Raw genomic sequence first — 72,089 nt, forward strand, 5'->3', positions numbered from 1 at the left:
AGCTTATGGCTCTACTCATCACTCCTTCCTTGTAGCACTGTGTTTTAAAATATAGATTTTAAATATAGACTATAGCTATGGTGAGGTACAGTGAGGCCAACAGCTCAGGAGACGATTGCCATTGAAAAGAGAGTTTGTTAAACTCAGAGATCCCAAGAGAAGAGGGCATGCCACATCGTAGGGGGCCACATGGAGGAGCACCAAGCACCAGGGTCAGCCAGGAGGAAGGAGTGGAGGGGAAACTGTGCGAGAGCCTTTATTGTGGCTTCCACGGGAAGGAATGGGTGAGGCTAGGTAAGCAGATTTAGGATTGGTGAATATGAATAATTTCAGCAGGTTCTGGGACATAGGGGGCTGTCCTTAATTTTCTGGTACCCGTCCCTAGGGTGAATACGGCAGGTGGATAGTGGTTGGGAATGTGAAAGCCACCAATAAAGAAGGTAGTTGGGGGAATGGGCTCTGGATTGGTTGGTTTGCATTTGAAAGGAAAGTTGTTTACTAGTTCTTGGAATTGACTGCCCCTGGGAGGGGCAATCAATTCAGGGTCAGCAAAGCCCCAGATGTCAAAGCATCAGAATACAGAAGATAAAAGGCATGGTTAATCCACACTGTCATTTGCCATTTTACCCTTCCCTTCAATCTCCTTTGCTGGTGCCCTCTCCTCACAAAGATCTACAAATGTTGGAGTGTCCAGTCTCAATCCTTGGACACTTTCCCTTCCCAATCCTCTGTAGGTGAGATCATGCAGTGCCATGGTTTTAAATAACACTCATACATTGATGACTCTGAAATACATACCTCTGCCCCAAACTCTGGCCCATCTGTTATCCAACTGCCTACTAAGCACCTCCACTTGGTTGTCTAATAGGCATGTGAAACCAAACATATACCAAACACAACTCTTAGTTTTCCTTCCCTAATCTGATTTTCCCTGTCTTCTTCATTTTAATAAATAGCACCTCCATTGCCCTAGTGACTCAAGCCCCAAACCTAGGAATTTTCATGGATTTCTCTATTTTCCAACCTGTCAGCAATTCCCTTCAGATCTTCTTTCAAAATATAGAAGACCTAAGTAAATGGAAAGACATGCTATATTCACAGATTAGAAGACAATATTATTATAATGACTTGTGTTCCCCAAACAGGGTACACCTACCAAAATTCTAGCTGCCTTTTTTTTTTGCAGAAATGAATAAGCTGATCCTAAAATTCATAAGAAAATGCAAGAGAGCCAGAATAATAATAATCATCATCATCATCATCATCTTGAAAAAGAACAAAGTTGGAGGACTCACTCCCCGATTTCAAAATTTATCCCAAAGCTACAGGAATCAACACCGTGTGGTACTAACATAGGATAGACATATAGTTCAATGAATAGAATTGAGAGTCCAGAAATAGGCCCATATATCTATGGTCAATTGATTTTTTTGCAAGGGTGCCAAGACAATTCAATGGAGAAAGAATAGGTTTTCCAACAAATTGTACAGGAAAAGCTAGATGTCCATATGCAAAAGAACAAATTTGGAGCCTTCTCTCTTACCATGTACAAAAATTAACTCAAAATGGATCAAAGACCTAAATATAAGAACTGAAACATATTTAACTCTTAGAAGAAAACATAGATGTAAATCTTTGTGACCTTGGATAAAGCAATGATTTCTTAGACATGACACCTAAAGCATAAGCAATAAAAGAAAAAAATAGATAATTGAACATCATCACAATTAAGTTAATCTGTGTTTCCAAATTAAACTAAATTAAAACATTTGTGCTTCAAAGGACACTACCAAGAAACCGAAGAGATAATCTGCAGAGTGAGAGAAAGTATGTGCAAATTAGATATTTGATTAATAGTTTGGCAGTTCCTTAAAAAGGAAAACAGAGAGTTATCATTTGACCCAGCAATTCCACTCCTACATATATACCCAAGAGAATTGAAAGCATATATGCACAAAACTTGCACCTAAGTATTCACAGCAGCATCACTTACAATGGCTAACAATTAGAAACAACCCAAATGTCTATCAAAGGATGAATAGATAAACAAAATTTTGTATATCACACAATAAAATATTAATCAGTCAAAAAAGGATAAAGCACTGATATATATTATAGCACAAATGAACCATGACAACATGCTTGGTAAAAGAAGCCAGTCACAAAAGGTCGCATACTGTATAATTCCATTTATATGAAATGTCCAGAATGAGCAATTGATAGAGACAAAAGGCAGGGAAGTGGTTGCCAGGGTGTGCAGGGAGAGGGAAGAAGAAATGGGGAGGTTCTTCTAATGGGTATGGGGTTCCATTTTGGGGTAATGAAAATGTTCCAAAATTAGGTAGTAGTATTGGTTGCAGAACTCGGTGAATATACTAAAAATCACAGAATTACACACTTTAAAAATGTCTGTGTTTTAAGTACGTACATATACACATATAACCCTCTTTTGTATGAGGGTACTTCAAAAAGTTCATGGAAATATTTATATCATCTTTTAATTCTATTTTTCCACAAACTTTTTGAAGTATCCTTATATGTCAATTATACTTTTTTTTGTCAATTATACTTCAGTAAAGCTGTTGAAAAGTTTTTTTTTAATTTTAAAGGACAAAGGAAAAAATATAAAACCCCCAACAGACCACTTCTCACCTCCACTAGCCCCACCACCCTAATCCAAGGTCTCATCATTTCTGCAGAGACATTCTTAATTCACCTTCCTGCTTCTAACCTTGCCAACCAACGCCCCCTCCCAACAGTAGTGTATTGCCTACACAAAAGCTGAGTTCTCTTTTAAAAATGTAAATGAGGTCATGTCGTCCTCCTGATCTAAACCTTCCACTGGCTTTCCATCATACTCAGAGCAGCTCCACGTTTACTTAATTTACATGTAAGGCTCCAACAGATTTCCCTTGAAGAAACAGTTCCATGGCTAATAAAAGGTTAAAAAGCCTCTTCAAGAACAGAATAGCTGACAGTGGTGCACCCTGTCCCTGTGGCCGTCAACCATGAGAAGCTCTGTGGATGGAGAAAGCCTAAGAGCAAAAGAGGAAGCAGAGGAGTAGAGCAGTACCAGGGGGAGGCACCCTCCTTTCACCATCAGAGCCAGCGCTCTGCTCTCCCTGTCTAAACCTCTTAGTAAGAGGTAGTTCAAGTGATGGAAAAACTCAATCACAGCACTCAAGAGAGCATGACTACTTTGCCTGCTCAGTCAACCGGCAAGTGTATATTGAACATCTAGCTCTGTTCTCCTGAGGCATATTCTCAGGTGTCTGACTTCCAGACTTGCAGTCCAGCTAGAGAAGATGGCGTGCATTACTTATTTGACAAACAAGGGAGCTATTCAAGGGCCTATGGAAGGCTTTGTGGGAGAGACAAAGAAGTACAGAGAACCACCAGTGTGCGTGACTCATGAGAACTGGTTCACATTCAGAAAAAGCCGTTAGAAAAGGAAGCAGATCTTCTCATTTGGATTGATAAAGACTTCCTCACTTCCTCTTACCTTATATCCCCCCTACTCCAGTCAATCAACCAATAACTTCTCTTTCCAGCTCTGCTCGACTCCACCACGGTCTACCACCTCTGCCAAAAGATCAGTCATTTCCCTGTTTTCAGGAGTGAGTAAATCACCAAATCATGAAACCCAGCAAAACTGCGTAAGCCCTGAGACTTTCCATTGTCTATTTCAGATCAAGTACAGAACATGTTCCTCCTGCTGCTAATGTTGAGCCTGGAATTGCAGCTTCATCAGACAGCAGGTAAGAAAAGACAAAGGGAGAGGTCTGAGAAAGAGCAGCTGATGGGGGCCCGTAGCTAAAGCCAGTAATAAGAATGCGGTCTTCAGGCTGAGGGCTTTCTTTGAGAAGAAGTATGATTACTGGCTGTTATAAGCACCACAAGAAGAATGGTGCCCAGGGTGGCTTGAACACGCCAATGTCCTCATCTTACAAAAACAGGGACTGAAAATATTGATACATCTTTCCCCACTGTCTGATGAGGGTAATGGCAAGAAGACAGGACCACTCAGACCATGTGCATCTGAACTGATACAAGAGGGCAGGGGTTGAGTTTCCTTAAATGAGATGCCAAGCAGCTGTCCCCTTCCCTTCTGGCAGGGAGAAAAAGGAGACAATGGTCAGGGAGATACCTAGAGGACTCCTTTACTCTAGAGTCTCTTGCAAACATTCTGCAGATTATTAAACATTAAGTACCTCTTTTGAAAAGTAACAATAGCAGCCATTGGTCATTGAAACCTTAATGTGGATTACTTGAATTGAAAACAGTCTTTCTGATGTCCAAATGAACAATGAACCTTAAGGCTATGCCTTTGGAGTTGAAGAGAGAGCTTCTATTGAAAGATGTGGGTGAGCAGGAAGGGAAGTCGTTTCAGAGTTGGTTGTTCTCCTGTAGAAGGTAGTACAGACCATTCCAGGGTGCAGTCAGGACTATGAGTCCATCATTTTGAGTGAAGTCCAGGAAGTTAGAGAAAAAGACAGAGGTGGAGCAAGGGGATTAGGTCCTTGATGATAGCATGCCTAACCCCATGGGAAATCATCTAACATTCTGTCCTTGAGTGAGAAATAATCCTTTGGCACTTGATAACCTTTTGAAGAACTTTCTCCTCCCTTCCAGGTGGTCTAAAACACATTCCTCTCCCTCCCTTGAGATGCCCAGCCTGGTCTGGCACTAGAGACATAGACTTGAGACCCTCCTTAGAAGGATACCCCAATATTCTGCTTACTCCCACCATGTCCTTGCAGTGCCAACTAAAGGAACACTTCATGTTTCCTTTGCAGGGAACCCTGCCCAGCTGGGATTTTATAGACATGCAAAAGGGGCAAACGCCCTCTTGCTACCAAAGAGCTTTGAGTTTCCATAAAGTGGTAAGGGAACCAAGGGTCAAAAGAAGGGACTAAAGTTGCAGTTCCCTTTCCCCTGATGGGAATGGGGCTTTAGGAGAAATCTTGGGGATTGTGTAACCTCTGTGGGTTGGTAGTTTAAAAACACTGAGACCCTGGGGGGTTTTTTTTGTTTTTGTTTTTCTGACTTTTCTCTTAGGAAAGGGTAATAAAGGGCAGTGTTTTTGACCCCTCACTTGATCTTTCTATAGAGGAAGGACCTTTCCTTCCAGGATAAGCCTCACAAGGCACTGACTGAGTTAGGAACACTAATGAGGCAGAGGGAAGAGAGTTATGTTCACTGATGACTTACTAACTGCCAAATACTATGCTAGGTAATCGACATATGTTATAGCTCATTTAATCTTCACACTAGCCATTTGGCAAGTGAGGAAACTGTGACTCAGAAAAGTTATTTAATTCACCCAAGATTACATAGTTATTAGGGGGCATGGGCAAGATTTCAACAAAGCTAATGTCTTTTTATTTCACCGTGTCACAGTGATGACGGTAAAAGAGTATGGCAGACAATCCATGAACCTTTCAGCCTTGGAATGGGTTTTTGTACTTAAGTTTGAATATGGATAGATATTGAATGTTTATTCTGGACATTCACAAAATCAAAAAAATATGTGTGATAAGTCATGTTGACGAACTAACCAAAGGCAGCTAAAAAACATAGCACTTTCACGCTTTTTCCACACTCAGAATTCTTTGCTTTCCACTATCCAGATAATATCAGCTCAAATAAATATTAAATATTTGCCTAAATTAGAATGCCTTCTCCTCATGTGTGCTCTTTTTAAACCTTGTCATTTTATGTCTCTCTAATTAAATAGTTTTGATATCAAAGAAGCTACCTAAGAAAGAAAAAAAAAATTGAAAAGATTGATCTGAATGCTCACTTCTGAGGAGGAGCAGAGGTCTGGGATGTGGATAAAAAGGACAATCTTATCCGTTTTGTTTACTAGTTTTCTTTTTACAAGAAATATGTATTTAGGTATTATTTGTATAATAACAATATAATTTTTAAAATGTAAGAAACCTTTAAAAAGCATGTAAGAGCAATCAGGCTACCACGTCCAGTGACAGAGAGAGAACCTCGGCTATCAGGATGGACAGACAGACTGAAGACCCCACTTCCTTCACTGTTTCTTGTGCAATCCTAGACCTGCTCTCTTCATTGGAAATAAAAAAAAAAAGAAGTATATGGTTTCCATTAGTATGATGCCTTAGTTTCCTCTCTGTGTGAATTTTTATATTTTTAAATTTTAAAAATAATGCTTTTGGCAGCATTGTGAGTCATTATAAACAAATGAAAACGACTCAAATGCCCACCGACAGAATGGACAGAAATTGTGGTATATTAGCTGAACAGAATATTATACAGTGTGCAAATAAATTAATTTCAAAAACGTGCAAATACATCTATGAATTGTTGTAGCATAATATTGAGTTTAAGAAAAATCAAGGCCAGAAGACAATATACAGCACAATGTCCTTTTTATAAGCAATGTATTATTTAGGCATATTTTAAGAAAAAGCTAAAAAAACAAGCAAGAGATTGATAAGCACAAAAGTCAGATGGCGATTACCTCTGGTGGAGGCAGTGGATTTATGATGTCATTAGTAATGTGCTAGTTCTCGGGGTGGATGGTAGATTCACAGATGTTCGCCTTACTTAATTAAATCGCCCTTAAATTGTCAGTACTTAAAGCTTTCTGTTGTAAAATATACCACAGATACAGAAAACAATATGAAACATATGTAAAGTTTAATGTTACTATAAGGTGGAACACTTTTGTAACCACCACCCAGATCAAGAGGTAGAACTTTGCAGCTCCCCAGAATCTTTCGACCTGCGCCAGCCCGATATAACCTCCTCCCCAAACTCCCCGTAGCACTTTCCTAGTTGCCCTTTTTCCAGAAAAGAAATTACCAAAGATTACTAAAAGAAGTAAGCTTTCAGTAAGTCTATGTTCTTTATAGTTTCCAAATCAGCAAATATAGCTAGCCCTCATTTTTAAGCAGCTCTATATATTTCATTGGACCTGCTGTAATTTATTTAATCAGTCCCCTACTGGCGAACATTGTAGTTATTTCAATCTTTTTCTGGATTAATCCTTGAAAAAATGTGCACTTCCGAAAGACTGTGGTGAAAGTGGACTCTGAATATGACTCAAACCATGAATCACAAACTCTCTCCTTACTTGTATGCTCTTTGGATGTTCTACTGTGTTATCTATAAAATAATTTCAAGTTTGAAGTAAAAAGTTGGGAAGACATTTTCATATCATTTTTTAAATTATCTGTGTTTAAGGTTATACACATCTTTCTGTGAACTTTTTGAAGTACCCTCATCTGTGTGTTTAAATTTACATCAGTAAAATTTCTTTTTCATAAAAAAATGCTGAGTTTTGACAAATGCATAGTCATATAATTGCCATCACAATCGTGATTTAGAACAGTTCCATCACTTGCCAAACAAACAAAAATCCTCCCCCAACTCTGAAGCCTAGGCACCCGCTGATCTGTTTTCTATCCTTATATTCCTAACTTCTCCAGAATGTCATATAAATGGGATCGTTCATTAGATACACTTTTTTGTCTGGCTTCTTTCACTTAGCATAATATATTTGAGGTTCACCCATATTGTCATCTGTGTTAATGGTCATTCCTTTTTGTTGTTGGGTAGTATTCCATTGCATGTATTCTGCATTTTGTTTATCCATTCCCTAGTTTAGGGACATTTGAGTTGTTTCCCACTTTTGATGATTACAAAGAAAGTTACTATAAACATTTGCATATAGGTTTTTGTGTGAACATAGGTTTTCATTTCACTTGTGTAAATACCTAGGAGTGGGATTGCTAGGTCAAATGGTAAGCATATGGGTTAACTTTATCAGAAATACCAAACCTTTTCACTGTGACTACCATTTTTGCATGCGCGCCTGCAATGTATGAGAGTTCCAACTGCTCCTCATCCTTGCCAGCACTCATTTTTTTAAAAAGTCATTCTAATAGGTGCATAGAAGTATCTCATTGTGGTTTTAACTTGCATTTTCCTAAAGACGAATGATGTTAAGTATATTTTCATGTACTTATTGGCTATTCGTATATCATCTTTGGTGAAGTGTGTATTCAAAGCATTTGACCATTTCTAGTTGGGTTCTTTATTTTCTTATTGTAAAGCTTTGAGAGTTCTTTATCAGATATGTGGTTTGCAAATATTCTCTCCCAGTCTGTGGCTTGTCTTTTTATTTCTCTTAACAGTGTCTTTTGCAGAGAAAAGATTTTAATTTTGATGAAGTCCAGTTTATCAACTTTTTCTTTTGTAGATCGTGTTTTTGGTGTCATATCTAAGAATTCTTTGCCTAACCCAAGACCTAAAACATTTTCTCTTTACACATTTTCGAGTTGTACATTTTATATGTAGGTTTATGGTCTATTTTGCGTTAATTTTTATAGGAGGTGTGAGGTATAGGTTAAGGCTCACTTTATTTTTGTGTGTGGATGTTCAGTTGCTCCAGCCCCGTTTGTTGAAAAGACTGTCCTTTCTCTATTGAATTGCATTTGAATCCTTGTCAAAAATCAATTAGTCTTATTTATGTGAGTCTATTTCTAGACTCTCTGCTTCATTGATCTATGCATGTATCCTTTCGCCAATATCACTGTTTCTTAGTTACTATAGCTGTATAGTTGATTTTTTCTTATTTATCATTTCAAAATTTAAGGACATCTTATAACTCAGATATATTTAAAGGAAGATGTTTTTTATACCTTGTCACTTCTTGGAGGAAAGAGCAACCCCAATCTTTCTTCTTTCATTGATGTTTCCTTCTTTCTTCATGCTCCAGAGGTGGGTGGAAACCAAGGGGCACATGATCGTAGAGATGCTTGAAGTCACTCTGGGGCATGAACCACACCCTGGATCCCTCCACTTGGCCTGTCTTCAGCTCTAAAATCACTTCTGCTGGTCGCTGAGATATACAAAGGGAAAGAATCAGTCTGGGGAAAGGATCTCTAAGATAGGAGATATCTCCATGCAGTGCTCCTACAAAGAGAAGAGCATGAATCAGGTACCCAGAGCAGGATTTTGTACTAAACCAGGAACTTTAGAGTTTTCTGAAGAATGTGGCTGTGTAAAGCAGCCCCCCACCACACCTTTCAAGTCCATTATGTAGAAAGTCTGAAAAAATTAAGCATCTGTTGTTAAATGGAAAAAAAAACATATAAAATTAGGTTAAAGAGGAAGCTATCTTGGGAGGTAATGCAAATAATTTGTTTTGTGTTTCCTGAAGATGTGACAGGTGCAGACTCCCATTGATGCCTGGTTGCAAATAAAATGCAAAGTTCCCCCAAGAATGTTCAGAAAGGCGCCAGCATTAACCAAGTTAGCTGCTTTAATCTAGCTAAAGGACATACATGGACAAATGCTTCATGATTTGGCTAAGTCCTTTGCTCTCTAGTTTAGCTTAGGGCCCCACATGAATGGGAAAACCTGTGTTGTCTGCTTCATTTCACAGCTGTGGAAACTTTCTGGTTTTCTCCTTTATCTGATAATTTCAAGAGTTCATTGCTAGGGTAAAGCTCAATATAATAACCATGTGGCACATGAAATATAAAACAAGACATCTTTTCCTTAGCATCAAGCTAAACAAAGTATATCTGTCTCATTCATGGATATACTATACACACGCCAGTGAATATATAGTCATATCTGCTGGGAACACAGAGATGAATGTGCATTGAGAACACAGAGATGAACTTGAATTCCAATTCCATGAGCTACCACTCTTTGACCTTGGGCAAGTTATGTCACCTCTTTAAGCCTCAGTTTCCCCATCTGTAAAAAGTAGATGTAACCCCTACCTTGTAGAGTTGTTGGGAACATCAAATGAGATGATGCTATAAGGTTTAGCCCAGTGTCTGACTTATTATAACTGTTTAAGAAATGTTAGCTATTACTCTACTTCCCAATAACAGTCCAAATGTAGAACAATGTTACAACTCTGCTTCTCATACAGTAATATGCATGCAAATCACACTGACCTTGTTAAAATGCAGATTTTGATTCTCTTGGTCTGGGGCAGTCCTGAGATTCTGCATTGCTATCTAGCTCCCAGGTAAAGCTGAGGACAACACTTTGAATGACAAGATGGTAAAAGAGGTTTGCAGTTGCAGGTGTTTTATTTGTCTAACTAATGGTTCTCAATACTGTCCATACATTAGAAGCTCCTGGGAAAATTAAAAAATTGATGCTGGCCTCACCCCCAATAGAATTTAATTTTAACGAATCCAAAGTGGGGTCTGGGCATTAGTGTTTTTCAAAAGCCTCGCAGGTGATTCTGTTGTCAGCTGAGGTTGAGGCCCTCTGCTTAGTGATTCTAATGTGCAGTCAGTCTTGAGAAAAACAACTTCACAGAATTGCTTGCAAGAATGTTTTCTCTTCCTCTGCAATTTACAGTATGTAAGAACGGTTTAGGATTTCCAAAGTGTATTCAATTTCCTAAACCCCTTATTTCATATGGGGTAATCAAGCTCAAAACTTTGCATGGCTTAGAAGCTTTAATTGGGGCAAATTTAGACCAAATAAAAATTATTGTTCTAGTTATTCTGAGGTATTCAGATACATGATTCATGTTGGCTTATTGCCCTTTCCTCTTCTGAACATTAGTCAAGAAATGTCACCTGAGTGGTAGCACACTTTATGCACAACCCCTAGCATATACTCTGTACATGCAGTGGGAAAAGCAAAAAGAATACGGACTTTTATCAAAGGCCCAGGCAGTAAAGAGGGGAGTTCTGCTGTGTGCTAAGGGGAGTTCCAGAGGAAGTTACAGGCGTTCCCTCTGCCATGAGAAGAAAGCAGAGTGTGGTAAATAAATTTGCTAAATAGATTCAGTAGAATCTACACCCAAAGTCTTCTATCTAATTTTTGTCATTAGACTCAGCACCTAACCCATTTCATTCCCTGTTCTCCCATTTATCATATATAATAAAATAAGAGAAGGAACTACTATGAGAAAAGTAAAGGTAGTAGTAAATTCCTGAACCTGGCATATAGAAGATTCTTAATATATATTTGATGAATTAATAAATAACTATTATTCTCTCAGGGAAGGGTAGACTTGGTATCAGGTAGCTCTGACTTAGTTATGAGGGGATTTAGTAACTCAATTACCTAGAGATGGTTCCCATCATAAAGAGATCTACCCTTAAGAGGGTTTATGGAGACCCTGAGGTGAGAGTTATTCCAAGTGTACAGTGGATGCCACAAAATGAAACCATACAGAAAATTCTGAAGCCCAACATTCCTTTTCATAAGTATCATCTCAGGATCTTCTCAACCCTGCCCAGCAAGTGCAGGTGTGATTAGCATTGTTATACATCCATAGCCCTGCCCCTGCCACCATCCTGCACGTAAGAATGCTGGGCCCATGTGGACTTCTCTCTGTACCATAGGTCTCTGTAGAAAGGCACATTAATGTTCTAATTGTGGTCAGAAGGTGGAGGCAAGATAGAAGCTTGTCAGTCATTTCTGATAAATCTCAAGTTTGTGAATATCACTACCAATTGTGCTATGTGGCGATGAAGATTGAGAATTCGTGTGATCTCAGGCAAGTTTGCAATTTGATGAGAGGAAAACAAAAGTGATTATGGTCAGAGTCATCTTTCTCTTTCTCTCTCTCTTTCTCTGTCATTTATGCCAAACTCTTAACTGGAACTTAGTATGTGCTAGGTACGAAGGATACCAAAGCAAACTCACCCAGGTCACTGCCTTCATAGACTTGCAGGAGAGTGGGAGGAAAACCTTGAATCAGAAGAGAATTGCAATGTGAATCATTCAAGCGAAGAAAACCCGAGCTACTTATACTATAGAATCTGGTTAGGGAATGGATTGTCCTGGTTAGTAAAATAGTCTAGCCAGTAAAGAATGACCATCCATTCCGTACATGATTACCACCTTCTCAAGAACTGAAGTATGGTACAAAAGAAAGGAACTTCTGCTTGCTGAGCACCTACTGCCAGCCAGACCTGGGCACTTCACATGTATAACCTTGTCCAGCTTTTACTGCAACACTGAGGGATAGATACTAACGTCGTCTTACAGTAAAAGAGGCTGAGACTCGTAGAGGTTAAATAATGGACTCAAGGATAAAGTGCTCCTAATCCTGATACAGTCAACATTTGCACCCAGGCTCAGCTGTCACTAAGTCCTATGCTCATCCCATACCATGTTTTATATTGAAACAGCCCCTCAAATAGCTAATGCTTGCAAGAAGCCTCCAAATATTTGTTGAATGAATGATTTGATGGAATAAATTAATGAATGAATAAAGCAAGTTCTACTTGATTGGATCTTCTGTGATGATTCAAAAACTACTTCAAGATCTTCCTATACTTCCATCATTTATGAATGACAAATGCAGCATAATTTTGTACTGTTTCTCATGCTTTTTACATGCAAACACTATCTTCACTAGTTTTGCCATGTTTGGCCACTCCTTATGCTATTTTTTTAATAGAATTATTTAAATCAACTCAGCTTTTAATTTTTTTAACAAAGCAGTATACCCTTGTGGTAGATGGAAAACTGTTATCACTTGTACTGGTAAATAGAGAATAGGAACAAAAATAAATGTAATGAAAATAAAGCAGTGTTATTAAATTCTACATCAGAGCAGCGGGTCAAGAATTCCACCCTTGCCCAGACTGCATGGGGCAAAGGAGAGCAAGGAGATGCTCAGGGGAATGCAGAGATAATGACAGGTATCTCCTGGACAATGGAGGTGGTATGGGTCTCAGCTCCCACTCAGGAAAGAACTGAAATATAAAGTCAAAGCAAACAACAGCAAAATGTCTTCTTTTCAATTAATTCATTAATTTTTTAAAAATTAACGTGAAAAGTAGCTCATAAATGAAAACCAAAAAAGTCTTATTTTCTTTTCAGCTTTGTTCAGAGTGACAGTCCCTAAGGAACTGTACACAGTGGACTACGGAAGCAACGTGACTCTGGAGTGTGATTTTGACACTGGAGGTCGTGTGGAACTCGAAGCACCAAGAGCCAGTTTGCAAAAGGTGGCAAACGATACATCCTCACACAGTGAAAGGGCCACTTTGCTGGAAGAGCACCTGCCTCTGGGGAAGGCCTTGTTCCACATCCCCCAAGTCCAAGTGAGAGACGCAGGGCAGTACCGCTGCCTGATCATCTATGGACTCGCCTGGGACTACAAGTACCTGACTCTGAAAGTCAAAGGTGAGTGCTTTCAAGGGCTAGAATCCAGCAGAGGCCCTGCATTAGCTGCAAGTAACAGAAATCCACTAAAGGCAGCTTGAGCAAAAAAGTGGGAGGATGGATTTAAGGAGACAGAGCTATCTGAGAGAAAGCAAAATCAGAAATATTACTTGACATCTGAGTATAAAGCAGCTAGAGTGAGGGTTACTAGGGGTAGAAGTTATAGAAATAAAATGGGCTAGAGGAAGCCGGGAAAATGAGTCCCTAAAAGGTGGGAAAGTGCCAGATAAGCTTTGCCTAATTCACAGTTCTCCCACAGAGCATCCCTGACTTGATTATTAAGCTACTCTTTTTCAGTGGCTCATTCCTCTAGTCCAGAGTTTTTTAAACCATGATTTGCCACCTATTAATAGATTAAAATATCAGTTTAGCAAGTAGCAACCAGATGGGGTTTTTGCCCCCCAAAAATGAATTAATAGAATAGAATAAATCAGAGGGCAGCAAACAGTAGAGCTGAGTGTTGTTTTGTAAACCTCTTGTTTCAGAAGGGTGTGTGTGTGTGTGTGTGTGTGTGTGTGTGTGTGTGTGTGTGTTGAGTCACAGTACAAAAAACTTTTTCACTCCATGTCATAAAAAGTTCAAAGTGTGGAAAACACTGCTCAAGTGCACACCCTATGTATTGCAGATGAAGCAGCCGAGGTCCAGAGAAGTGAAGTGGGTGGCCCGAGAGAGCCCGGTTAAGTCAGTAGCCATCCCCGTTCCTCTGGGTTTGGGGCTCTCTCCACCCCAATGTGAGAGAAGATTCCCGTACATTAGGCCTCAGAGGATCTGTTCTGTCTTCTGGAGCATCTGTGGATTTGGGCTTCCAAAGACTATTGACTTTGACAGCAACCGTGTGACTTTATCACCTGGTGCAAAGAAGGACAAACCAGAAGGATTAGACAGAAGGGTGAATGTTTTTTCACCTGTGTCCTTGGGCAAGTTATTTTGCCTTTTATAACCTTATGTTTTTTGTTTCTTGGATTTTTTTATTTGTAAAAGGAGGACAATAGCACCTACCACATAGGATAGTTGTGGCCATTAACAGAGATACTGAACATAAAGAACTGAGCATGGTTCCTGGCATTTAGTAAGTGTCTGGAGATTTAGTTAAAAGACCCTCAGTTATTACAAGGACAGTGACCTCCTCATACCTCAGTCATCAATGAGTCACCAAGAAAGCCTTTAACCTAGACGTAATTGTTTTCTACCTTTATTGCATTTCCTGCCCAGGTATCAGCTGGGAGGAACTCCAGAACACTGAAGTTAGCCTGAGTTCAATTAATGTGAGGAAAGAAGTCTGTACATTTGCAGGATCTCCTAATGTACTCAAGTCTCAACCCCAAAATTACCACCCCCATGGTTACAGATCTCTATCTGAATGCCATGTTGGGGGCCATCTATCCCACTCTTTCTCCCAGGCTGAGGGCCGTCTCTTATTCCTGGGAAGAAATCCTGCCTTCTTCCTCACATAGACCAGGGATTGCTCAAGTGTGGACAGATTTGCTCCTTAAAACAATGGTCATCACACTGGGGTATGTGGAGATCACAAAGACTTTCTAAGGGATGCACGAACACAGGCAGTTTGGGGAAATGAGTTTTTAGATCTTCATCTTCCCCAAGTATGGTTTCCCAAAATTGATGAGCCTGAGAATGTGCCAGGCAAGGTTCTTGGGGTTCCCCTAAAACACTTCCTCTTTTACTATTGCTTTTTCCCTCTTCATAAAAAGCCTACCTCCCAACTATTATGAATATAGTCCATTGTTCTAGGGTGTAAAAACCTCCACAGTGCTAAACAAGAGTGATAGAAAATATTGACACCTTCTGGAATTGTCATGACTAACAAATCCTTTTGCAAAGCAGGTGGTATCAAATTTTCTGCTTTCAGCAAAATCGAAGTAGGCTCTAATAGAGTTAACAACTTGTAATCAAGAATGAGTAATTTTTGCCATATAAATTGTCAAAGAATGAAATGATATTTTTATAACAAAACTGCTTCCATTCCCACCGACTTACTCATATGAGCAAGATATCTTAACCATCACAGCTATAAAAAATGAAAAATAGAAATAGAATTGATGCTGAATTCTACCACATGGAATCACTCTGACCGTAAGTCATATATATCCTCAGATTCATGAACCATTTTAAAAAGAGAGCCCTATCTCATTAAAAGAAACATTTCTAGCGAATTTTTATTTTATATTTAATCATTATCAATATTCATGATATTTTACATTTTGATCAACTATGTGCTGATAATAATGGAAATTAGATCCCAATGCATAAGAAAACTTTGAAAATTTAAAACTCGTTACAAGAAAAAAATTAATTTCAATAGCTATAAATATTCTGCTGTTGTAAAGACACGAGGACAATCAATAAAAGTGCTGTCAAACACACAAATATGTTGCATTAAGATAAAATTCTGTAGGAAAAGTGGAATGGGAAGTGAGATTCAAGGAATAAAAAGGAACAATGTAAAGCTTTGACCGTTAGAGAATAGTTTTCGTATGTATTTTTCAATGGATGATGGTATGTATAAAAGACCTTCCTTTGATACTTAGATGCCATTGGGTACACATGTAAGAGTGAAATAATTGTTTTACTAAAAAGTATAAATATTTATAAAATACTAAACATTATATATTTTTCCAATATAGAAACTTATGAAAAATGCTAAGAATCTACTTAATATGTAAAAGGATGCACACTGCATCATAATTCCTTTAGGAGGCATGCAAGCATAAAAAAAAAAAAAAGAGTGGAAGATCATCACCTAAGAGTATCCTGCTCTGATCAGGGGTCACCAGAGGAAGCAGGGTAGATCTGGGGCCCCAGTGAGGGCTCGCATACATGGAGTAGGTCTAGAGGAAGGTCATGCTTCTACCTTAAAATGCCTGATCTGTGACATAAAACATGAAAATAGGTTTATGACACCTTCTTTGATGTCTGGGCAGCAACTCGTATTAAATATGATGAAAAGAGAGTTGATTTCAAAAGGACAGAAAAAAATACTGGGTAGAATGGCTAGAGACTGAAGAGACCGGTAATAAAGGGCTGTGGTTTCTGAAAAGCCAGGCTGCAGCTACATGAGTGGGCACAATCTGAGGAAGGCAGGGAGCGTGGCTGAAGAAGAGCCTGCAGAGACCCAGAGAGGACCGGAGAGCACAGGGGTCTGGCAGAGGAGCTCAGGTTGAGAACTGGCCTGTGCAAAGGATCCTAGTCATGCACAGAGTAAACACTGAGAACACAAGGGCCCAGCTAGGCTGAAGGCCTGGGAGGGGGGTGGGGAGCAGGAAGAGCCAACACTGCAATGGGCTGAAGCTTACAGAAGTACTTCAAACCAACACAAAAGCCCAAGATAGACAAGACTGCAAGTGGAGGAAAGAGGAAACATGACTTCCATTAAGTGCGCCTTCACCCTAAGTAAAGAAAGACGGAGGGCACCGGGAGGAAGCAGTCTAAAAGAGGCAACACAGGAGGGGAAAGATGACTGTACATTCAAGCCTCTTGGCCCAGGGAGAGCATTTGCTAAAAGAATTTACTGATAGAGCTAAATCTCTGCTTTCAATATCTTTTTTCCCTTGGGGAAACAGAAGGGAATAAGGAAATCTGCAATCAAGAAGACAATATACTGAATTTCAAAGGGGGAAAGTTCCTGGAAATTACAAACTCTTTAACCTGATGTTCTTCTCCAGGCTGTTCAATGGGTTAATTGGGAGCAATCCAGAAAGATTTATTTTAGTGATTACTAGAAACTTGCATGGATTCTCTAAGACCAAATCATATAAAGCTACATTTTTTTCACCTTTCACCTTATTTACTGTCATCATGATTATAAAGCAGATAATACTGTGTACACAATTTAAGAAATGATAGCACTGCAGTTAACATATGTATCAGATAGCCAGAGTCAACCAGCGAAACAAACCATTTAAACCTGTGGAAATCTAAAGCAGAAAATAGTAATTCTTTTAATGAGAGACTGAGAAGCCAACGGGGAACAGAGAAGCAAATCAGCAATTAGCAATAGCAGAAAGCTGTTACTCCTGCAAGGCTAGAGGGAGAAGAGGCAAGGCAGAATTAATAGAGCCCAAGAGTGAGAGTCACTTGACAGACACTGGAACCCAGTGGGCCTGTCCAGTGGTAGCTGGAGCCAGGGAAGAGATGCACCTGCAGCAGGAAAGGCCGTCGCAGCATAGAGCACAGGGGAGAAATACCTTTACTTCTCTCTCCCATCCACCCCGCAGTCTTCCTGTCCTGCTTCCTATTGGCTGTCAAGAGCCTAGGATATACAGCCCACAGGAGTCTGCCTTTCTTCAATATGGAGTACAGAAGAAAAAGTGAGGGGTGGATCTGAGGGCAAACAGATCCAGGATCCACATATCACAAACCTTGCATGTAAGGTGGTAAAATGCCGGATGAATAACAGTACAGTTGATTGGATCTTTAATAGACCGAACAGCTTGTGATTAATGGTCTTGGATCAACTTGGACACGATCTGCAAGTGCTAAGGGGTCTGTTATTCAGATTGGGGATATAGCTAACCTTGCTGGCCAGGAGATCATACATTTAACAAAATTGGTCATGTTAGACAGCATTAAAACCCTAGGTTGGGCCCAAAGTGTGCTCAGCTCATAGGAAGTAATTAGTCACACTATACTTTGTGCTGCTTATATAATATAGGTCGTGTCATAGTATCACTTAAGAACAGTAGCAAAAATAAAGTGTATCCAAAGGCTGATATCTGGAAATGGGTCTGAAAACTATGTCCTGTGAGATATAGTTGAAGGAAGTAGGCATGTTTTACTCAGGCTTGAAAATACCAAATACCCGCTTGTAATATGGAAGATGTAACAACTGCTAACACTAATTGAGTATTTACTATGTTCTAGGCACCTAATTCATTTAATCATCCTAACACCCTTGTTCAGGATAAGCATTGTTATACCAATTTTATAAGTGAGAAAACTGAGGGTTTGAGAGATCATGTAACCAGCACTTGGCTAAAGCCTAGTGAAACCCTTCAGATTCTGAAGCCTATGTTTTTAAGTACTATGCTAGCCCTATGTTGTTTTATTGAACCAGACAAGTGCCAATAGGTTGAAGCTACAAAGAGGCAAAATTTAGCTTGACAGAGGGATGATGTTCCCAATGAAAGTTTAACTTGCTAATCATGGCAAAGACAGCTTCTGGAGGAAGAAGCAGCTTCCACTCACACATGTATTTAAACAAAATTTAGTTATCTAGAAGATACTAATATTAGAAGAGTATCACTAAAGATAAAAAAGGACATTTCATAATGATAAAAGGGTCAATTCTACAGAAAGACATAATCCTAGCTTCAAAATATTAAACTAAAATTAACAGAACTAAAAGGAGAAATAGACAATCCACAATCATATTCAATGATTCCAACTCATCTCTATTATAACTGATAGAACAAATAATTAAATAAGAAAATGGAAGATTTGAGCAACACAATTAGCCATCTTCACCTACTGGTCCTACTGTATATAGAACTTACACCCAACAACTGCAGAACACACATTATTTTCAAGTGCATGTGGAACATTCATCACAGTAGTAATCTAGCAGAGTTGCTGTAGATTATTTCTCATTGAGCAGAAAGTTGGATGACTTAAATTTTAAGATCACTTCCACCTCTGAAATTCTAAAATTTGCTCATCTTTTCCAAAGAATATCACCCTGAGTCCAGCTTCCCCATTGTGTGTTGTTGATAAGGACGCCTTTTCAGCTACTTCCTAAATGAGAAAGAGGCTGTGGAAGTGTCTTTGATATCGTAAAAACATAGGATGTGGACTCCTGTCCCTTCCCCAAACCATGCTGATTCTTTGAGCTGACTCTCTCTCTCTCTCCCGTCTGCTCCATCATTTATATATGCCAAGTCAAAGCCTCAGCCAAGCTCCTGGGAAGATGTCAGAGCTTTTTGAGACACACTGGCAGGCCCAACCGGGTATGCTTACCCCATGGAGATAAGAAGAGAGAGCCAACGGGTCCACGGGTTATGATCAATGCTTTATAGTGCAGCTACCCTGCCTCCTAGTGAGCCCCGGCCCAACTGGGTGTCTTTGGCTATAACTAATCACACTGGCAACTCATAATATAGAGACACCCAACAAGGGAGTTGGGCACAGGGACAAAAATTGCAGAGAGGAGCATAAACATTCCTTCCTCCTCCACAGTATATTAAAGAACATGGCACAAAGCTCAATACGTAAAAAAACAATAAGTAAATCATATATACTTGATGTTTTCCATGTGGTTGTTATCTATTTCAATGTAAAATAACTTTTCACAAAGTTAGTAGCCATTCATACTCCTAAGGATTTAAGAAATAAAATAGTTTCATCACATCTGTGCCTTTACTTCAAGGTTACCTTTACTTCAAAGATTCTATTTAGATTCTATTTCTTAAAGAAATATTTCCTATCTAATGAAAACCAGTGCTCGTTCCTTCTTCCCCCACCAAAAATCAGAAAGTTACTTTACCTACCCCCTGGTGTCTGCACAAGGCATTGATACCTGTTTATTTTTAGCTGTTATCTAAGATCCTTGGACAGTTTGTCTTTATATCTTCCCATTCCTCTCAATATCATCCTTGTCTATTTTATTTATTTTTTAAATTTTTGTAGGGTTTTTAAAATTTTTATTTTGAATAATTAATTTTTAATTGGCAGATAATAATTGTGTATATTTATGGGGTACAATGTGATGTTTTGATTTATGTATAAATTATAGAAAGACTCAGTCATACTAATTAACATATCTCTCACCTCACCAACTTAGTTTTGTGTGGTGAGAACATTAACAATCTACTCTTTTAGCAATTTAAAAATATACATTATTATTACCTGTGGTCATCACACAGTACAATAGATCACTAAAAGTTATTCCCCCAGTCTGATGCTTTATACCCTTTGATGAACATCTGCCCTTTCTCTCTCTCTCCCCCACCCCCCAGCCTCTGTTAACCACTTTTCTACTGTTTCTATGACACTGACTTTTTAAGATTCCACATGTAAGCGAGACCATACAGTATTTATCTTTTTGTGCCTGACTTATTACACTTAGCATACTGTCCTCCAGTTCCATCCATGTTGTCACGAATGACAGAATGTCCTTTCTTTTTCAAGGCTGTACAGTATTCCATTATGTATATATACCACATTTTCCTTAACCATTTATCTGTTGAAGGACACTTAGGTTGCTTTCATATCGTAGCTATTGTGAATAATGCTGAAATGACATGGGAGTGGAAATATCTCTTCAACATACCAATTTCAATTCCTTTGGATATATATACCCAGAGGTGGATCATATGGTCATTCTATTTTTAGTTTTTTGAGGAACCTCCACATACACCCTTGTCTATTTCAGATTGCTGTTTTCCAGAGGGCAGGGAGCTACATCTGATTAATCTGCTCAGCATGCACTGCACGGAAGCCATGTGTATGCATGAACTATATCTTTTTGTGTATGTGTGCACATGTGTGTGTATGGGAGGAGAAACACCTAATAAATACACCCAGCTCTTGACTATTTACAGACATTATCTAGCTCTTTATTTTTTCTCCTCCTAATCTCAAAGAGAACAGAGGAAAGAAAGAAGTGGAAAGTCAATTTTCTACTGAAAATGTTTGAAAAAGCATGGAATAAAGTGAGAAATGGAGGTTATCCAATGATTTTATTTATTCATTCTCTCTCCTCTCTCCAGCCCCCAATTTTGAGGTGATTTGCAGTGCTGTAAGAAGCAACAGAGTGTGGTAGCTTAGAGCACTGCTGAGATCTGGAATCAGACTTCCAATGTTCAAATGTTGGCTCCACCAGTCATTAGCCTGTGATTCTGGGCAAAATACTCAACTGCTAGCTTCAGTCACCCCCAACAAAATTTGGGAATATCAACAATGTCATCTTTGTTTTATTGTAAGAATTAAATAATTGTAAAAATTTCAATGTATGTAAAATAGCATGATATCTGGGACATAGGAAGTGTTTAAAAATGATAACCATTACTACTTAATATGTTTAGTGATCATTTTATTCACCTCATACGGCAGTAAGAACAGAGGTCTATAGGAATCAGCAAAGAAAGACTTATCTCTTTTTCTTCTTCTATTGTCCAGCTTCCTACAAGAAAATAAACACTTACGTACTAAAGGTCCCAGGGACAGACGAGGTAGAGCTCACCTGCCAGGCTGATGGTTATCCCCTGGCAGAAGTGTCCTGGCCAAATGTCAGTGTTCCTGCCAACACCAGCCACACAAGGACCCCTGAAGGCCTCTTCCAGCTCACCAGTGTTCTGCGCCTAAAGCCACACCCTGGCAGAAACTTCAGCTGTGTGTTCTGGAATGCTAACGTGAAGGAACTTACTTCAGCCACCATTGACCCTAAAAGTAAGAACTGCCCCCTACTTCCTAGCTCTGTCAGCCAGGATCCTGACAAGAAACAGACGGCACACTTAAAATGAGTAATTTGAGAAGAGTATAATAAAGGGACTAATTATGAAGGTGTGATTGGGATTTAGAGAAGCTACGAAGGACAGTGCAGGACACTGGGGCTTCAGTATTGGTGTGTGTTGGGGGGGGCATTACCACTGTTGGAGAGGTTACTGGAACCAGGAGAAGGCAACTGTGGGGAAAGCATTACTTAACAGGAGCTGTGGCCTCCAGAAGCAGCAACTCCAAAGGGTAGAAACTGGGTAAATGAACACCCCAACCTCCCATCCTCCAATCTCCTGCTGGTGCCTCCCATTGGCTGGACCCAGCTGGAAGTCAGAAAACAAGAGAGTCCACAGATGTAGTCCATAAAAGTCAACCTCTCAGGGCTCAGAGAGGGTGTTAAAGTGTAGAGGACGTATCTGGAGAGGAACCACGATATCCAGCACAAGAGCTAACCCCTGTGACATATACACAGTGTCATGAATCAGAAGGATATATATTACTTTGCTGGCTTCGCTGCCGGTCAGCTGATTATGGGGTATTTCCAGGAAAGTTGGTCACTTACAAAATCTTTCAGAGCCTTGACTGACTATGCTGGATATTTGTGGAAGTGGCTCCCATACTTTTGAACTTCACACATCAGCAAAATTTCAAACAATTTTGGAAGACTAACAACTTTTTATTTGCCAAGTAAAAACATTTGATTGCCAAGTAAGAACAATTAACATCTAGTATCACAATCATTTCAAGAGACAGGTAATTTTATCACCAAGTACATAAGTTTCTTATTGCTTCTATATTAAATTACTTCAAACGTCACAGTTTAAGACAATACAAATTTATTATCTTATACATATGGAGGTCAAAATTCCAAAAATGGGTTTCACTGGGCTCAACTCGAGGTGTTGTCAGGATTGCAGAGGCACTAGGGGATATTCCATATTCTTGCTTTTTCCACCTTCTAAAGGCCACATGCATTCCTTGACTGGTGGCCCTTTATCTATCTTCCAGGCCAGAAATCCCATCACTCAGCTCTCTGCTTCCATCATCACATCTCTTTCTCTAACTCTCCTGCTTCCCTCTTCTACCTTTTAAGGTCCTTGTGATTATATTAGGTGTTCCCCCTCCTCCCAGATAATTCAAAATAATCTTCCCCTCTCAAGGTTTTTAATGTAATCCATCTGTAAAACTCCTTTGCTATGTTTAAAGTAACATATTCACAGGTTCCAGAGATGGAGATGTGGACATCTTTAGGGGGAGCCATTATTCTGCCTACCCTACCAAGAAAGGACATAATCTCAGAGTAAAGGATAGTCCCTATCACTGATTAAATGTGGCTTTACAGAAAATTTACTTTATTGTCATTATATTTTACATTTTGCCCTCTGTCTAAGTTAGACAAGACAGATCCTATGACAAGGACTTGTATGGCCTGCAGGTATTTAGGTGGTGGCCCTAGGGAGCAGAGTGAGAGATTTAGGAGATTAAGACAAGAAAGAAGGAAAAACAAATAAAAATAAAAAGTGTTATCAAAGTTGTTAGCATGGGCAACAGGAACTCAAATACTCAAAGACCACTGAGAAGTGTGTAGACGCCTCCTAAGATGTTTGCTCAGAGGACTTCAGGTGAAGGAACATGTCCATCTGCTTTCACCCCCATGAGTTGAGAGTTGTCCCCAGAAGTGTGACCTCCCTTCTGCTGCTGAGCTAAGCATGCATGTGGGCTGAGTGAGCTCCTCCCAGCATCTACAGCATCAGAAGAATTACAGGGCAGAAAGCAAAGTATCCATTTCAGGTGAGTTACTGACCATGAAATGAGTCAAAGCCCACGCAGAATTCTGCTCTAGCTGGCTGAAATCAGAGATGAGGCTGAGAGAAGTGAGGGAGGACTGCGCGGTCTACCTCTTACACCGCTCAGCTGCATTCGTGCCCTACATTAAGTCCACTCTGTCACTGAGCCTCCCAGCTGAGAGGCAGCCACAATCTCTGCAAATGATTTTATATACAAGAGTTTGTGCAACAAGCTGCCACTGATAGCAAGCTGTAATTGGCATTTGTCATCTCCTTCATCCACCATACATTCTAGATTTCCCTCACCTAGCACTTCAGATGGAATAATGGTTTGTTTGCCTGACAGGATGACCCAGATTCCAACCCTAAAAGATATGAACCCTTGTCCACCTTGCCCTTAACAGATTAGGGTTGCTGCAAATACTTTTTTATTGTCACTGTATATGGAAGTAACAAGAACTGGTGAATCAGTGGATCCCTGAGTTTCAGACAGACTCTGTCGGCCTTGCCTCTACTATGTATCAGCATTCAAGTTCTTAATGGTAATCAAGAGTGATTACTCCACCAATAGAGTAACTCTTTTCTTTGCCCACTGGTTTGCCAATGTGAAGAGTTCAAGGTGACCAGACAGTAGCTGTAACTTTAGGTGTAGTAGAACACGTACACTCTCCCCTGGTAGAAGCATTCCCCTCTAGGAAGCCAGACCTTTTGATCCAGTAAAGCCTAATTTTGTAGAGATGAGAAGCAAAAACTCTATAGTGGATCATTGGAAGTAATGGTGAGAGGGGCCAACCTTCAACACTGGGGAAGCCCTGGCTGAAAGGCAGAACGTACTTAAAAAGAGGTTGTGAGGGGGAAGGGAGTTAGACCTGGCACAGAACCATCACATTTATCCATGGCTGAAATCAGGAGTGGGGCAGATAGGATATGTGTTGGCACATCAGAAAGATCTGCTCTACCCTAAACCGCAGGAATTTTTTTTTGTGGATTGGCACTGATCCACAGACCAGAACTTTGAAGTGACTAAGTACCCATCTGTCATTACTCTGCTAGTAAAACATTCCTGGAATTACAGAATCCTTCTGGAAAAAAATTCCTCCCTGAAACAGTTTTCAGGGGCAACTAGATACATTGTCATCCCTTCTCTCTCCCCATTTCTCCACCTACCCACAGTTCACTACCCAATTCCAACCCTAATGTTAGCCCAGCTTCTTTCTAACTAAATTATTGCAAAGTGAGGAAATAAAGAAAGGAGTCTTGCTAAGGACCTTGATAGAAATAAAGATATTAGGAACACACCAATTTCAGGGCCAACTTTGGGTAAAAAAAATGAATTAGGCAAGTTGGTCCTTCAACATTCTCTAATTTTCTTTGTATCACAGTTAAGACCACCAGATTTGTCACCTCATGAAAAATGAGCTGTAACTAATTCATACTAAAATTTTCAAGGCATAAATATTAACAATGGGGGGAGTCCCCTAGAATTGTTTACGCGACTGTCATTTGTTATGTGAAATTCCTGCCTGGCTAAGTGTAGGCCAGTAGTTTAGATGAAATGTGGTTTTCTGGAAGGACACTTATATAAGGACCTCTGCAGGAAATAGGAGTCTGAGTAAAATGAATTTAAAAGTAACTAGAGTCCACCCTTTGCACCACGAATTACATCAGTATTTTTTTTCCTGCATGGTAGAGAAATGCAAGGGCAGACTGACCTTCCTCTGGAAGCCCTTGTGCTGTGAGAATAATGGTGTAAAACAGCCCCTCTCCCCATGGGAGCCAACATGGCTGACCGAGGAGTCAACAACCATGGGTGGGGCCGGTGGGGTCTTCACAGAGCTCAGGATCTCCTAGGGTATCACTCATGTGGCCTACAGGATAATGGAAGAAATCTTTGCATGGTTAAAGATTCTCAACCTGGTTTTACCCCTCCTTCCCAGCTTTATATTCATCCTGCTATTCCCTAACATGGATTATCTGCTCCATTAAGCGTTCCTTCCCCAGCACATGCTCTCTGAACTTGCTTGCACCTTTCGCACCTATATGTCTTCTTTGATCAGTCAGGTTCTTCCACAGAAAATATGTTACCCCTCTCTTCCAGCCCCAAGTCCACCCTCTGTCCAGGATGGCTCAGGAAACTCAGGGTTCTTTCCCTCTTCTTTTCTCTTAAGACCTATGACCTGTACCATTTGTTTGTTTGCCTTGTGACTGTGCTTGTCTTTTCTCTTTTCTTGCAATTTTATTTCCCATGTATTTTCATTGTTCACAGGAATCTTCTTTATATCCAGACCAAAGCAAAAGCAGAATGCTTTGCCCATCATAAGTGCTCAATAAATATCAGATTGATGGGTTGACAACTTAGTCTTGGATGATCCCAGTCTCCTCATTACTAATTAGATTCTTGGGTCACAATGTCACCGAAAGAACAAAATACCCAGCAGAATTTAAAGCAGCAATGCTTTATTTAAAAAGAAATAGAGGGCCGGCCCTGTGGCACACTCGGGAGAGTGCAGCGCTTGGGAGCACAGCAGTGCTCCCGCCCTGGGTTTGGATCCTATATAGGGATGGCTGGTGCGCTCACTGGCTGAGCGCGGTGTGAGCGACACCACACCAAGGGTTGCGATCCCCTTACTGGTCACAAAAAGACAAAAAAAAAAAAAAAAAAAAGAAATAGACTTATGCATAAGGGAGACAACAATAGAAAAGCTGTCTCCCCAAGAGAAGTTGGGGAAGCGTTTTTAAAGGCAAGCAGTCCCTCAATTGATGTCAGCATCTTCTCTTGATGATTTCTGATATCTTCGCATGGTGGGGGGATCAGTTCCAGGAGCATCCTGCATGCAACTCACAAAGGGATCTCAAGACTAACCTGTAATTTAGTTTTTACAATCACAGAGAAAGAAAGAATGGGTAGATAATGATAAGTTTTAAATAAAAAACAAGCCTTCAGGAAGGGGTTTTCCAACTCAGTGAATATCTTTTCCCTTCTTATCTCAGTTTATTTTGTCAGGGCGGTTAAGCCCAACTGGTCTCTTTCAATTATTTTTATCAGGGCCATGGGGTAATCATGTGCCCTGAGGTCTCATGACTGAGGAGTAGGAAAGTAACAAAATGTCCTCTACAGTGAAAATGGAGTTAGTTTGGTTCCCAGGCCTAGCCCTGTCCTGTCTCATCCTCATTCCAGCTGCAGACTGTGCGTACAGTCAGATCAGAGCAGCCAAACAATGTCCTGGTTTGTGGCACAAATACCAGCAACAAAATAACCAAAGTCACACATCCTCCCACGGGTTCCTTGCTTCTATTTCTCAAAGATATTTTTAAGTTGTCTTATGACTGTTCCCTTTCTACTCATTCTCATAAACTGAGCTGCTAACCACTGTCTTTTGTGACCCACCACAGGCTTCTTCAGAAGTCAATAAGTAAAACAAACACAGAAATGAGAGTATGGGGAATGGGAGGTGCTCCAGTAACTCTAGAATGAATGATTGAACATCCTAACTTTCAATCAAAAATTAGAGAGCAATGAAATCATTTTACTTTTGAACAGTGTTTTTTTCTGTTCTGCCAGTTGTTGCATTTTCATTTGGAAACATAAAGAGCACAAGGAATAAGTACAGAAAGACCCTTGAGGGGCTGGCAAGAAAGAGAAGCTGTTCTATGAGACTTGGAAGTGACTCTAGGCAGTAGTCAAGATCATGGGCTCTGAAGTCAGATAGACTTGAATTTCAAATCCTCTCTCTGCTACCTTCTAGCTTTGAGAACCCGAACATGCTATGTAGCCATTCTAGAGCTCAGCCTCTCGTGTGTAGAATAGGGTAAGTAATGGTGGATACCTCACAGGGTTATTGTGTGGATTGAACGAAATATGCTTGTAAAATGCTTAGCACTCAGAAAGTACAGAAACAGGAAAAATATATGGCACCTCTAGCAAGATGCATGGCTTCCTTGTGAGTGCATGAGACTGTGGTAAGGATAAGACAAATATTTTTCCCATTGCATCATCATATCATTTTTAAACATTATGCAATCATCATAAAACAATTTAGAAGAATATATATTAGATATAGACTAAGCTACCATAATGAAGAGTCCTAAATATACAGTGACTCAAACAAGACAGAAGCATATTTCTCTCATGTAATGTTCAGAGATAGAAGGTAGCTCAGAGCAGCTAAGTTGCTGTATTCCATCAAGTCAGTCAGCGATCCAGGTTCTTTCCATCTTGTTTCTCTGCCATTCTGCAGGATGTCGTCCCTGTTGAGTTGTCAAAGCTGGGTCATTGCCAAATCCATGTTTCAGCCCTCAGAAAGGAAAAGGAGTGGTGGAAGACACATTTGATGTTTTAAGGCTGAGACCCAGAAGACATTCTCTTCTCCTGAACTTAGTTTACATGGCTGGCCACACCTAAGTGCAGGGGAGGCTTGAAAATGTAGTCTCTGAGAAGCCATGTTGGTCCAGTTAACACTCTAATAAAGGGAGAATAGATTAAAGGGATAACCAGCAGCCTAACACAAGGTAACAAATGACTGGGAGGATTGGGCTAGACAGTCAATTCAGCCCAACAAATCCTTATTGACACCTTTTATGTAGTTGGTGTTTGGCTCGATAGAAAATTCAGTGGTAAATTAGATAAAACTATTTGCCTTCCAGATACTTACATTCTAGGCAGACTGATGTCCTGTTGAATATTCAACTTTGGAAAGTCTTCAGGGTGCAAAGGACTATGAGGGAAACTGCATAGGACAAGAGCAAAGGCATTGAGGGAGCAACCCCTCCTGTTATGGGGACAGTGAGTGGCCCAGTTCTCTGTGACTCACAGAGCTACATGCAGCAAGTGCCTAATAAGCTTGTAGAAGTGAGGAAGAAGATTGTAATCAATACAGGTTATTCAATGTGTAGATGAGCCAGGCTCCTTATCCTCTTCTTCCTTAACATTCACCACACCCTTTTGGATAGAGGCAAATATCTGTGGGGCCTGAGCTTTGGGTCAGACAGATATGAGTTTGCAACTCCGGCTCTGCCACTTACTTAGCAGCGATGATGACCTTAGACAGATTATTTAGCATCTCTGAGCCTTACTTCCTCAACTCTAAAATGAGGCACTCAGACTAAATGATGTCTAATCCCTTCTCAGCTAAAACAATCTATGGTTTTCAGATGGTACTGGTGATGCGGGGCACTGGGGGATGGCAGTGGCAGGACTGAGCCCATCCTCCTGAGCAGTTTCGCATGGTTTTTCATAGACTACTCTGTTATGTTCATGCTGAATAAGTTACTCCATGAGGCAAAACATAAGCTTTTGAAAAGGGCACAACTTAACTTGAGTACGCGTTTATCTCCCTGTTCTGAACACCCCTCCAGCCCTGCCCTTTTTCATTCTGGAGCCCTTGTTCTAACCTATAGATACCCAGGGCTCTCCTTTACAAGGCTTTCTCCAGCTTCCAGAATTACTCTTCCACCTCTCTACTCATCCACCTCTCTACTAAACTCATCCTTTCCTCAGTGCCAGAATCTTGATTAGCTGAGACAAGGCAAAGGGCCAGTTGCAGTAATTCACACTAAGGCATGAATGACTGGATTTAGTGTTAATACATTAACACTACCTCGGATATTTTATGTTTTCAAAATAATCCTGTTAATCCTTGAAACTGAATAACTAATGGTATAGGTTCTAAGCACTGTGAATGCTTGTCACTGGGGTGGGGGAGAGGTGGGCAGTGGGGAGACATTTTGGGGCTGAGGAACTTTCCCACTAGAAAGAGAAGATGAGGAAGGGGGGTGAGGACGGAGAAGAGGAGGAGAAAGAAGGAAGGAAGGAAGGAAGGAGAAAGAAAGAGTGACAGACAGACAGACAGAATATGATAGCTATGCGAGGGTACTTCAAAAAGTTCATGGAATGATTTGTATGGTCCTTTAATTCTATTTTTCTACAAACTTTCTGAAGCACCCTTGTATCAGAGTGGCAAAAAGCATAGACTCTGAAATCAGAAACAGCCTGGATTATGTCTCAGCCAAGTCACTTACTGTCTAACTTTGGGAAAGTTTCCTAGCCTCTCTGTGCCTCGTTTTCTTCACCAGTAAAATGGGGGTCTTAGTAAATCCTACCTCCCAAGGTTGTCATGAGGAGTAAATGAGCTAATTCTTGTGGAGCCCTCAGAACAGTGTCTGGCATGGAGTACATGCTCAGCACAAGCTGGCTCTGTGGTTGTAACCCACGCATATGGCCGACTTGCTGATCGGCTGCTGACCTGCCATGTAATGGATTTTGGTGCTTTTCCTTCACCCAGGTCAGAAGGAGCCTGAGGTCCCTACGACTTCGCTGCTTCACGTTTTCATCCCTTCCTGCATCATTGCCTTAATTTTCATAGTCGCAGTGACAGTCCTAAGAAAATGGCACTGCCGAAAGCTGTGTTCTAGAAAAGGTAAGTGAGTTTTATTCATGGTAACCAAATGAGCTGGGTGTCTGCAGTGTGAGCCTCTGCTTCACACTGTGAGCCTGCGGCTTCCCAGTTTCATACTAAATCTCCTCAGGGCTTATGAACTCCTTTGAGCTCATCCTGATGGGCTTTTTTTCCCCAGAAGAAAGTCGTTCTAGTCTTCAGTGAGCTGAACTCATACGGAATTGTTCTCACGGCTGAAATCTCTTGCCTTGTCTTTAAGCCAAGAGCTTTCATCAGCCTCGTGATTTTGGCCATGCAGATAGCTATGTGATCAGAGTTTCCTGTTGGGAGGTTGCCAGGAGCCTTTCTGAGGATTCCTTCAGTTCTCATCCCCTTTTCCCCATTCTAGGTTCAACCTATCCCCTATCTCTCAGGAATCCAAATCCCCTGGTTGAATAAGGAGAGGAGAAAGGTTTGTGAATCCTCCCCAGCCTCTGTTCTCACCAACCTGCTCCAATTTTCTTGTGCCACTGGGATGAAGCATGCCTGCAGCCTTTGAACCTCAGACAGAGGATTCAATCGCTCCTGTGTCCATCCTTGGTTTCCTGGGAGGAGTCTGCCCGTGAAACCCCCAGGATGTCTGCAGGCCTCTCTGGTGCTTTCCTAAACTGTCCCTCTCTCAGCACCCAGTGAACTTTTTCCAGGATCTATACATGGTCTTGTCTATAGAAAAGGAAATGACATCTGGGAATAATATAGGAATTTAGTGCAGAACTATATGAGGACTGAGGTGGGGGAGTTTTAGGTGTTTATTATCCTATGTTTACATTCATAACTTTTATATTGTCATCTGCCATGAAATACTGTCATACTCTCTCTGTCCATTGTCCTATGGGTGCATTAGTTCAGATGCTGACCACAAACCCTCTAACTGTAGAATTCAAGGAACTATTATTGAAAGAAAGAGAGAGAGGAAGGGGGTGGAGGGAAAGAGAGAAAGAGAAGAAAGAAAGAATAAAAGTGGAGGGAAAGGGATCTTCACAGTAAAGAAGAAATGACAGGAACTGTCCAGCAGGACTTTGAGTTTCAAACAGAATCACTTCTGGAATCTATGACCTCAGAGAGTTGTGGTGGATGAGCTCATTAGAGTCTATCTTCTGCTATTCTTCTGTTACCTCCCACACACATACGTCCTGGAAATAGATTTATACCAAGGTTCCAGGCCTGGGGCCTGAAGACCCCTCATTTCTTTCTTGCATGAGAGATACATGGAGGCGTGCGTAGAACTGTGTCTGCTGTGCACACAAACTCATATGTCACGGAGAAGGGTTGAGAACTGCTGGTACTGTGAGTAGAGCTTTAAACCAGCTTTCTAGTCAGGTTTGGACCTGGTGCTGCCATTTATTGGTTCTATGACCTTGTATGAATCACCCAACTTTTTGAGGTGGTCTTTCTATCTGTAGAAGGGGAAGCGGCAAGAGAATGAACATTTTATAGCTTATTGATTCTACCTCACAGCTACCACTGTGGATCAACCTGGACTACAGCAGAACTCTCCTAAGTGGTTTCCCCACATCCATGCCTGCCACTTCCAGTATGTTCTTTTCTCACTTTTAACTAGAATAGGCTTTTAGAATCACAAGTCTGTCATGTCTCCTCCATTCAGACCTCTTCCATGGCTTCCCATTGCTCACTGGCTGAAGTTCCAATGAGCCCTGGGTGGCCTGACTGTCACCTTCATTGTCCAAGCCATACAGGATTTTCCAGTCCTCAGAGGCATCCCACTCTTTCAGTTCTGAGTTTTCTCATAGAGTAGTCTTTCCTCTGAAAATGCTTTCTTCCTCTTGTCCACCTCAGTTGGAGGCATCCTTTAGATCTCAGCTAAGCTGTCACTTCATCAAGCCTCCCCTGATTCTACTCCCCTCTCCACACCCATTACGTTAAATCCTCTTGTTGCATGCTTCTATAGCACCTACTTCTTTGAATACACTCAGCACACAATTACATGTCCAGCAGCTGTTTTAATAGCTTGGGCTACAAATGCAATTGCATCCCTTTTAATTTTCCAGTTAGTTCCTGAAGCACCCACCTGTCCATCTTAGCAAGAAACCCAATGTCTCCCTCTCACAGCATGTACTTCCCCACCTCCCACGAACTGTCAGGAGGCTTACTTAGCCCACAGGGCCAGTGCTTTCCAGACAGGCAGGAAAGCTATCGGGAGCTAGGTCAGTCCAGCAGAGGACTCCGGTTTTGAGTTGTTGCTGTTTCTACTTCTGCCATGAAGAATCTCTGTTCCCTCCAGGTGTCTCCATCCACTATGCAAAGTTACCTTTGCTGGTCCAGATCCCCACACAGACCATAATGACACAAGATTACAACTCTCTGGCTCCCCCTCACATACTTTGCTATTGGTCCCAAAGCAGGACCCTTATGGGCTGATAAGGCAAGAGAGGTTCCTGCCTTAGACACAGCTGCACACAGCCGGCCTCCTCCCCTGTAGGCCCTCATGTTGAGCCTGGGACACCAGTCTTAACTTCCTTCTCTTCAGTTCCTCTTTCGACCATTATTATTCCAAACTTCTTAGTCCATTGGAGAGTCAAGTAAAGAGGTAACAGTCTTGGTCCCTTTCCTTCTAGAAGGCTCCTCGGCTCCTAAACAGATTTACCCTCTTATACTTCAGCAACCAGCTCTGCACACTAGGGTGTATTGGGAGGGTAGCCACTGTTGGTCTGTAAAAGGTCCTGTTTACCATTTCCCCCTAAGAGGAACCATTCAACAATTCAACGCTCCAGGGTGACCTGCTGGGTTCCAGAGAAGAAGTTGGCAACTTCTGTTGCAAAAATAATGTCAAGTTCTGCTTCATCTGCTAATCTTTAAGTTTCAGGAATACAGGAACTATGTTTTTCTTGTTCACCAATATATGCCCAGTGTCTAAAACATTATCTGGCATACACTAGATGTTCGATAAAATTTTAAACATTATACCTACTATACACAGGTGAGTATGCTAAAACTGCTCTGTCCAATATAATAGCTCTCTGTGGCTATTTAAATTTAAATTTAATAAAAATTCAATTCATTAAGTGCTCACACATTGTAAGTATTCAGTAGCTATATGCAGCTAGTGTCTATCATATTGGAGAGTGCAGACATACAACATTTCCACCACTGCAGAAAGCTCCATGGATAGCACGGTACTAGACCCTTTACAAACTTCTTTCCTTCATTTCACAAAAATTTCTTGAGGCAGAGAGTAGTGACTTTTTTTTGCAGATGAAAAACTGAGGTTCAGAAAAGCGGTCTGATTTCCCAAAGTCATTCAGCTAGGATTTGAACATAGGTCTGTCTGACTCCAAAATTTGTGGCCTTTTTTTTGCAAAAGTGCTTAATAAAAATTGGCACAATCTAAACAGTATTGTCTTTGGGCAATGGAAGGAGAAAGCAAAACTCTACTCACCAAGAATTGAGTAACTTGTTCATTGACTTACTGGGCCAATGGCAAAGACAAACTAGGATCCAGTCGGGGTCACCCGCTATAGAATCTAGGTCTGTAGAACAGGTCTGCAGCTCTTGAGGACAGTATTTCTCAAACTCTCTGGTGAACAACCAGTTTGTTTAGCTTTTTAAATTTTCCAATATGTGGGATTGATGTTTTTATAATATACAGTATAAATGAATTCATAAAAAATGTAATGAAAAGGACAAAGATATAAAAAGATAAGCCAAATTTTTATTAGATTCAATAAATATAATAAGAAAAAAGAACATAACATAGAAAGGAATTTCCATAAAAGTTTCTACATGTTTATACTCGATTTCTGTACTTATCTCATCCTGGACTTGTAACAAAGTTTGCCTAGTAGCAGCAGGCCACAGATGAGACTTTGAGTGGCTCTGCCCTAGAAGACTGAGCCAGAACTTTATAGGGATTTAAACCAAAGGCCAAATATGCTGGTTTGTGGTTTCCTCTAAGGCCCACAGATAATGACAACAATGAAAGGTTAGAGAGGCATCCACTGAAAAGCCGACATTGAAGAGCAATTCCTATGGGTTAACCAGGGGGCTCCTTTGAAAAGCAAACTCTCTTGGCATAAACTACAATGTTGAATAGACACCCTCAAATTCAAGGCCAAGGTCAGGATGGTCATGAGGAAGTTACCAAAAGTGGGGTACAAAAGCAGAACTAGGGATGTACTGAGTTCAGGAACCCAGACATTGGTACAAGTTGGGCATCAAGACCTGGAAAGGAATCAATGGGAGGGAACATGTGAAATCAAGGGTTAGAAAGAAATGAAACCAGGGAAACTTAGCAGTGAGCCACATCCCATTATGTGAACTTATTCTTCTGCCCCTAGTCACTTACACCTCAGTGCAAAGTAATTGATCAGACCTTCTGCTCTGTGCCAGAGCAGGCTGGTAGGAAGTGGCAGTCAAGACTAAAGCCGACTTCCAGTCAAGATGGTGGAATAGACAGTCCCCAGCATCACTCTCTCCCACAATCAACCAATTTATAACTATTAAAAAGCAACAACAGCAGAGCTGGGGCCACTAGAGCTCAGAGGAAGAGGAGGAGAGACCTACAGAGTTCATGAAGGCAGGAGAAGCCACTATGAGAGAAAGAAAGGACCGTTACAATGATTTCCAGCCCCAGCTGCTTCAAGGCTGGCCCTGGAGAGCACACGGATCAAGAGCTGGCAAAAGCCACAGCTGTGCCCTTCATATGAAGTTTCTTGGAGGCTACAGGGGAGAAGAGGGCCTTAGTGACTCCCAGGTCAGCAAGACCACTAACCAGGTTCCTGTGGACCCACATAGGAGCAAGGGGCCACAGACAATGGAAAAAAGAAGCCACTCAGAGGCCAATGAGTCATTGCAAGGGACCAGCCCATAGCCCGCCCCATGGAAAGTGTTTGGAGTGCAGGCAGTGGGGGAGACATGCCCACCAGAGGGACACTGGGGTACAAGATGGATAGCTGATTTGTCCTCCAATCAGCATAGGGCCACTCAGTGGAGACAGATTAGGAATATAGAACTGCAGGGGTTGCAGTTTGCTGAAAAGACTCAGGCCGAGACCAGAGTTTCCACACAACCCAGGTGTACCAGACCTCACAAGATCCAGAAGTGATCACAAGGTCATCAATTAAAACCTGAGCTGCACAAAAAGCCTTCCTCAGAGAATCAGCAGCAAAGTAGCAATTTAGCTCAACCACAGGGCTCAAGTGCTGTTTCCCATAGGAAGTTCCCCCATTGACATGTAACCAAAGGACAACAAATTAATTTTAGTGCAGAGTTTAAGTGGTGGAAACAGCGAATAATCCAACACAGAACGGAAAGAAAAAACAAAATACCCACAGATCAGAGACAACGTTTGATATTAACCAGTAAAGGTCTAACACCACCTAAGGACACCTATAAAGCCTAGAAGGACCAGAAGCCCCCGGGCTCGCAAGCCAGGTAGGGGGGCAGGTCATGGTCCTTATCCACACCCCCACCGCACCCCCCATCCAGCCCAGTGATAACCACCAAGCCAACACCGGAAGGTCCCCAGGCTCCCAAGCCAGGGCAGTGGGGGGCCAACGGCCTCAGCCACACTCCTCCAATATCCACACCCAGCTCAGCAAGGACTGAGCCAGCACTGGAAGCCCCCTGGTTTCCCCTGTTGGAATGAGGGGTAGTTCCGTGGGCCTTGACCATACGCCCCCCCTTCCCCCGCCTCCCCCTCTACTCCCCTCCCCCTCCCCTCAACTGCTCCACAACAATGTTAGAATGTAAATCTAAGAAAAATAATAATAATAAATAAATAAATTTTTAAAAATAATTTTTTAAAAAAGACTAAAGCAGAAGATGAAGAGATAATTCTGGAGCCAGGTATTTCCTGGGTTGAACATCCAAGTTAGCAGCCCCTCAGCCTTTGAGTGCCTGGGAACCAAGACCTTCTTTCTTCATAACCTTTGCCCAGGGGCCAGATTTTACATTATGCATTACCCAGCCTGACGTCCCAAGCCTTAGTGAACATTTGGACTTCTATATGTGGATTTAGTTGGACTTACTTTTTGTTGTGCCATAGTTTAGTCTATAAGCAAAACATTTTTCTCATTAATCTTATTCCATTCTGGGATTTTCTTTCAGACACAACAAAAAGATCTGTTACAACAGTAAAGACAGAAGTGAACATAGCTGTGAGTATGCATAATTTCGCCTTTCTTTTTCACCTCCTTTTCTCTCCCAGCTCGAATTAAGAAATAACCACTGTTCTGTTAATTCACAAAAGGCAACTGAATAGTTCCAACTGATACAGAATCTTCCTGTTCGGTAGCATTTCAGCTCAGGCATGTTCTTGCAATCCTGCATTGCTCCATACCTTTCTTGGAGAGCAAAGATGCTGTCTGCTGTACAGCTTCAGCACCATCATGCTGTCTTTTGCTCAGTCTACATTCCCAGGCACTCCTGGACAATACTGCGCAGGACCTCTGGGCTCACACAGTTAGAAACATGGTAGCAATTTAAGAGCAAGGAGAAGATATTCAACTGTAATGCAATCAATGCTGATGTTTTTGCAACAATGATTAAGTACAGCCATGTGCCATGTAACCACAGACTGCATATACCATGGTGGTCCCAGAGCAGCTGTCATAAAGGCATAGTGCAGCACTTTACTCATACAGGAGGGACAGGCTATACCATAGAGCCTAGGTGTGTGGTAGGCTATACCATCTAGTTGTGTAAGTACACTATGATGTCTGCACAATGACAAACTTATCCAATGATGTATTTCCCAGAACATATCCCTGTTGTTAAGCTGTGCGCTAACTGTATGTTGTTGCAGGCTGTGAGTCAAGAGTACCAAGCAAATATTACTCTCTTCTTGAGGTTGACAGGCTCAGAACTGGAATTTGTAGAAGAGAAAGGATGTGATGTGGAGGTCAAAAAAAGTGGGGTTGCTGATATCATTCAGGCTTGTTGGATGGAAAGATTAGACCCTAGGGAAACAGTGTTTGGGGGTCAGACAGGCCTGGGTCATGTTAGAAAATAGGTATTTCTAGCTTTTTTGAAAAAAGCTACTTCTCCTTTTGTAATCTAGGAAATCACATTGTGTAACACATGAGTTCATGAGCTCACCAAAATGATCATGGGCAAATTATAGAAGTTTCTAAATAACTTTGTACCAGCTACTGAGAATATTCAGAACTACTCACTTTAGATTTCTGCTGAATATAGCACCAAAATTCCAGAGGCACTAATTATAACAACCCTAGAAACCTTCCAATTCCAGGGTCTGTGTCTGGCTCATATATAAAACATGGCAGTTCATAATCACAAAATATGACTGAAAGGAATGAAATTGGCCTCTGCACCCTCCTCACCTCCCACTACTGGCCTGAAAGCCGTTCTTGAAAATACATCCTGTCACTGTGTACACATACCCTGGGAACCAAAACAAGGAACAAATGTAGGGTAGGACTGTACTGAGGTCTGGTTATACTGAGCTTCTCTAAATCAGCAATGTGATTTTCTTGACTCAGAAAGGTTTCAGATCAACACTGGCAGGCCGGATTGAAACACCCATTTCTTGAGAAATGAAAATCCTGTATTCCTGTAAAATGGCCTGCTTGGCCTAGAGGTAAATTTTCAGGAGAGGCACCAGTGTTCGTCTGAGTTTCATGAGCTCAGAGTCTTTGTATAAGTGACTACTTCAGCTGCTCAGTCTAGGGGAAAATGTTGAAAGGCCTGAGAGCAGAGGTAATAAACTCAGATGCCCACCAGGCCAGGCAGATGATGAAATGAGTGAAAAGGGCCTGATGTAACTAGACAGGGAGTGGTGGGGACTGTGACAAACTGCAGAGTACATGCCTTCTCACCTCAGTACTAGCCTATCACTGCCAGAGAAGATGGAAATCCAGATTTTTATATAAAATCTTCTAGTTCTTAAATGCTGGTTGAAAGTATTTGAAATACCAAACAAGCCAAGTTAAATATGCCCATAGGCTAATTGCGCCTGTAAGTGATCAGTTTGCCACCTCTGTCCTAGAGAGAAAATACTGTCAGAGAAAGAGCTTAGGAGCTGTGTAGTTAGCGTAGAAACATCTATCTGAAGAACTGAGGAATGCTCAGAGGCTTGCCATCCTGAATGTCTTACCTTACAGCCTGCCACACGGTCCAAATATTGCACTATAAGAAAGTAGCTTTTTTTCATTAACAGGGTGCCACAAGCATTTTCAAGCATACCCTATTTTAAGGGTATCTAAAAAAAATTTTTAAGTAACTATATTGATTAAAAGTCAAATTAAAGGGCCGGCCCGTGGCTCACTCGGGAGAGTGCGGTGCTGAGAACACCAAGGCCTCGGGTTCGGATCCCATATACGGATGGCCGGTTCGCTCACTGGCTGAGCGTGGTGCTCACAACACCAAGTCAAGGGTTAAGATCCCCTTACCGGTCATCTATTAAAAAAAAAAAAAAAAAAAAAAAAATCAAATTAAAGAAATTGGACTAATCCTCCCCCACCACCACCACTACCAACTATATATAGTTACCTTCTCTACCTTCTAACCCAGGGAGAGGGGAGAGTGGTGGAGGTGAAAGAGTGACGCTGCTGTCTCTCTCTCATCTCCTCCCAGACACTTACCTGAGACTACCTGAGACTATGTGATATGATGTAAGGAGGTCAGGACTACTTAGAAATACATCATAGAATACTTTCATATGCAAGCCCAAGGAGACAGGTACAGAAAGGTTTTGGGCACCATTGCTTATAACAACAACAAATTGAAAACAACCAAATATGCATCAATAGAATAGATGGACAGAAATACTATACAGTAATTAAAAATGAAAGAATCAAAACTAGATATATTTTTGAGATGAACAAATCTGAACAATACAATTTTGAGAGGAAAGACACATTGCAGAAAGATACAGAAAATATAATAACAATTTAAAAACATGCAAACAATCCCTTAGTAGTGTTTATGGAAACATTCACATGAACTACAAGTATAAAACCAGCATGGAAATAATAAACACCAAATTCAGTCTCTTAAACTGGGTGGTGGGCATACAGGTAGTCAGTTATATTATTCTCTATACTTTGCTTTATGCTTGAAATATTTACTTTTTATAAAAAAGTGGTCATGACTCAAATTCAGGAGATTTAGATTCAAATTTTTCTGAGCTAGCTACATAAACACCAGTAAGGTTCACTGCCTCTCTAGGTTTCGGTTTTGCCACCTGTAAATTGAGAAGACTGGACCAAATCCAGAAGGGCAAACAGGCCTCATCTCAGGCATAGGGATGCCGGGAGGAGAGATAAGAATGGTTTGGGGGACCATTTCTAGGAGAGAATTGTGGTGACTGATAAATGATGTGGCCTTGGGTGTGGGATGGGGAGACGTCATGGGCCCTGGCCATACACTTGCCAAATGTGCAGTAGATGCTCTTTTTAAAAAAACAATTACGTGTTTTATTTATCAGTATTTCCATTCATGTTTGCCGTTTACATACAAATTTTAACACATATATAATGCTGATACATTATTTTGTGTCCTGCATGTTTACTTGCATTCAAAATTATCTTCTGATTGATCCAAGTCTTTCTAATCATGTTTAGAGCTGCATGACATGTAGCAATTAACTAATAATCAGCAGTGATGGAAAGACAGCCCATTTTAATTCAGCATAATGTTTTATGGTTTTGTCAAGACAAATACTGTGTTAGATTTCAATAGATGCTTTTTAAGTTCCGCTCTACAAAGTTTCTCACCAGTTATTAACTCTTTAGCAAGAACTAATTTAATATTTTGGTTATTATCTCTGGGGAAGAAGGAGCAGGACATGAAGATATTGATTTGGGAATGGAGGCCAACAGACATTATGGAGGGAAATCTGCTTCATTTAAAGTTAATTAATGATAAATGTTAATCACAGTAACCTCTAGACTAGTATTTAACCATAAAACTGGGCACCATAGCCTAGTCAAGCTGACACATAAAATTAACCATAACAGGTACCAAGAGATGAGGGCCACACACTTGGCTGGAGTAAGTCAATTTGTCAGACCTGCCTGAGCCTTTAAAAACAAAAGTAAGTAACCGTCTATTATCTAATATCTTATTTTCTTCATAAACACCCAACGAGAATTTTAAATATCTATAGATAGTTTTGGAAAAGTTGGGCCAGGACACCACTGCCAGATCCAATCCCGCCAAACACTGTTTTCATCATCATGTCAGTCTCTCGTCCCTGTAGACCAGACCCAATTTTTTCCCAGGGTTTTTCAGGCCTTTTGACAACTAGCCACATTTTACTAAGCCCACCTCATCTACTGCTCACCAACAAAACCTTACTCAAGTCAAGCTGCCCCATACTACTGCCACCATCCTTACCCCTTCCCGTGCCAAGCTCATTCCCACCTCTGTGCCTTTCTCATGTTGGCTCTTCTGCCTGGAATGCCCCCCGTGTTCCTTCTTGATTACCCAAATTCAAACTTGCACGGTCTACCTTAAGATACAGCAATGATTAACTTCATAATTATAATGCCAGGCTCTTATTCTAAATACTACTAATTTCATCCTTACAATAACCCTCTGAGGTATATACTCACCTCATCCACACCTCATTTTATAGCTGAGGATACTAAACATAGAAAGATTAAATAATTCAAGGTCATATGGCTAGTAAATACAAGGGCCAGTAAATCAACCTAGGTATCCAAGTCCAGAGCCTATACCTATACATTACACTATACTCTCTTGCTTGATCTGTAAGACTCTCTCCACTAACTCATGCCTCTATTTTTTTCTGCATTGTCCACACAGTCTATACCACTGCAAAAAAGAATATAAAAATTAATTTAATTTTAGTTGAGTCTACTAGCTTAAAAAAGAATAACCTATAACAGTTTTCAGGACATTTTAAAAATTACATATTTTTTTCTGAGTATAAAAATGAAAAAAAATGTATAAAGAAAATAAAAATAACTTATAATCCATTTCCCAGAAATTACTATGTTACTCTTTTAATCTTGCTTAAGCCCAGCCAGTTCAGCGCTCTCACTCTCCCACGCCCATTCTTTGCCATCTCATCTCTACCTCACTCTTAAATCATCAACTGTGAGAAGAGTGTCACTTCTAGGCTGCCCGGGAGCCATACTGCACCCTCATATTCTGATTTATTCAGCATCATCTTGGGAGATGGAGTCTTAAGACCTGGCCTGGGCATGTCCATTGCACGTAACCTCTGACAAGACTCTTATTCAGATGAATATTCTCCCTTCCAATTTAAGAAGGGAAGGGCTTGCTGGTTTTGCTTCATTAACCAGCAATTGAAGCAAGGCCTGGTTATTGTGAAAGTGTCTAGCAGGGCTCAGTATTTTAAGCAACAGCTGCTCGGAGGTGGGTTTTCCACTCCATGGCTCTGCCCCTAACTTTCTAAGCAATTCTGGGAAAGGTGCTACCAGTTCTTATTCTTGTGTAAAGCCACACTCCTCAGTCTCCCCAGATGGGCCTTCAAGGCCTTAACTTTAGAATTTCAAAATGAAAATACTCAGATAAAACTAAATGTATCCAAAGAGAGAGCTCATTCCCATCCTTCTACATGGTGGATGCGGTGGTCATTAGCGTTGTTTTGCTATTTCTTAGATCTCTTGCCTTTGTGCTTATGATCGGATCGCACTTCCCTGCAATTAATTTGTAGTTAGGTATAGTCATGTAACTTGCTTTGGTCAATTAAATGTAAGTCTAAGTGATGTGTGTTATTTCTGGGTAGATATAAGAGCATGCGCTTTGCCATGTTTTCTTTTTCCACGTGGCATGGTGACCAGCACCATTCAAGGTAGTAATTGCCACATCAGTCTCGGTCTCTTAGTAACTAAAATTAACAGAACCCCCTGCTGACCCTCAATGGACACAGAACATAAGCAAGAATAAACCTTTGTTTATTATATTGAGATTTTGTAATTGTTTGTTACTACAGCACAACCTAGTTTACCCTCACTGATAAAACAGAGAGAAAACTGGAATCTATACTCGGAGACTATATGTTGCCATTTAAAATTCTACTGTTGAGAAATAGTAATGTAGGGAAAACTTTCTATATAATAAAAAGCAGAAAAATAGTAAGATATAAAAATATATTAACTATATTATTCATGTTCTATTAATTTTTTTCATACCTCTTTCTCCAAAAAATAGAAGTAAAGACATGAAAATGCCCAGGCTCATTGTCTTTGAGTTATGGAACCTTATATTGTTTTCTACTTTTACATTTTCTGAGTTTTCTTTGTACTTTAATACATTTTTAAGTGCCCCAACGTACTATTTTTTAAGTACCCAGGGCTACCTGTTAGATGAAGAACGATGCTTTCTGAAACCCTTTTAACTATCTCCCACTCAGCTCTGTATATCTCAATAGTCCAGTGCATTATGTAGGACTCTTTATTGGGTCCTTCTCAACTTTAGGGAGAGCAATGCTATACCCTCTTTAAAGGACACCTACCAAAGTCTCAGTTGTCTTTCAAGGATTTCTAGCACAGCCAAGCTAAAAGGGATGGGCATGTTCCAAGGATGTAAGAGATAAGGTGACCTAGACAAGGTCATCTCAGAACTCAGTGGTAGAACTGGAGCTAGAATCAAGGCCCACTGAGTCCTTGTCTGTGGCATGCTGCCTTTTGCACTTATAGAAGTTGTTCTTGCGTCCAATCTTTCTTGTGCTGCTATTTGGGCCCATGCCTTCTTGCTCTTATGTAGACAACGAAGCGGTCAACCAGTAAGACTTTAGAAGTGGATTCTGGGGCCGAGCCCGTGGCGCACTCAGGAGAGTGCGGCGCTGGGAGCTCGGCGACGCTCCCACCGCGGGTTCGGATCCTATATAGGAATGGCCAGTGCACTCACTGGCTGAGTGCCGGTCACGAAAAAGACAAAAAAAAAAAAAAAAAAAAAAGTGGATTCTGATACCACAGATATGTATCATACCTCCTCTAGCTCTAGTCTCAAGCCATGGTTTGTTAGAGCTCACATACCACGTAGCCTAGCTTCCTCATTTTAGAGATGGTTATATTGGGGCTAAGAGATATTAAGTAATTTTCTTGAATGAAATAGTGACAGGGGAAAAAAGGTCTTATGATTCACAGCATAGTGCTATGCTTTCACTTATTCATTCATTCATCCATCCATTCAAATGTGTATTAAGTGTCTGCTATTTGCAAGACTCTGTGTCAGGTAGGCTATGTGGGAATTATAAGGATGAATTAAACATAATATCAGTCATCCAAGGTTCTTACAATCAAGTATTAGAGATGAGGTACTCAAAAAACTGTTCTTATTGGCATAATTTGGGTTAAAACTAAAATAAAAGAAGCCAGCTTTCCATATGCCCTCTAGCAATGGGTCCAGTCTCTATGCTTTTTCTTTTGTTTTTTTGTTTGCTTGAGTATCCTGTCTTCCCCCTAGAAACTTCCACCTGAGAACTGATCACAACCTCAGCATTCCAAGGGTGTGTTTCTTTTCCCCTTTCCTATTCTGGTAGTTTCCAATTTTTTTTTTTTTTTTTCCTGCTGCTATTATAACCCTTTTACAGAGGAAATATTAGGCAGAACTCCTACATACTATGTAAAGCAGATTAAAACAGTGGTAGAATTGGAGTGGAGGATATAAACACCCTACCATAGGTCCCTGAAAAGTCCTCTACGGTACCTTGTGCTCCTTGGAACCTGTTTGAAAAATCACATATTTCTCAAATTATCCCTTTATTCCAAAGCCCCCCTTATTTATCTATCCTCGGAATCCCCAGAAATGTCCACCCCACATCAAGCGACTTCAAGCTTCCTTTCTGCACAGAGGACAGCTGTCCCAGGGAGGAAGGAAAGGGCTGCAGGAGGAGTCATTAACAGCCTCACTCACTTGGGCTTATGAACTTAATGGTGTGAGAAGTCTGTATTTGTTATGGTTCTCTACAGCTTATACAAGAGGTACAAGTAATACATAAAAGTTCAGAGGTACTGCAAAATACCACCTTAGGCTGAGGACAATCAGAGCACAGGAAAAGTTTCAAGGAGGAGGTGGCATTGGAACCAGGCAGAAATGGAAATAGCAGACTATTCTGGATAGAGGGAACACTGGGAGGAAAGGCAGAGAGGCAGGAAGGCATACAACATCTGCAGTTTGGACAGAAAGCCAGGTGTGAGATGAGGGGGAAAGACTGCTGGGGGCCATATTGTGAACCATGAATTCCAGGCAAAGGTTAGAGTTTACTTACAAGGAATGTGGGCTTCAGTCAGGTCCTAGCAGGAAACCATGGGCATGCTCACAATGGGTAACTGAGGCAAGCTTAATGAAGAGACCATTTGCAAAGGTGTACACATTATTAAGGGAAACCAGCAAGGGGTATTGAGCACCCTGAAACTAGCAAGAGTACACAGGGAACAGCACAGTGACCATCTTTAGGCCTGAAGGAGAAAAGGGAGGGGGCAGTTACCAGAATCCTGGTAATAATGGTAATAGGAAAGGGCCACCTAGCAGGAGCCGTGGTCTTTAATACAGGGACAAAGGCAACTTCTATTGTTGTTGAGGAATAGATAACCCAATCTCATACTCTACTTGCTGCAATCTCCTTTCTCCCCTACACTGAGCCCAGCCGAAGCCAGCGGGAACAGCCCAGTGATGCAGTCCAAAATGTCATCTTCTTGGGGTATGAACAGGGCACAGCAGGGTTGAGAATGAGTCTGTAGGAATCAATAGAAATATCTGGCATGATAGGGAACTACAAAAGATTTTGAATGAGAGAACCCCACGAAACGTGCTGCAGTATTACTGAGCTGTCTGTGCCCATAGAATGGAGTGGGGGAGGAGGCTCTTGCAATAGGTCTGGGGAGAGAAGCTAAAGACTTGGACTAGGGCAATGGTAGAGAGGGTGGAAAGAAATGTTTTGAACCATGCTACCTCCAGCTGGATAAGCTTTTTTCTAAAGTAGTTTCTTACTCCAATCTATTTTTGAGAGGTTATATATTTTCTAACCAGAAAAGTGATTTTTCCTGTTCGTGGACTTTTCCCCTAGGTATGAACCTGTTTCGGGAGCTGGGCGACCTGACAGGATAGCCTCAGGAGGCTTCTGGACTCTGAACAAGGACCCTCTGGCCTGCAGAGCTTGCCATGTGCACTTTTCAAATGCCTTTGGATGACCCAGCACTTTAATCTGAAGACTGAAACAAGACTAGGCAGCACCTGACCATGGTGTACTTACAGGATATCAAGCGGCCCACCCCATCACTGATCCAAGCTGTCACCTCTTCAGCCTGTGGCCCTTAGCACTACTGCACTTTAGAAAATGACCCCCACTGGATCCTGGACCCCAGGGAGTGTCCTGAAGCTCCTTCTTGCTGCCAGACTGAAAGCAAAGAAAATTATTTCCCCCTAACTTTCCAAAGTGATTTCCAGAAGCAGAGATGTGTGGAAATTTCTAGTTACACAAATTGACAGATTGCCAATAGTTATTTTTATCTATAATTTCCTCTGGATACCAGAAGAGCCTATTGAGACTTTGAGCTTGCAGCCAGGGCTTTGTACAAATTCAAGCCATAACTGACATGTTTTATGGCTTACTGAAATCTTTTAAGCATCTGAAGTTCTAATTAACAGAAAGCATTTAAGTACATATTAAGTACTCAGATTGTGGTGTAAAGGTACCAGGTTTTGTTTTGTCTTATTTTTTTAGATCTAAATCACAAAGCATTTGTTTTAGCCTGTAATGGCACCATGCTTTTTTGTTTTTAATTACATCTCTTCTTCAAAAAATTCTGTTTTTTCAACCTTAGAAATCAATGATACACAGTAAAAAAAAAAAAAAAAAAAAAAATCGGCATGCTAATATGTTGTGCCTGCAGAGATTTCAGATGAGATCTATAATTGTCAGAGTCCCAAACTAAGGCTCTGAATGACTTTAAATTTAACCTGTAAATTTAGTGCCTCAGCTTCCACATCTGTGATATGATGATGCTCACGAGTCAAGGCCTTTGATAATCGGCACTATGGAAATCTTGTGAGATCCCATTACATGTGTGTTGGGAGGGGAGGGTAACTGGGTTATAACAGGTTGTATTAAATTTGGTCTTTATACTAGAGCCATTGGCCCTTGAACTACCCAAATGTATACATTAGCTAGTATAACAGTATTAGGTTAGTGGGCCAAGAGCAAACTCTTTATCTGGTTCTCAGACTGAGCAGAATTTGGGGTTAATGGGAATGAAGGGCTATAAAATTCAACAACAAACAGTACAAATCAGAGAATGCCTTTGAAGAATAAAACTGAAGTATTTATTTTCAAAATGTTCCACATGATCTACTTTTGGCTAAATGGTTTCATCAGGGCCCTTGCAAGTCAGTAAGTTTACTATTCGATCATGCCATTTGGCTCCCAAAAGTTTGAAAGCCTCTGAGGCACATTTGGATACCCTTCTCAGCTGGGTGGGGTCCCAGGAATGTTTCTCAGGTCTCATGTCTTGGTCCAAGGTTCCTGCTGGAGAAGCAGTACCTCCTATTGCCACAGAGATCAGGGCAGGCAGACAAGATCTTCTCCCCTGGGAAGCAAGCCCACCTATGCTGAACCCCCACCACCCCACAGATATGTGATTGGCATGCTGAATCCCTGGATAGTGGTGCTTAACTCTATTAGGAACCCAGTGGCATAATGGCTTCTGTCAAAATACTGTCATCTTTGGTCCTAGAATGGGGCTATTTCCTAGAATGCCAAATAGGGAGAGGGCTACCCAGCTCCGGTATCCTGAAATCTAGGCTTTGTCAGGGAAGAAGACCATAAGGCATTGTGTCTTAGCTTGAGAAATATTCTACACTACAGCATACCATCTTAACATCTAACATTTATCAAGTATTTACTATATGCCCAAATTATTAAGCATTTTACACATGCTATTAAAATGAATCCTCTCAAAACCCTCTGGAAAAGGTACTATTAATGACTCCATTTTACAGGTGAGGAAACTGAGGTACAGAAATTTGGTTAAGGCTGCCTATTCAGTTTGGAAGGGATAAAGCTAGGGCTATTAACCCATATTCATTACACACCATAATATGCCCTGATTTCCTATCTGATGGGACCTGAAGGTGGCACTTTACCAATTACATACATCCTCTGGTCTCTTTGCTGTCAAGGATTAATTTCATTCTTACTCATTCTGGGAAGGTGCTATAGGAGGGTAAGGGGAGTGCAGGTTCTAGAGTCAGAGATTCAAACCTCAGCTCAATTATGTATGGGTTACACAACTGTAAATCTATCACTTGACCCCTCTAAGCGTCAGATTCCTTATCTAAAAAAATGGCTATTATAAGAAAGGTAGTTGGCACCTTCCTTTATCAGGCACTCAGCTCGCGTAGCACACAGTAAATGCCTGGTAAATATCAAGTATCATTGGTAATCCCCCTACGTACTGGTCACTACCCCTTGCCAAATAGATAGTGCCCAGGACATTATCAATCTAATCTTCTGTAGAAGATTTCTCCTAAGTCCTACTGTTAAGGGAGCAGTGAGCTATGCTCTCCAAGAAATTTCCAGCCTATCAGATAGATTTTTTTGTCCCAGGACTCTCCCATACATGCCACATCCTCCAGCAAAGTCAAAGGGCTCACTGGTCTTCAGGTATGCCTTACACTGTCCCCTCCACCAAGAGAATACCTCTTTTCTGGGACCTTAATGCTCCCTGGCAAAGTCCTGTCCATCCTTCAGACACCAGCTCTGCCAGTAAATATTTTCTGATTTTCTCCAACTGAATACAAGCTCTCTTTCCTTTGGGCACAGCAATGCTTTCTTTGTCCCTCTCTAAAAACAGTGATCTTTCTCAATTTTGAATCATGAGGATTTGAGCATATGCTTTATTTTCTCCTTGGACTCCTGGAGGGCAAGAAGAAAATGGGATTTTGTTATTCCCTCGGTACCTTGTATGTGACAGGTGCCTCATGCATGACTAGCTCTGAGACTCATTATATACTGAGGAGAATGGCTACACTTAACATTCTTGCTTTTTATAACCTTAATATGATTGGCTAAAAAGTGTACAATGGCAATCCTTAAAATAAAAGAGCTAGATGAGTTCTAAGTCTGTTTTTAAAAAGTTCCTTTTACAAGAGCAAAAATAGCATTTGCGAGCATTTGAGGAATTGAGAAAGATCAAACAAACAAAAATCACCTATGATCTCATCGTCCAAGCACAAATATTTTCATTTTTGCTCTTTGTCCATTTATGTATGTAAGTTTGTCTATAACATGTAATTTTCTCTCCTTTTAAATTTGTCGTCTGCCATGAGTTCGCACATATGTGGCTGACTTAGTCTTCCTAATTATCATTTTTAATAGCTGCATAATATTCTACTGAGCCCCAGTGACAAAATTTAATTAACCATTTCCTTATTGATGGAAGGCTGCAGTCGCTGATGATTTTTTGCCATTTTAGTTAGATGCTTTTCTGCTGGATATCTTCCATTTGCCCTCCCAGATCTACTCTCCAGCCTTCTCCACCCTGCTCTGTGGCCCATGAGGCTGACTTGTACGGACCGTGGCAATGGGCTCCTTGGCCTCTGGCTTTTGATTGGATTCAGCCAATGGGGACACTGGCAGGAGATCAGAGGATGGCAGAAGGGTGATGTTGGGGTATTTATTCCCCAGGCTTTCCCTCTCCAGGGTCACTGCTGGCTGGATAAATATCACAACGAAAGGTCACAGCTCCTATTCAATGACCCTCTCCACAAGGCTCCCTCTGCCTCTGGGTTCCAGTAACTGCTCCCTCTCCTCCTCTTTTCAGGCCCAGGTGCCTTAGTGCCCCCCTCCACACACACACACACACACACACACACACACACATCCTGCCCCCCGTTCCTGCTAGCCCTGGAGTATGGCACTATTCCTTGGAGTTCCCTACATCCAGCCCACACCTTTTCAGAGTCCTTTTAATTAAATACTTCTCAAATTATCCAGTTCAATGCCCTAGCTGATATATTATGTAATTTCACATAATGCATGTCTTTATACATCTAATTTCCTTTGAATGGATACCTGAAAAGGGAATTGTGGAGTCAAAGAGTATGAATATTCTTCAGGCTCTTGACTCATATTGTCAACTTGCTTTGGAAAAGGATCTGTTTACGTTGCTACTAGCACAGTCTTCCAGCATCAGATATTTTAAAAATATAATTTTGCTAATTCAATGAGTTTTAAAAAATGATACTTTATGGTAGTTTATGTTTTTATGTCTTGAATTACCCTCAAATTTGCTTCTAAATTATAGTTCTTCTGTGCCCATTCCTACTTTGGAGTTTGTCCATGTTTAAATCTCCTCCTCTCCCTACTCAATCTCTAGTTGTGTGATATATTTAGTTAATAATCTAATCTTTTTAACAGATTATTTAATTTTTTAAGCCTCAGTGTCTTCATATATATATGTGTGTGTGTGTGTGTACATACACACACATATACACACACAAGTACGTATACATCTCCTAACAATAATACCTCTCTCACAGAGTTACTGTGAGAATTAAATGAAAATAAGTACCTAGCATGCAAAGATCATCCAAGCAACATAAATTCCTTTCTTCTTAATAAATATATATGAATTCAATTAATAAATTATGTCCATTTTTGACAAAAATAATTGTATCGTTTTCTTTTGGGTTTATGTTGAAACTTATAAAATAATATAGATGATCTGGACAGTTCAGTATTATTCAAATTTGTTTTTATATTATGTGACTTTAGGAGATTCTTTACCCTTTTAGGCTAAAATCTTCAAAAAAATGATTTTTATTAGTTGTGAAATGTTTAAGTAAAACATACTCTGATTCACACCAGTTTTGTAATTAAGGAATAAGCTGTGATTCTCGATTGTGGTAACTCAAGTCTGGTTTCTATTATATAGATCAGGTATGCTTTGGTAGGCTATGCATCTATTTAATTCTCAGGGTCAACCTCCACCAAAGATTCCTGTGGATAACATATTCTGATCTCTACTTTGGGATCTTATCATCTCCATGGAAACCAGGAAGCCCATCTCAGTGGCAGCATTTCCCACCATCATCCTTGGCCTACAGAAAACAGCCACCTGGAAGTATTTAAGGTTGCTGGGGTTCCACTTACTAAAGCATTTCTCAATGTGTTAGTGAAGAGACTACTCTTTAGGTACTTTCAGGACCCAGTGGGGTAAGGGAAGATGTGCAGTTATGCATGATAAATTATTGCATTATTTCTATCTCCCTATACCTTTGGAATCTTTCCTGTACATTGTTCCAGAAGGTCCAGGTGTCAGCCAATCAATTAAGCAAATAGAACTATTCCCAGCTGCTCAAGCTAACATTTTTGTTTCAGCTGGCTTTTGTTGTGTAGCAAACTACCCAAAACTTAGTGGGTTAAAACAATCATTTACATTTTTATGATTTTATAGGTTAACTATTTGGGCTGGGCTCCGTGGGGTTAACTCATTTCTGCTCTACTTGGTGTCATCTGGGCACTCACGACAGTTTGGCTGTAGAATGGTTAGTCTCAGATGGCCTCATTCACATGTCTTGGAATTGGTGCTGGCTGTTGGTTGGACCATGTGTCTCCAGCTGTTAGTCAGGCTTCTCCAACATGGAAGCTGGTCCAAACACAGAAAAAAAAAAAGGGCGGGGTGGGAGAGGGAAGCCTCAATGGGCAAGTGCTTTTCAAGTCTCTGCTTGCATTACATTTGATAATGTCCCATTGGCAAAAGCAAGCACACAGATACATCAAGAATCAATGTGTAAAGTGATTAAATGAAGGCATGGTTAACAAAATGGCATGATTTCTTGAGGGCTATTATTGCAACAGTCTACAACATGGAGTCCAAAAATCTTTGGAAAGTATAGAATATGAGGGCTATCTAAATTTGGCCCCAACCCAATGTTGTATTCTGTTCTCCTTGGTCTAATATCTTTAGAACACACCCCATATATATTAGCTAGGTGCTGTGGGTTGAATGTTTCCCCCAAAACCTAATTCCCACTGTAACTGTTGAGAGTGGGAAATCCTATTACAGTAATTGAAAGGTTGAGCCTTGAAGAGGTGATTAGATTGTAGGACCATGCCATAGGGAATGGATTAATAATGATGGTCACGGACATGGTTTGTAGGACATACAAAAAGGAAAGTGCAGGAGGAAGTTAGCTCTCTGTTCTCTACGCCCTGCCATTTTCACAATGCGATACCCTGCCATCACTGTTACCATCACCAAGACCTTCACCAGCTATGTTGTGTGGACTTTGGACTTCCCAGCCTCAGAAACTGTAAGCAATAAATTTCATTTTCTTACAAATTACTCAGTTTCGGGTATTTTGTTAAAAGCAGCAGAAACAGACTGATAGACCAGGTTTCTCCTAATGTAAATTTAACAAAATCTTGTGATTCTTTTAGGGTATAAGCCTTTTCCTCCTGAGCCGGACTCTGCCATTATCACCCTGAATATGAACTGACTCTAGATAAAAGCCTGAAGTCCATGAGAGTTGGAGTTCTGGGGCTAAGAAGAGTAGGGATCTCCCTTGCAAGGCAATCACCTCTTATGTGTGTATTACAGATTTTCAAGCAAGGGAAGGCTAGTACCATCAGACAGAAAAGGAGAAGCTTCTTCCACTATCAAAGGAAGCTCAGGGATGCTTTAGGGGTTCAAGATTTTCAGCTTCATCCAGGTCCACCCAAATGTCCTCCTTCCTAGTATCAGAGTCCTATTCCTTCAAAAATAATGTCCAAAGTTTCACGTATGTCTTCATCCATCTGTAAGTGCTTGATTTGTGTCTGATTTTTCAGTTATATCTGTCATATCTACTAATTCCTGTAACTAAAGGAATAAGAGATATTTTCAGGGCAGCCTTAGAAGGCTTCTGGTACTGTAAATACGATTTGAGGTAAAAGCCCTGAGCTTATTTTCTCCCTGCAAGTACCCTAATACAATCAGAAGCAAACATCTCACCTTACATTCCTTATAACCACCTTTGCTACTGTATTGTCAAATGCAACAGCTACTTGGTCTCCAAAAGTCTTCCACTGGCATTCAACTCTACCAAGAACAGATGATAATTTAATCAGTCATGATGCCATTGCATGCCACAGAGTACCAGTAGCCCATTCTCTACTGGCAAAGAGTTCAGTTCTCAGTTCAAATCAACCTCACAATCCCAGAATCTGAGAGTCTGTTTCCTACAATCACTCCTAGGATCAAGCACTTTATCAGCCAGGGTCCAGTCATGGAAATAGAATAAATTTAATATTAGTAATTTGTTGTAAAGACATCAGAAGACTAAAAGAGCAAAAAACAGATAACGAAGCAAATCAAATATTAGAACTCCAGCTACCTTTCTGCTATCTGTTACTACAGGAGTGACACATTCGGGAACCAGACACAGGAAGGAATTCCCTCCTTCCACTTTCCAGTCCCCTAAGGCTTCCCATTTACTGAACTTAACAGGAAGCTAGTTAGCAAGGGTGTTGGCAAATGAGGTCTGCCAAAATTTCAGCCCTAGTATGATAGAGCAGAGTAGAGGAGAATGGACTTGGAGCTGAGAACAGGAGGTAAATAACCAACCCATTCCTCAGTCAAAACCTACCTGGGTAAAATGGAGATGTATTCCTTAAGAGAGGGAAAATATAGACACTATGAATTCCAATTAGAATGTAGCACAAAGAACTTTCTTAAACTTTTGTGGCATCTAACAATGTAACAAGTGCCCAATATATATTTTTGTCAATTAATCAAACAAGAAAAATAGCAATTGGGCAACTGTTTTGGCCATGAGCATAGGATTAAATAAATTTATTTTTAAATGCACTTAGTAGAATTTGTATCAGAATTCATTTGGCTGCAATTAAAAAAAACTGATGCAAACTGGCTTAAATTAAATCTCTCTATATATAGGCTTATATAACTGAACAGCCAAAGGTGCAGTTGGGTATAGAGGTCTAACAAATGTCTTCAGGATTCAAATTCTCTCTATCATCTCTTCACTCTGCTTCTTTTTTGTTGACTCCATTCTTGGACAAGGTGTCCCCTCATAATCACAACATGGCTGCCAGTAGTTACTAAATGTTCCAGGTTTAAGTCCACAAGACAACAAAGCCAGAGTATTTTTCTCAACATTCCCAGAAAAATCCTGAGATTTACACTAGACAAGATTATGTCATGTGTCCTGTCCTGAATCAATTGCTGGAAGAGAGAACATGTAAGTGGTGTCTTACTTCTGGAGCTTCGCCCCGATCATGTGAACTGAAAGTGGAGAGTATGATGGGTCCCCAAAATAGGAATGGATATGGGACAGGCAGATAACAATGTCCACTACCAAAGCCATTTATTCAAATCAGTCAACTAAGGGTGAGATTTACTATCCATGGCACTGTATATCAGAGGCTGGGAATTCTAGATTGCTAAATCAAGGTCATTAACTTCAAGGAGTTTACAACAAGGCTGGGAAGTCAAAGATGAATGTAACATTGGTGTCTGCTGGGTGTTGTGACGGATGCATAAGAATCAAAGTGATATCTTTGTGCTGAGATGTCAGAAGTGCCCAGATGCATCTGTGGACTTCTCTCAGAATGTGTAGCAGAAGACATTAGGTGCCTATTCTAAGAAAAATAACCCTATCACATGAGACCCCTGAGGGAAACTATTTCTGAATTTGAGATTATATATCATATTTTGAGAAGTTCATTATCCTGTCTCCTGATGATGTACTTCCTAGCTGTCATGGGATATGGATGTGTTAAAGTGCTGGGAAGGGTTTGGACTATATGTTTTTCCTCATACTGGGCTTGAAACATTAGATTGCCCACGTTATATTGCTGGTATCTATAATGAGGTTTAATTAAGTTTATCATTATAGCTAACAATCATACCACGTGTCAGACATTGTTCTAATAGATTTACATGTGTCATCTCATTTAAACTTCACAATTCAATGAGTAGGGACTATTATTGTCTCCATTTTACAAGTAAGTGAACTAAAACTGTGAAGTTAGATAAATTGCTTACATCACACAGCTAGTAAGTGACAGGGCTAGATCTTAAGATTCTGCAAGCCGATCACGATGACAAGAAGCCAGACGTCTTAGACCTGTAACATAGTCAAATCCTCATCATATAGTATTTTGTGATTATATATGTGTTTGGTTGTCTCCAACAGCATGTGAGGTATCTAGGAGCAGAAACTAGTTTTTTATTCATTTTTGTAGTCCTAGAATCCAATACAAGGATTGGCACATACAAGATACTTAACAAATATTGTAAAATTGAATTGAAGGCAGTGTGCATGAACTCTAGGGAAAAGAAGCCAATGTGGAAAAATGTGTTAGTGAATCTTGAGCATGTCCAATGGAGGGGGTCTCTGTCCATTTGGCCCACCTACTCCTACTGCCTGTCAGGTCTATCCCTGCAGTGATGATGGGTACATCAGAGTCATGGGGCTTTATGACATCAGCCATTAAAATCATTTCAGCCACCATCACCTCTCACCCCATCCTGATTCTATGGTTACTGAGAAGACTTGTTACAATTTGACTTCCCATATAGACTTTTCTATACGAATAGAATATTTTAAGCAACTTCTGATCTGCACATCAATGGTATTTCTTATTATAAAAAAGTCTCTTAAGAGTTTGATTAGCACAATTCAGTTTTTTAGTCTAATTCTGAGTTTATTGACAGAATCAATGTTCTGGACCTGTGAGATAGACCTTGTGATGACAACAAGAATCTGTTGCCCATTGGGATGTTTATGATGGACATCAGCTTCCCCCTATAACATGTCTTGTCTATAATGATATATTCTCAACATCCAGGCTCCTCTTCGGAGAATTAAACTACAAGAAAGTAGCATGTTTTCTGCTCTCTTCTGTTTGTCCTATAAAAAGAGAATTCTGGGTGAAAACAACTGCAAGAAGTACAGAAGAAGCAACTGATTCTCAAGATTTTTAGTTGTAGAGATTGAAAAGGGACATAATCAGGCTGCAGGTCAACACTGGGAAGATTAAAACTGAAAGAATGAACTGCTCAACTTAGTAGGTAATTTAAGATTTAAATCGAGACCAAACTTAAATAGTCCTTTTCGACCATCACACTGGCAAGAGCTTTTTAAAATTGTAACACATAGACAGCCTCAGCAACCTCCAAGGTGAGCCAAGACACAAGTGTTATGGGGGGCTCAGTCTATGGCCACAGATTCCAGAACAGGAGCCAAGGTGGTGTAATATAGCCACTGCTACACCTACTGTCACCACAAGGACAGTTCACCACCACAGTAGAAGCCAGGGCCACTCTACAGGCAACTTGCTCCTCACTAGACTACACTGATATAAGAAGAGTGTGAGGAAAATGGAGTTCATTTAGACAGGCCCTGTCACCTCATTATCTGGCTGGGTATGATTCAGCACATCCGTTGTAAACAAGTTACCTAAGAGTAGTGTTAATGCACATGTGCACCAATGTACCCCTTGACTCATTGCCACTATTGTGTACTTCTGGTATGGAAGACAGTGGTTCTGAACCACTGGTGGCAGAGCTTGCCTCTGGAATAAAGCATGTCAACTTTGCTGGTGGCTACTCAGTATTTCTTTCAACTACCTGATTTTCACGACCTGAACAAGACTGGGTGGTGGGGTCTGTGATATAGCCCAACAAAGAGTCACCAGTAGAACCTGCAAATAGAGGAAGAAATCTTTATCCTCATAGCCAACCCCAGAGTAATAGAAGAAGCAAGTCCTCTACCAGATGACCAAACATCAACAAAAAAAATACTAGAACTACAAGCAAACAAGAAGATATGACACCACCAAAGGAATACAGTAATGCTCAAATTCCAGACCCCATAGAACAGGGAATCCTTGAAAAGTCTAAAAAGGAATTCTGAGCAATGATCTTAAGAAAAGATGAAGAGATAAAAGAAGACTCAATTAGAGAACACAAGGAAACAAGAAAAACTATCCAGAATATGAAGGAGGAAATTTACAAAGAGATTAATACTTTAAAAAAGAGTGTAGCAGAACTCCTAGAAATGGAAGTTTCACTCAATGAAATAAAAAACACAATAGAGAGCTTGAGCAGCAGATTAGAGCAAGCAGAAGAAAGATGGTCTTTTTAAAATAAACCAGGCAGACAAAAAAAAAAAGGAAAAAAGAATTTAAAATAATGAAGAAAATCTAAGAGAGAGAGCAGACAACTTCAAGCACTCTAACATCTGAATTGTGGGTATTCCAGAAGGTGAGGAGAAAGGAAAAGGTATTGAAAACCTATTCAAGAAAATAATAACAGAAAACTTCCCAGGTGTAGGGAGAGATGCAGACCTTCAGATCCAGGAAGCTCAAAGGTCCCCAAAAAGATCCTCTCCAAGACATATTATAGTCAAATTTGCAAAGCTCGAAGACAAAGAGAGAATTCTAAAGGAATCAAGAGAAAAGCACCAAGTCACCTATAAGGGAACCCCCATCAGACTAGCAGCACACTTCTCAACTGAAACCCTACAGGCCAGAAGAAAGTGGAATGATATATTCAAAACACTAAAATAAAAAAATTGCCAGCCAAGAATTCTTTACCCAGCAAGGCTCTCCTTCAGAAATGAGTAAGAAATATTGTATTTCCCAGAAAAACAAAAACTGTGGGAGTTCACCACCACATGACCAGCCCTGCAAGAAAATCTCATGGGAGTCCTTCATCTGGAATCTAAATAATGATGACCACTATCACGAATACACAAGAAACAGCAAAACCCGCCAATAAAACAAAAACGCCAGGGAGAAAGAGAAAGTAGCTAAATCATGCCACCTCAAATTTCCAGCTAACATTGAAGAGGAGACATAAAGGGGAAGTAATGATCAAAAGGTATTTAAATCATCTAAACAAAAAGTAATTAAATGACAGGAATTAAACAATACCTGTCAATAACTACCCTAAATGTGAATGGATTCAACTCTCCATTCAAAAGATACAGACCAATTGACTGGTTTAAAAAGCTAGACCCAAGTATATGCTGTCTTCAAGAGACCCACCTCACTTGTAGAGACACACACAGACTAAAAGTGAAGGGATAGAAAAAGATATACCATGTAAATAGAAACCAAAAATGAGCAGGAGTAGCTATTCTTATATTGAATAAAATAGACTTTAAACCAAAAAACATAAAAAGAGACAAAGAAGGCCACTATATAATGATATAAGGATCTATCCAGCTAGAACACATAACAATCATAAACATGTATGCACCCAATACTGGAGCACCCAGACATATCAAGAAAACATTCTTAGACCTAAAGAAAGAAATAGGCCCTAATATGATAATAGTGGGTGGCCTGAACACCCGTCTCTCAGAAAAGGACAGATTTTCCAGGCAACAAATCAACAAAGAGACACAGGATTTAAACTACACCTAGACCAACTAGATATGGCAGATATAAACAGAACATTTAACCCAACTACTGCAGAATATACTTTCTTCTCATCAGCACATGGAATATTCTCCAGGATAGACCACATATTAGGTCACAAATCTAGCCTCACCAAATTTTTTTAAAAATTGAAATCATTCCAAGTATCTTTTCAGACCACAAGGAACTAAAACTAGAAATTAATAACAAGCAAAACTCTGGAAACTATATAAATACAGGGAAACTAAAGAATAGGCTCCTGAATGACCTACTGGTCCAAGAAGAAATTAAACAGGAAATCAAAAACTTTCTTGAAACTAATGAAAATAAAGACACATCATACCAAAACCTGTGGGATACTGCAAAAGCAGTACTAAGAGGCAAATTTATTGCAATAAACGCTTACCTCAGAAGGATGGAAAGCCTTCAAATAAATGACCTAATGCTATACGTCAAAGAACTAGAAAAACAACAACAATCCAATCCTAAAGGTAGTAGACAAAAGAAATAATTAAGATCAGAGCAGAACTTAATGAAATAGAGACCCAAAAAACAATAGAAAAGATTAATGAAACAAAAAGTTGGTTTTTCAAGAAAATAAATAAAATAGACAAGCCATTAGCTAGATTAACAAAAAAAGAAGAGAGAAGACCCAAATAACAAAAACCAGAAATCAAAAGGGAGACATTACAACCAATACCACAAAAATATGAAGAATCATTAAAGACTATTATAAACAACTGTATAACAACAAATATGAAAATCTGGAAGATATGGATAAGTTTCTGGACACATACAAACTACCCAGAATGAATCAAGAAGAGATAGAAAATCTAAACAGGCCAATAACAAGCAACGAGGTTGAAGCAACAATCAGTACTCTTCCAACAAAGAAAAGCCCAGGTCTGGATGGCTTTACAGCTGAATTCTATCAAATGTTTAAAGAGGGATTAATACAAATTCTCCTCAAACTATCCAAAAAATTGAAACAGAAGCCACTCTCTCAAACTCATTCTATGAGGCCAACATAACTCTGATACCAAAACCAGATAAAGACACAATAAAAAAAGAATATTAGAGGCCAATATCCTTAATGAACACAGATGCAAAAATCCTCAACAAGATATTAGCAATCAGAATACAGCAACACATTAACAAAATTATACACCATGATCATGTGGGATTCATCCCAGGGATGGAAGGATGGTTCAACATATGAAAGTCAATAAATGTGATACATCACATCAATAAACTCAAGGACAAAAACCATATGATTATCTCAATAGATGCTGAAAAAGCATTTGACAAAATTCAACATCCTTCATGATAAAGACTCTCAACAAATTAGGTATAGAAGAAAAGTATCTCAACACAATAAAAGCCATTTATGACAAGCCCACTGCCAGTATCATCCTGAATGGGGAAAAACTGAAAGCTTTTCCCTTAAGAACAGAGACAAGACAAGGATGGCCACTCTCACCACTTCTATTTAACATAGTACCGGAGGTCATAGCCAGAGCCATCAGACAAGAGAAAGAAATAAAGGGCATCCGGGCTGGAAAAGATGAAGTCAAACTGTCCCTATTTGCAGATGACATGATACTATATATAGAAAAACCTAAAGACTCTATCAAAAAACTCCTAGAGCTGGTTAATAACTTCAGTAACATTGCAGGATACAAAATAAATGCCCCCAAATCAGTTGCGTTTATATTCTCTAATAATGAACTAACAGAAAGAGAAATTAAGAATGTGAGCCCATTTACAACAGTCACAAAAAAAATAAAATACCAAGGAATCAATTTAACAAAGGAAGTTTAAGGTAAAGATCTCTACAATGAGAACTACAAACCACTACTGAAAGAAATTAAAGAAAACACAAAAAGATGGAAAGACATTCCACACTCTAGGATTATAAGTATTAATACTGTGAAAATGTCTATACTACCAAAGCGATCTACAGATTCATTGCAAACCCCATCAAAATACAAATGACATTCTTCACGGAAATGGATAAAACAATCTTAACATTCATATGGAACAACAAAAGACCACAAATAGCCAAAGCAATCTGAGCAAAAAAAAAAAATAAAGCCAGAGGCATAACACTACCTGACTTCAAATTATACTACAAAGCTAGAGTAACCAAAGCAGCATGGTACTGGCATAAACACTATCTAAACATGATACTGGCACAGACACTTGGACCAGTGGAGCTGAATAAAGAACCTGGAAATCACCCCTCAGGCTTACAGCTATCTGATATCTGATGAAGGGAACAAAAACCTCCACTGGGGAAAAGACTGCCTGTTCAATAAGTGGTGCTGGGAAAACTGGATATCCATATGCAGAAGAATGAAACTAGACATGCATCTCTCACCATATACTAAAATCAACTCGAAATGTGTTAAAGACTTAAGTATAAGACCTGAAACTGTAAAATTACTACAGGAAAATATAGGTGAAACATTTCAGGAACTAGGTCTGGGCAAAGACTTTATGAACATGAGCCTGAAAGCACAAACAACCAAAGAAAATATAAACAAATGGGACTATATCAAACTAAAAACTTCTGCACAGCAAAGGAAACAATCAACAAAGTGAAATGACAGCCTACAGAGTGGGAGAAAATTTTTGCTAACTATGCATCCGACAAGGGATTAATATCCATAATATACAAGCAATTACACAGTAAAAAAACCAAATAGCCCAATTAAAAAATGGGCAAAGGAGCTGAATAGACATTTTTCAGAGGAAGACATACAAATGGCCAACAGGTACATGAAAAAATGCTCAACATCATTAGTCATCAGGGAGATGCAAATTAAAACCACATTGAGATACCACCTCACTCCTGTTAGACTGGCTATAATCAAAAAAACTGAATAACAAATGCTGGCAAGGGTGTGGAGAGAAGGGAACACTACAGCACTGTTGGTGGGACTGTAAATCAGTACAACCACTTTGGAAAACAATTTGGAGGTTTCTCAAACAACTACGGATAGATCTTCCATATGATCCAGCAATTCCTCTTCTGGGTATAAACCCAGAGAAATGGAAATCATCATGTCGAAGAGGTACCTGCACTCCCATGTTTATTGCAGCTGTGTTTACAATAGCCAAGATATGGAACCAACCTAAACATCCATCAACAGATGATTGGATAAGGAAACTATAGTATATATACACCATGGAATACTACTCTGCCATAAAAAGAATGAAATATTCCCATTTGCAACAACATGGATGAATCTGGCTGTATTCAAAAAGACGGAGAATAACAAATGCTGACGAGGGTGTGGAGAAAAGGGAACACTCCTATGCTGTTGGTAGGACTGTAAATTAGTACAGCCACTATGGAAAACAGTATGGAAGTTTCTCAAACAACTACAGATTGATCTTCCATACAATCCAACAATTCCATTTCTGGGTATATACCTGTATTATTCCCTTTTGTGCTGTAATCACAAAACACGTAGAACTGGGTAATTTATAAATAAAAATGAAATTTATTGCTTACAGTTTCTGAGGCTGGGAAGCCCAAAGTCCATCACCAGATGGACAGTGGACTAGGTGACAGTGACCTAGGGGTCTCACATTGCAAGACTGTGGAAGCAGAGAGAGCAGAGAGAGTGAGACAGACTCTCCTCTTTTAAAGGCCTCAGAACCACACCCCTGACCACCATTTTTAATCCATTCACTCTGCATCATTCTACAATTCAATCACCTCTTCAAGGCTCCACCTTTCAATTACCATAATAGGATTTCCTACCCTGTTAGAAGTCACAGTTGGAGCTAAGTTTCTAATACATAAAACTTTGGGGACACAATTCAAGTTTCAGGGAGTTTTGGGGAGACATAATTCAATCTACTACAATACCCAAAGGAATGGAAAAGCATCATGTCGAAGGAATACCTGCACTCCTGTGTTCATCACATCTCTGCTTACAATAGCCAAGATATGGAATCAGTGTACATGAACATTGACAGATGACTGGATAAGGAAAATGTGGTATATATACACCATGGGATACTACTCTGCCATAAAAAAAGAATGAAATTCTGCCATTCTCAGCAACATGGATGAGCTTGGAGAAACTTATGTTGAGTGAAATAAGCCAGGCACGGAAGGATAAATACCACATGTCCTCACTCATAGGTGGGAGATAAGAGAGAAAGAAGGAAGGAAAGAAAGACCACAGTGGTGGGTTGGACTTACATAGGGAGAGAGCACACCTAGGGTTGAGGAGTGGAGTGGCAGGGGAAGTGGAGGGAGGTCAGGGATTAATTGAGTGGGGGACACGGGGAATAACTGCAATTTGTGTAATGGGCATGCTGATAGTATTGATCTAGCCATCACATCTTGGGCACAAGTGGTGATGGTCAGCTTTTTACCCCATGAATACGCATAACCAATAAAATAAAAAATTAAATTTAATTTTTAAAAAGTGAAGTAAAAGAAATATGCTTGAATATGTAGGATGAATCATGTTGAGGTTCATGATTCTTTACCCAGAAATATCATTCTAAGGATTTTTCTAAAGGAAATCAGTAGACTGAAGGGAAAGGAGTATTATATGAATAAATACATTGATTACAGCATTGTCTATTTGACTCAAAACTAGAAATAACCAGTCAAACAAAATAGAAGTGAGTTAGTCATAGTGATTTGTATTTGCATTACATAGTACTATCCAGCCATAAAAAATGATAGTAATATATATGGGTTACATAGAAATATGGGCTGGCCCCAGGGCTCACTCAGGAGAGTGTGGCGCTAGTAGCGCTGAGGCCGCGGGTTAGGATCCTATATAGGGATGGCTGGTGCGCTCACTGGCTGAGCGTTGGGGTTCAGATCCCCAACTAAGGGTTATGATCCCCTTACCAGTCAAAAAAAAAAGAAATATGAGATTATTGTTATGGTATCATTTTTAAGAGAAAAAAATCATTTCTATATATTGAGCACTTACTATTAGCTCAGTACAGATTTACACACACTGTCTCTTTTCATCCTCAGAAACCTGTGGGTGGGGATGATACTATCCTCAATGTACAGATGAGAAAATTAAGACAAAGTTGCTTGGTAATTTCCCCAAGTTCACATAGTTAGTAGACCCAGAATTCAAAACTATGCTAGCTGAAACAAGCCATTTCTCCTTAGCCAACATGCTATAAAAGCCCTAAACTCTTGAGGATAATAACCAAAGATAAACACACACACACGCACAGAGGGAGAGAATCGGAGTAAGCAACGATGTGGGTGGTCTTATAATAACTGTTGCTTTAATAGCCTTCAATGACAATGTTAAGTCCAGATAAATTAATAACAAATAAATAATTAAAAAATTGAGCATGGGACAAAAGGCAAAAAAATTATACTAAAATATTAATAGGGTTTTGTTAAGGTGTGGGGTTGTATGTAATTTCCTCCTTTTCTCAATCTTGTAAGATTTTTTGTCATGTAGTTATAATACTTTTGTAAAATAGTATTTCAAATGTTTTTCTTCTGTGATACAGAAACCAGAGCTCTGAAAGCTTGTTGACCATTAAAACACCATGATGTTCAAAAACAGCAACGGTACTCCTGGCAATATGTGTTATTAGAAATATGAATATCTGTCATTTCTTTCCAAAATGTTCTGGGAATTACTCCACAGAATCCTTTCTTAAAAGTTTGAACAGAAAATCTAAATGCTCATATTCCTTCCCTTTTTCCCCTTCCTTCCTCTCCTTTGCTATTTCATTTGTAAAATTAGAATGGTAATAAAAATGACTATCTTTGTCAATGTCATGAGATTATGAGCAATTTTTATTTTCTTTATATTCTTCCAGTATTTGAAAGGTTTAAAAAACATATTTAACATTTTTAATCTGAAAAATAATCTTTAAACATTAACCAATTTTTAAAACATATTTTGAAACTTTAGAATGTCAGTGCCTACTGAAAATCAAAAGGTCGTGCAAATGTCAGATACATTTTTTTGGCAAAATTTTTATAGGCATCACTTTTTTTCTCTTACATCAGGTACTCCTCTTTTTTTTTTTTTTTTTTCCTTTTTACTTTCACCTCTGTTTTTATGCAAATCTAAAGAGAAACTAAGAGAAAAGTTTACTAAGTGAAAGTTTGAACAGGCACTGGGTTTGCAGCATCCTGCTTGCCCCTGCACACAACACATGACTGGGCTGCTACAGAGCATCTGAGGCCCATGTGACAGATTGAACTGTTGCATGTCTTTTCTGGTTAGTGCTCTGGGGAGTTGTCCTCACGAACCAATGTCCTGGAGGCAGAAAATGGAAGGGTGGGGAGCAAGAGGGGTCTTTCCAAAACACAAACACTTTTCTGAGTGTTCTCAAAATGTAAAGGAAAGAATAGCTTCTGCGCACGAGTGCTAGGTGGTGGAACATCACATGTGAAAGCTGTTAGGAAAAATGCCAGTCTAAGAGGCTCCAGCTGTCTCCCCTGAGAAGGAAAATGAAAGGTCAAACCCAGGTTGACCAGAGCCTCTACTTCCTGATTGCTCATCAATGACATGGGGTGATTCACTGGACTACCCCAACAGCATCCATTCCCTTTCAGGGCTGCTTGGGGTAAAGTCAGCTCGTCCAGTCCTCAGGGTCCATCAGATTCTATTTTGGGACTTTGAACACACCAGTCAGCACTGTGTGTTGTGAGAAATACAGTCCCTCGGCATCATAGGGAATTGGTTCCAGGGCCTCCCTTGGATACCAAAAGCCCACAGATGCTCAGGTCCCTGACATAATGTGGCATAACATTTGCATATAACCCCCTCCCACATATTTTAAGTCATCTCTAGATTACTTATAAAAATACCTACTACAACATAAATGCTATGCAAATATCTGTTATACTATATTGTTTAGAGAATAATGACAAGAAAAAAGTCTGTATGTGTTCAGTACAGATGCAATTTTTTCCAGATATTTTTAATCTGCAGTTGGTTGAATCCACAGATGTGGAACCCTCTGACAGGGAGGGCCGACTGTATGTATTTGATATGCTCCACCTTGAGAAATTTATAGCAAGCTGGAGAAATACATCACACACAGGAAAAGTTGTATAAAAACAAAACCATATACAATTAAGTGTCTGATGAGTGGGAACAGATCATAAAACCCAAAGGAATTCAGAGTGGATGGGAGCTCCCCATGGGATGGAGTAACACAGAGAACAGGCAGGGAATGAAAAAGGTGTTGAGCCCAGAACATCTCCAGTGATGGGTAGGGAGCAGATAAGTAATGAGGGCCGGGCTGATATTTAAAAAATTCATCACCCTACCCAGCAGTGGCACTGGCCAACCAAAATGGACAGTGGCCCAAATACTGGAGAAGCATCCTGGAAGGTCCTTGCTGAGCCAGGAGTCACTCTGTTGATGGTTAGATTGTGGGGGTATCTAAAAGTCCTGGAGGAGGGGCAGGTCCTATGGGATGGCTAGAGTGGTGGTGGGGCACTCAGGGTGTTTGGGGCATTGGGTATTTTCCACCCAGTTCTATCCAATGATGCATACCTGCTGAAAATCAGCCGTGAATGAGGGTAAATGGGACAGAAAGAACATTTAAAACTTGCTTTCATATATGGCATTTCCTTTGATCCTACCTATCTATCTATCTATCATCTATCTATCTATCTATCTGTCTATCTATCTATCTATCTATCTATCTATCTATCTACCTACCTATCTATCTGTCTACCTGTCTAACTATCCATCTATCCGTCTATCTCTCTGTCCATCTATCTGTCTTTCTGTCTGTCTGTCTGCAAAAGAACAAAAACATAGGCAAAGCAAAACAGAAGTGAGAATAAAGGAGGCCTTCATTTGTATCTCAATCAGTTCGTTAGTCATTCTTCTAGGAAGCTCTGCCCTGAGTGCTGGACACTCAGCTGGTACACTCAAAGGCTCTGCATTGAGGAGTCCATCCAGAGGTGGAATTGTCACGTGGGAACTGGGCCCCATTGCAACGAGTCCTGATGCATGGCCAGGTCAGAAGCTGCAAACAGTAATAGAAGAAAATAAGTAAACCGTAATGGGCGTGAGTCTGTGTCAGGATTTGGAGGAGACAGGTCGGACAGGGAGGAAAGTTGCAATGTTGAGTCAGGAACTGATGGGCTATCAGGCATTGCAAACAGGAGTAAGGAAGAAGCAGGTAGAGCCCAAACTAATTTCATTCAACATTAGTAACAAATTATAATAATAAAATTTAGATTTCTGTGGCATCTTAAAGCTTGCAAAGCATTTTCAAATGTCTTTGTTATATGCGTTGAGCTTCCCCACCACCTGGTAAAGGGAGGAGGGCCAATATTCTCATTTTATGGATGAGGAAACTCAGGTTTAGAGAAGTTAAGTAACTTTCCCAACTTACCCCATTTATTTTTAAGTAGAGTTACCAGTTTAGTAGCTCAGGAAGATGCCGTAGACACAGCATATCCTGATTTTTATCACAGCGCATAACAAACTCTTGAATTTACATGCTTATGAGTAAGTTAATATGGCTGAGGGAAGATGTCAGGCCGACAAAGCAATTATCAAAAGAATGTTTACCTCTCTCTTACTGGTAATTTGGATGAAGACACAGAAGATGAGCTTATAACATCTGAAGAATAATAAAGCAGGGAGGGAGAGCCAGTTGGATAGAAGAGTTTCTAATTTAAAATTCCAGGTTGAGTCACTAGGTCAAAACCAAGGAGGTAGAAAGTAAAGTCCTGCTTTTGATCTACACACCTAAGATGAAAGAAGAGCTTGGTTTGTTAGTTAATATGGAAAAGTTCTGGGGGCTTAACATAAACTAGTACAAACAGTATCATACTCATATACTACAAATGTGCCATAACCACAAATGCAGGTTAAATTGAAATCCAATTTCTAAAAATGTTGAGAACTTCAGCAGCATTGATAATAGGATATTGTTCAGAACTGGGAACAAATAGTCTTGCTGTACCTACTATGTCTAGACCAGCCCACTCCTAGAGTATTTTGTTCTATTCTGGGCCCCATCTGTTTAACTGGGACATTAGTAAATGGTAATAGATCTGCAGGGAGGCACCAAAGATGGCAATGAGGCTGGAAATCCCCATATTCTAGGAATACCCAAAGAAGCTCAGTGTGTTTCTCCTGGAGAAGAATTATCAAGGGAAGACACGAGAACCAAGATCATTGAGTGCAAGTTACAGAAGCAGAACTTGGCCTAGAATTAGAAAGAACTCACTAACAACTAGAGGTGTTCATCAAAGGTTAATCTCCCGGTTCCTGGAAATACTCACACAGCCTGGAACTGCCATTTTTCAGGATGCTCAAGAAGGTATTTCTCTCCTTAGGTGGTAAACGTATAAGGTCTCCTACCTACCTTACCGTAATAGCGTATGATCCTTCAAACAAGTCACTTTACTTCTCTGAGCCTCATTTCCTGAGAGGATTGAAATGAAAGAGCTCGTAAATTCCCTTCCAGTTCTACCCTGCTATGAAGCACCGAGTCCTAACATGTAGCCTCATTTATGTTTCACAGAGATACCAGAGACAGGAATCTTTGATCTTCAACTTGACTGTCAAGATCTTATCCTCAAATGAATTTTTCTCTACCAGCTGAAACAAGTCCCTAAAACCTTCTAGTCAATGAATCATCAAATGAGCCAGGTTTCCAAATCATATTTATATGGTTCCTTGGGAACATCAACTTGCCATATTCTTTTCTGAATATTATTCTTTTTTCCTTAAACTCTGTTTTTTAACGCAAAACATCCTGTTTTTAACCCTCTTTGTGTCTCAGGACAGAATGAGTCTGATGACACAAGATGAGAAACCTGTAGAGCATAGCAAATATCTGCCTTTTACCTGGTGGATAATGTCAGGACTAGAGAAGGACTGATGTCAAATTCTGGGTCCAAATTCTGGGTCTGGTTTTAAGGCAGTAACTAGGGGTAGTATTGCCTCAAAGTATTGCCTCCAGATACAATCAATCAGTGTAGGCCAACTAAGTGGCTGCGTCTGGGTGTGTTAGGAGACGTGCTGGCAAGTCCCTGCCCTTCCCCCTACACTCTCCTCCCCCATTTCTTCATTTGTCTGCCTTGACATTCACTCTTAGAGGTAATTTCCTTTAGGCCTCAAAGTATATTTTTACTTTAAGCAGCTCCTTAGGAACTTTTTTTTTTTTTTTAACTCAACCAGTACAATATTCCAGGACTTGGTGGGAAAGGACATTCCTAGGGATGTAGTGCCTGGTGCTATCCCAGGAAAGTGCAGTCATGGGAAAACCAATCTGTTGTCCTTTTTCATTTATTTTACTATTTAGTGCTAAGCACTGTAGTAGGCACCAGGAATACAGAGATAGTAAAACATCATTCCTGTCCTCAAGGGGCTTGCAGATCAGAGAAGCCCTCTCTCTCGAACTTTTTTCATAGGTGATACCATACATAAAAAGAAGAGATGTCACAGGACGACTAAAATGGGCAAAGCAGCTGGCGTATGAGTGTGGTTGGGGAAGCCCATGGCAGGGCCTTTGCCCTGGTGATGGGGCTGACTCCTTTAGTCACTTTGGGGAGTGGCCAGACCTGCTCGTTTGGTCAGTGGGGACACCAAACCAAGGGAGCAAAGAGTGATCCTGTAGGGACTGAAGGGGAAGTCAGACAGAACCTCAGCCAAGTGCCATGAGTTTTTTCTATAAGGTAATATGTTTTCTGTAGGTCATTTATAGAATTAAGTAAGAGTCATCCTGGGCAGTACTGATAAGGGTGAAAAGCTAGAATTTCTCAGAACTTCAGATGGAGGAAGGCAGACAGGAGAAGTAGCATGTTGCCATGGTTCTAAGACTTTTTACCACCCCAAAACATTGGAGGATAATACCACACTCTCCCATCAATGTCAATGGCTGACTTCTGCAAAGAATCACAACCATTACGGGTGCATATCAGAATATTGTGAGGAAGCGGGAAGTGGGAGTAATTTCATAAAGCTTCTTTGTTGAGTCTAATATGACCCTTTCCCACCTGCCTTGAGACTTATAGGGGCAGGCTGGAGTTGAATCTGGCTCTGCCACTAACCAGCTACATGATCATAGACAGGTTGCTCTCTCTGAGCCTTAATTTCCTCTTATATAAATAATTAATCTTACCTAGCAGCATTATTGATAGGATTAAAGACAACATATTAAAGAAACTATCAGTTAGTATATAGCCATATAGCCAGATGTTAATTAATGATTGGCTACTAGTATAAAATTTGTTTTTAAAACTATATTTTGGGATAACAGAGTCTGCTCAGCCAGACTTTAAGCAAAAGTGAAAATCCTGGGATCCTCAAAAATATGCTCTCAACAGCAAATATTCTATGTAATGAGATGCACCAGCTTAAACTGAATAGGTTTCTGGGCCCAATATTTCATGAAATCTTAATGCTAGAATTAAGAAGTTGGATGTGAAGGTAGAGAAAAGCTGTTATTTTCAAGCTGCCAGGTTTTTAAAATTATTTATCTAGAAGGGAATTTTTTTTTTACCCTCTTATATTTTTAAGTGTACAATGCAAAGGAAATTTAAAATTTACATTTGAGATTGATTGAGGGAAAAAATCTAAATAAAACTTTTTTTAATCACATAAATGTAAAGCCAAGATCCTAATCTGGAAGGGGAGAGTTAAGACCATTCACTTATTCATTCAACAAATATTTATTGAGTGCCTGCTACATTCATCACACAAAGTACTGTACATAAAAGGCACTGATTATGTAAAAATGTTGTCATTGTGAGTATGATTGCAGCCCTGAGACGATTTTCCTTGGGGTCTGGGAAGGGAAGGTGTGGTCGATGGATTCTTGTTGTCTGTAGCAAAATTGATCTGTACCACATGGTAGAGGGATAGGAACTGAAAAGGAGATACCCTTCCTATGAGGCAGAGGTAGGGGATGTTCTAGAGGGCCAAGTTTGGTATTCTTTTTTTTCTACATTGTTATTTGTTTCCATTATTTCCACATCTGCTTTAGTAAAATTTTGTTAAATGTTACAGTCTGTTCTCTGTTTGGGGGAATTACAGTATGGACTACCAATGAGGCCCCAGGTGGTTGGTGGTAAATATTCCTGGGAATTCCCAGAAATCCTTGGAGAGGAGAAGTCAGAGACTGACCCTGCAGTTACATAAGGGGATGAGGCTCAGAGTTATTGGGGGATGAATTAGAAGTGTGGCCCCTCGCACATGTTACTTACCTCTGTTACACATGGTCCTTGTGGATGGCTCAAATGATCTTCACAGAGCAGATAGGTACACTCCCACGACACCAGGCTGCTGGGCATTAAAAATGCAGTTTACCTCACATGTTGGGGTACAGTGTCCTGATCCAGCTGACTTGAATGGACTAAAGATTGCCAGTTCAAGGCCATGTCTTTCCATTCCTCTCTTTGCCTTTCTTATTTACCGTTCATCCTCCTCCCAAGCTCCCACTTGGGCCCTGCTTCCCAAATGAAAGTGAAGAAGAAATCAACACTTGTGAAAGTGTGCTATGCTAAATATTGTATGAGGTGTTCTGCATGAATCATTTCCTTTAGCCCCTTGCAACAACTTGGCAAGATAGGTAGGATTATCCCCATTTTACTGATGCTGAGAGTCCTACCTTCAAAGAAACACAACCAGTAAATAGGTAACAGCCCTGGAGTCCAAGCACTGGTTTATCAGACTCCAAAGCTCTTTACACCATACACCACAAAGGACAATGTAGTTTAGGATTCATCTAAGCAAAACATAATTAAGAAGAAAAATGTATTGGGAGAAATGCTTACTGTTTCTAAACAAACAAAAGTGATTATCTATCAGTAGACGCCAACCTCAGGCTGTAACTGAAACCCAAGCTGCAAGGGGCTCAGGTTCAAACACTTCCTTCCACTTAGGAAACTACCACAAAGGAAAAAGAAGTGCTGAAAGGCAGGACCTGCCAGAACATGGCAGAACCGGCTAAACTTTCTTGGGTGATAGTAGATGGGCAATATCTATCTGTTCTGGGGAATCAAACAGTTGCCTAGAAAGTTATTATAAACCTGAGGTCTCAAATACAAGATGTCTTATACATCTGGGCCCAACAGTTTAAGTTTACAAAATATCTCCTGCCTGTGGAAAATCATGTTTACATATAAAGGAACATCTGTGGTCCACAGCTAGATAATTCATAGCCCTCCTATGAAGCATTGGTCAAAATAAGAAGTTAGGGCCACTATGCTGCACAACCACGTGATGGAGTCCACTGGTGCTATACAATGACACAGCCCCAAAAGCAACCACCAATACCAGCATGACCAGGACCGGTGCTTCCCAAGCAGATTGTGGTAAAGAACAGTTATGTTGTTTTTTTCAATATCCAGTCCTTTACAGACCAAAACTTGAATAAACTGCAATAAAAATAATTTAGCAGAAAATTTAAATAAGCATATCGAATAGGAGTCTAAGTCTTCTTTATCATTACATTCAATGACATAACATTATTCTGTCAAGTTGCTGTAAAGCAGTCTTTAATTACTGAAGTTTTAAAGGAAATAAGAGAGATTTTGAGGTCTAGAGTATATTACTTTCCAATGATTGCTGTGTAACTTTGTGTAAGACTGTTATTTTTTACCATCTTAAAGATTAAATTTCCTCTGGAGGCACTAGGGTAGAACCTCAGTATTTGCATGTTTCTTCTCTAATTTCCCCCTTTACTGGACCCTGTAGTCACACTTTTAGAGGAACCAGATACCAGTGGGAAAGAGGTAGAGAGACAACACATAAGCAGAGCTACTAGCTTGTGGGAAGCATTCGAGTTGGTTTTTGTGCAGTCTCTTTGCAGAATTTGATTTAAAAAACAAAATTGATATCACCACACCTCCCCTCTTTTCCTTTGTCATCCCCGTTTTGTGGTAATGTGATTTTCTATCACAGGTTGATGATACAATTACAATTTTATGGGCTTTTATGCTGACTTCCCAGAAATTGTTTGGGGGAATAGAGTTATTTCTCTTTTGCTCTCCCCTCTGTGCTCCTTAGTCTTCAACCTAATCTTCTTTCGAGAGAAATTAGCTGATGGTTTGTAGGAATATACCCAAGCTCTGACCTCAGGGACCCACCAAAACCAGGGCCAGTCTCTCATTCAGTCAAGCCCAAAAATGATCTTCCATAGGTGCTGAAGCCCTATTTGAACATGGATATTTTGCTCCCTTAGTATTCCCCTTGGAGAAAAAAAAATCAGAGAAGCCCACATGCAGAGAACAGAGAACCGAAACCCTGGAACCTTCCAGCTTCAACTATTCCTGCCGTTCTGATGAGCCACCTGGGGCCAGGGAGAAAGCTTGAGCAAAGGAAAGATACTGGCTTTTAGGGGCTTTGGGGAAGGACCAGGGTCTCACAGGAGATCTGAAAGTATGTAGAAAGTCCTACAGTTCCCAGGAAGATGCAGATGTCAGTGCCTGACAAACAGTTGGTGCTCAATATGAAGGGTCTTGAAAAAGTTCATGGAAGGATTCATATTATCTTTTAATTCCATTTTCCCATTAACTCTTTGAAGTACCCTTATATATATATACATTAAATAATCGAAAGGTTGAATGAATGAATAGACAAAAGGGAAAAAGCAGAAGAGATGAGCATAAAGCCGGGCCAGGCAGAGATGGCGTTCACCCTTCCTTCTTCCAGAAGGATCTTTTTTAGGGTTGTTTCCAATTTTTTCCAGCTGCTCCAGGGTGATGCTCAGATACCATCTCCAGGCTGAAGGCTTCTTTATCATTCTTCCTTTCAACCTTAGTGATTGCTAAACTAAAAATCCTACACCTCCTAGGTGGCAATGCAGGTTAAGCAAGGCTAAGTAGTAAGAAAAAAGATGGAAGAGGGACAGAGAGAAAAGGAAAGGGAAAGCAGA

At 40.2% G+C, this 72,089-nt stretch overlaps 1 protein-coding gene across 1 annotated transcript; it reads left to right on the top strand.

The window, feature by feature from the left end:
• The first annotated feature begins 3,700 nt into the window (after positions 1–3,700).
• LOC134365147 (programmed cell death 1 ligand 2-like) lies at positions 3,701–45,429 on the top strand. Its single transcript, XM_063081337.1, has 6 exons — positions 3,701–3,758; positions 12,853–13,158; positions 21,328–21,597; positions 29,714–29,848; positions 35,933–35,982; positions 44,850–45,429. Exons 1-6 carry the CDS (start codon positions 3,704–3,706, stop codon positions 44,853–44,855), a joined length of 822 nt encoding a protein of 273 aa, XP_062937407.1. The 5' UTR covers positions 3,701–3,703; the 3' UTR covers positions 44,856–45,429.
• Positions 45,430–72,089: the final 26,660 nt, after the last annotated feature.

The sequence above is a fragment of the Cynocephalus volans genome, chromosome 16 (assembly GCF_027409185.1).
Source record: "Cynocephalus volans isolate mCynVol1 chromosome 16, mCynVol1.pri, whole genome shotgun sequence".
NCBI classification, from domain to species: domain Eukaryota; kingdom Metazoa; phylum Chordata; class Mammalia; order Dermoptera; family Cynocephalidae; genus Cynocephalus; species Cynocephalus volans.

What these genes read in the sequence shown, in the direction of transcription:
- LOC134365147 (XM_063081337.1), top strand. Translation starts at nt 3,704, where the DNA reads ATGTTCCTCCTGCTGCTAATGTTGAGCCTGGAATTGCAGCTTCATCAG. An exon ending in GCAGCTTCATCAGACAGCAG is followed by an intron (nt 3,759 to 12,852) that starts GTAAGAAAAGAC and finishes TTTTCTTTTCAG; the next exon opens with CTTTGTTCAGAGTGACAGTC. An exon ending in AGCCACCATTGACCCTAAAA is followed by an intron (nt 21,598 to 29,713) that starts GTAAGAACTGCC and finishes TCCTTCACCCAG; the next exon opens with GTCAGAAGGAGCCTGAGGTC.